This window comes from Oncorhynchus clarkii, chromosome 23 (genome assembly GCF_045791955.1).
Source record: "Oncorhynchus clarkii lewisi isolate Uvic-CL-2024 chromosome 23, UVic_Ocla_1.0, whole genome shotgun sequence".
NCBI classification, from domain to species: domain Eukaryota; kingdom Metazoa; phylum Chordata; class Actinopteri; order Salmoniformes; family Salmonidae; genus Oncorhynchus; species Oncorhynchus clarkii.
In genome coordinates, this window is record NC_092169.1 from 14,047,136 (window position 1) to 14,119,224 (window position 72,089).

General features: G+C 40.4%; 3 protein-coding genes across 3 annotated transcripts; 2 read left to right on the top strand and 1 right to left on the bottom strand.

Annotated features, from left to right (window-relative positions):
• Positions 1-15,858: 15,858 nt before the first annotated feature.
• Positions 15,859-36,636, top strand: LOC139381603 (gamma-adducin-like). Its single transcript, XM_071125254.1, has 15 exons — positions 15,859-16,122; positions 17,296-17,573; positions 19,159-19,303; positions 24,536-24,687; positions 25,497-25,577; positions 26,089-26,238; positions 26,520-26,663; positions 26,939-27,037; positions 27,960-28,133; positions 29,313-29,573; positions 31,399-31,515; positions 31,804-31,893; positions 32,164-32,287; positions 32,507-32,596; positions 32,830-36,636. Exons 2-15 carry the CDS (start codon positions 17,373-17,375, stop codon positions 33,060-33,062), a joined length of 2,061 nt encoding a protein of 686 aa, XP_070981355.1. The 5' UTR covers positions 15,859-16,122; positions 17,296-17,372; the 3' UTR covers positions 33,063-36,636.
• Positions 36,637-42,161: 5,525 nt separating this feature from the next.
• LOC139381719 (max-interacting protein 1-like) lies at positions 42,162-56,134 on the top strand. Its single transcript, XM_071125446.1, has 6 exons — positions 42,162-42,491; positions 44,108-44,210; positions 44,981-45,010; positions 48,847-48,961; positions 50,783-50,954; positions 54,308-56,134. Exons 1-6 carry the CDS (start codon positions 42,269-42,271, stop codon positions 54,469-54,471), a joined length of 807 nt encoding a protein of 268 aa, XP_070981547.1. The 5' UTR covers positions 42,162-42,268; the 3' UTR covers positions 54,472-56,134.
• Positions 56,135-57,836: 1,702 nt separating this feature from the next.
• On the bottom strand, positions 57,837-68,637 carry LOC139381720 (survival of motor neuron-related-splicing factor 30-like). The gene is made up of 6 exons (XM_071125447.1): positions 68,505-68,637; positions 64,181-64,300; positions 63,880-64,022; positions 63,413-63,568; positions 63,117-63,270; positions 57,837-58,647 (listed from the first exon to the last, which is right to left on the bottom strand). The coding sequence occupies exons 2-6, from the start codon at positions 64,298-64,300 to the stop codon at positions 58,510-58,512; spliced, it is 711 nt and encodes a 236-aa protein (XP_070981548.1). The 5' UTR covers positions 68,505-68,637; the 3' UTR covers positions 57,837-58,509.
• Positions 68,638-72,089: the final 3,452 nt, after the last annotated feature.

Sequence of the window (72,089 nt, forward strand, 5' to 3'; positions counted from 1 at the left end):
ACCAGGCTGGGGAGACATACAGGAGGCTTAGTTCTTGGCAGAGGCACCGGATACACTGGGCCGTGGAGGCGCACTGGCGGTCTCGAGCGCAGAGCTGGCACAACCCGTTCTGGCTGGATGCCTACTTCCACCCGGCAAATGCGGGACGCTGGCACAGAGCACACCGGCCTGTGAATGCTCACTCGAGACACCGTGCACATCACCCCATTGCACGGTGCCTGACCAGTCACATGCTCGCCACGGTAAGCACGGGGAGTTGGCTCAGGTCTGAATCCTGACTCTGCCACACTCCCCGTGTGCGCCCCCCAAAATTTTGTGGAGTGGCCTCCCGGTCTTTAGTGCCAGCCTCTACCTTCCTCTCTGCTGCCAGCTGCTCCCACGGCAGGCGATCCTTTCCCGCCAGGAGCTCCTCCCATGTTCAGGATCCTTTGCCATTTAGGATGTCCTCCCATGTCCAGTCCTCCTGAACACGCTGCTCCTCCTTACCACGCTGCTTGGTCCGTTTGTGGTGGGAAGTTCTGTCACGGCTGTTGAAGGAAGTGGACCAAGGTGCAGCATGGTAAGCGTACATTTTCTTGAATTATAAAAAAATTACACCAACAAAACAACAAACGAGAAAACAACCGTGAAGCTACAGGCTATGTGCCATAAACAAAAGTCAACTTCCCACACTGAAAGGAGGGAAAGAGCTACCTAAGTATGGTTCCCAATCAGAGACAATGATAGACTGCCGTCCCTGATTGAGAACCATACCCGGCCAAAACATAGAAATACAAAATCATAGAAAACAAAAACATAGAATGCCCACCCCAAATCACACCCAGACCAAACCAAATAGAGACATAAAAAGGCTCTCTAAGGTCAGGGCGTGACAGTTAGCTTTGCGACAGTATCAAAAATACATTTCGGATTGTTCTTATTTTCCTGAATTAAGTTGGAAAAATAGGATGATCTTGGGGACCTCTGACTGTTTTAGCCTAACATCATTGGTGCCGACGTGGATAACAATATCTCTATACTCTCTACACTCGCCAGTTATAGCTTTAGCCAGCACCATCTTCAGATTAGCCTTAACATCGGTAGCCCTGTCCCCTGGTAAACAGTGTATGATCGCTGGATGATTCATTTTAAGTCTAATACTGCGGGTAATGGAGTCGCCAATGACTAGGGTTTTCAATTTGTCAGAGCTAATGGTGCAAAGCTTCGGCGTCTCAGACCCCGTAACTGGAGGAGTAGAGACAAGAGAAGGCTCGGCCTCAGACTCCGACCCGCTACTTAATGGGGAAAACCGGTTGAAAGTTTCTGTCGGCTGAATGAGCGACACCGGTTGAGCATTCCTACAGCATTTCCCTCCGGAAGCCATGAGAAAGTTGTCCTACCAGGGAACAGTGGGTTAAATGCCTTGTTCAGGGGCAGAACAACACATTGTCAGCTCATGGATTCGATCCAGCAACCTTTCAATTACTAGCCCAACACTCTAATCATTAGGCTGCCTGCCGCCCCAGCTGATACTCAACACGGGGGCCCCTCAGGAGCGTGTGCTCGGTCCCCTCCCGTACTCCCTGTTCCCCCATGGCTGCATGGCCAGGCAGGACTCCAACGACACAACAGCCTGATCACCGACAACGATGAGACAGTCTATAGGGAGGAGGTCAGAGACCTGGCTATATGGTGCCAGGATAACAACCTCTCCCTCAACGTGATACAGACATAGGAGATGACTGTGGACTACAGGAAAAGGAGGACACGCCCCCATTCTCATCGACGGGGCTCTAGTGGAGTACGTTGAGAGCTTCATGTTCCTTGGTGTCCACATCACCAACAAACTATCATGGTCCAAACACACCAAGACAGTCGTGAAGAGGACACGACAAAGCCTATTCCCCCTCAGGAGACTGAAAAGATTTGGCATGGGTCGTTAGATCCTCAAAAAGTTCTACAACTGCACCATCGAGAGCATGGTTGCAGCCCTGCCTGGTAAGGTAATTGCTCGGCCTCCGACCTAAGGCAATACAGAGGGTAGTGTGTACGGCCCAGTACATCACTGGGGCCAAGCTTCCTGCCATCCAGGACCTCTACATCAGGCGGTGTCAGAGGAAGGCCCTAAAAATGTTCAAAGACGCCAGCCACCCAAGTCATAGACTGAAGCAAGGATATGCATATTCTTGATACTATTTGAATGGAAACACTTTGAAGTTTGTGGAAATGTGAAATGCATGTAGGAGAATGTAACACATTAGATCTGGTAAAAGATAATACAAAGAAAAAAACGTTTTTATTTTTTTTATAGTCTTTGAAGTGCAAGAGAAAGGACACAGTTTAGGCACAATTTAGAATTTGGCCACTAGATGGCAGCAGTGTATCTGCAAAGTTTTAGACTGATCCTATGAACCTGATCCTGTGAACCATTGCATGCTCTTTAATTATTTGTTATTTTTATTTTTTAAATTACTTAACACTTTTTTTTCTTAAAACTGCATTGTTGGTTAAGGGTTTGTAAGTAAGCATTTCACTGTAAAGTCTACACCCGTTGTATTCGGCGCATGTGGCGCATTAGATTTGACATCAAGGTACTTTTTGCAGGTGCTGGAGTTTCCAAATCTAAATTTAACGCAATTTAAATAGAATCACTACCTAAAATCACTACTTATATAATTCCTGTTTTCTATCCTTGCAGATTGTGATTCATTATCAATGTTGGTTCTTTGTGTTAAAGTTATATTGTCTATGCTTGTTTAAACTATATGTACAGGTATTCTATTGTCTTTGTAATTTGTAATATACACTGTCCACCAAATATCTACAATGCTGGCTTCCCCTTTAACAGTGTGAGAATACCCAGTACCCTATATGATAGGTGTTCATATCTCTTATGTCAAAAATAACATTTCTGTCTCTATCTCTAAGTTTCCTCCCACACCAACATACTTTTTGACCATCTCTCTCTCTCTCTCTCTCTCTCGCTGTCTTTACTATTGTTTTTTTGTTACTGTCCGTATTGCTATACTACTTCTCTATGCCACAATGTACTGAGTAAAATGTTCTATATATGTCATGATGATTATTATTCTCCACCATGTGACTGATGTATTCAAGCAGGCAGCACAGTGGAGAGGGAAGCAGTACTCTCTTACTCATCCACTCTTGAAATGTGTGGGAGTGTTAAGTGATAGTGGGTAAGCATTCTCTGCAATGTCCTCCGAGCTGCTCAATAAATGTACAAAATATCTGCACGCAGAAAAGGTTGAAAATATCTCATCTAGACAACTGAAAGTGGATACAGCCATAACGTATAAATTGATAAGATGATTTAGTCCATTGGTAATCCCTCATTATTGTAATTTCATAGATCCCTATGTGCAACACTCCACAAAAATTTATCTAATTTGATATGGAGTATGTAGTCATTAAAATCCCGCTCTCCAAAAATTGAATATTTATTTTTGAGTAATCTATATACATGTATGCCAGAACATATCTGGTGGGTGTGTAACTGTGTTGCTCCTCCCACTTTTGGACAATACAGTCCCATACAACAGATTGTTGTCTCCACAACCTCCTCTGACAAGTTTGGTAGTTTTTCCCAGCAAGCTGTGCGAATGTGCATCACATGACATTGAGGAACAGAGGGAGTAGGAGATGATAGGCAAAGCATCAGTCACTCATCCTAGTTGGAGCTAGATGAGGACCCTGGCAGAACTGTGGGAGTTTGACCTCAAAAGGTGAGTGGAGCAGCATTTTTCACGTTTTTGCAATGGTGGTTGTTGAGACAAGTCAATTGAACAAGAATAGTAGTTTGTAACTGCAAACAGAGCAAGGCAAATTATATTTTATGTAAATATCAGTGGATTAGGACATTTTTTGAAAATAGCTTCTCATTTTAAGCAGTTACTTTGGACTTTATAAGGACTTGCTCAATGTTGTATCAAAATGAAAATCCCTTTCATGGGTGGATGGAGTGAATCACCTGTGAGTCGGTTAAGAAGGAAATATTGGACTGATAAGGCTTTCACTTACCAGATGTGTTATCTTATTCTGTATTACTCTATACAGCAATACTGTGTGTATAGTGATGTGTATGCTATAGTACACTTTCTTAGGATAGTAAATGCTGTTTTTACAATGTTGTTGAGATATAGCTTTATTGTTTGGCTGTAATAGACCAGAACTACATCAGTTCCAGATGCTGAGTTAAGTCACGAACAGCTGCTTTCAATTAATGTCTCTCTCTCTAGAAACATTATACACTGGGTAAGCGTGTGTTTACTTTAGATGTGGAATTGAGGCATACAAGATTTCATAGCTAATTGGGTACTTTAATGTAGGTTTTCAGAAACCCATCAAGTTCACATGCAGTGGGTCGTGACCCAAACCATTTTAATTAAGCGTTAGCAATTAATTTGTCATGTTTAAGTGATTACTTGGAACATATTGGATATTTTCTACACAAAACAAGTCTATTTTAGCCATGAATTTAACTCAAATAGTTGCCATGTTCTTAAAAGTAAAGTTATTTAGGTATACACTGAGTATACATGTCACGACTTCTGCCGAAGTCGTTGCCTCTCCTCGTTCGGGCGGTGCTCGGCGTTCGACGTCACCGGTCTTCTAGCCATCATTGATCCTTTTTTCATTTTCCATTGGTTTTGTCTTGTCTTCCCACACCTGTTTTCAATCCCATTCATTACCTGTTGTGTATTTAACCCTCTGTTTCCCCTCATGTCTTTGTCAGAGATTGTTTTATTGTCAGTGTAGTGTGATTGTTGTATAGGTGTGCGTCGGGTCCTCGTATCCATGTTTGTGTGTTTATGTACATTTAGTGTTATGGAGCATACTCCGTGGACTTTATTAAAAGACTACATTTTACACTCCATTTGACTCTCCTGCGCCTGACTTCACTGCCACCTATTACACCTACGCATGACAATACAAAATATTAGGAACACCTTCCTAACATGGTTCTGCTATTCACTTACAAATTGAGGCTGTTCTAAGGGCAAAAGGGGTGCAACGCAATATTAGGAAGGTGTTCCTAACCATGTTAGGAAGGTGTTCCTAATATTGCGTTGCACCCCTTTTGCCCTTAGAACAGCCTCAATTTGTTGGGGCATGAACTCTACAAGGTATCCCTGTTCCACAGGGATGCTGGCTCCAATGCGTCCCACAGTTGTGTCAAGTTGGCTGGATGTCCTTTGGGTGGTGGACCATTCTTGATACACATGGGAAACCGTTGAGCGTGGAAAAACCCAGCAGCGTTGCAGTTCTTGGGACAAACCGGTGCGTTTGGCACCTACTACCTTACCTTGTTCAAAGGCACTTAAATCTTTTGTCTTGACCATTCAACTTCTGAATAGCACACATACACATTCCATGTCTCAATTGTCTCAAGGATTAGAAATCCTCCTTTAGCCTGTCTCCTCCCCTTCATCTACACTGATTGAGGTGGATTTAACAGGGGGATTATAGCTTTCACCTGGATTCACCTGGTCAGTGTACAGTTTGTCATGGAAAGAGCAGGTGTTCAGTTTTGCATACTCAGTGTACAGTATATCCTCAGCTTTGTCTTCTCATTGTCTATGTTTATATGATAAACCCACCACGCATTAAATTTGGCCAGACCCTTACTCCAGCCCCATAGTCAACCGCACCCTAAACCACATTTTAGGGTGGAGGCAATCAAAAGAAACCATAAAACAGTCTCGGCCAGGTCCTCCATGTACTGTAGATGAACAAAGCTTGACAACTCTTGTAATTCTTCTTCATCCAGCTCAGTCCTCTCTCCTAGCCGTTATGTATACTGAACAAAAAATATGTAAAGTTTATAGAGTTGGTCCTATTTTTAATGAGCTGAAATAAAGATCCCAGAAATGTTTCATACGCACAAAAATATCTCATATTTTGTGCACAAATGTGTTTACATCCCTGTTAGTGAGAATCCATCCACCTGACAGGTGTGGCATATCAAGAAGCTGGTTAAACAGCATGATCATTATACAGGTGCACCTTGTGCTGGGGACAATAAAAGGCCACTCTAAAATGTGTTGTTTTGTCCCACAACACAATGCCACAGATGTCTCAAGTTTTGAGGGAGTGTACAATTGGCATGCTGACCGCAGGAATGTCCAACAAAGCGGTTGCCAGATAATTTAATGTTAATTTCTCGACAATAAGCCAACCTCCAACGCTGTTTTAGAGAATTTAGCAGTACATCCAACCGGCCTCACAACAGCATCTGGCTTCCTCCACATCTGGCTTCGTCACCTGCGGATCGTCTGATGAGAGGGAGGGGGGCTTGCTGAGAAGTATATCCGTCTGTAATAAAGCCCTTTTGTGTGGAAAAACTCGTTGTGATTGGCTGGGCCTGGCTCCCCAGTGGGTGGACCTGGCTCCTAAGTGGGTGGGCCTATGCCCTCTCAGGCCCACCCATGGCTGCATCCCTGCCCAGTCATGTGAAATCCATAGACTAGGGCCTAATTGTTTTTTTCAACTGACTGATTTCCTTCTATGAACTGTATCTCAGTAAAATATTTGAAATTGTTGCATGTTGCGTTTATATTTTTGTTCTGTATATGTGTTGATTCAATATTAATCTCTGCCAGTTTCAAATTCTATATAAAGCTGTGAAAATAATGTTTTTACTGCAACAATGTAAATTGCTCCAGGTCCCTAGTTTCCTGTACATGAGGTGTTACTTACCACCCACACTGCTAAAGTGAATAGCAGAACCATGTTCATAAGTATTGTGATAGTTTTGAAAAGATAAACATTGCTCCACTGTAGACTTGCCGTCAGAGGGTTTGTGATTTAAAAATTCCTTATGATTATGTTCGTCATATAGCATGTTCTTAATTTTATAGAAAGTTTTGCATAAATGTAACTGCTCAAAACAGTGGTCCTCTTTTTTGCACATTTGACATCAGTAAACTTAGAACACTGCAAGGGAAAATAATAGCTCAGACCAAAGGCAGGAGTAGCCTTCAGTTAAGTTATGCAGTAATCAAAATCCTGAAATAGGGCTTCAGAAATAGACGTTTCTCAGGCCTTTGACACTGACTTGGTTATTACATTAGGCTCTCAGGGAAAATTACCTAAATGTCCATGATATGAGAAAGCTGTGTACCGCCCATTTACAGTGAGGTATCAATGTCATCAGGATTACCGAGTATTTCATTACATACAAAAAGCCTTGAAGTGGGTGAAACATTCAGTGGCTAAGACGCTGTATCAAAGCAAATGTTTTTAAAGTAAAAATTTTATGCATATCTAGGGAGTTGTGAAGTGATGTGAATTTGTTAAACATTTGTCCATGGCTGTATTCTCTTCAAAGTACTGCTGTTGATGGATGTTTTTTCTCAGTGGAACCGACTTGAAGGCACTGTTGGTGAAATTAGATGAGGTATCCATTTCCTCAAACTCTGAAACTATGTGGTAGGATATTTTACTGTATCGAATAAACTCATAAACAACACATTTTTATTCTCACAAGCGGACTGTGGTTCTGTTGGTTCTAAACAGTTGGTATCAATTCGTTGGGGTTAGGGTCAAAAGTAATTTTGTTGATAATAAATCATGGGGTTCCCCATCACAGAGGCCACAGGAAAATTACCATAAATGTAGGCATGGGAGGGGACAGACATGGATGTAAAAGTGTCTGGCAATATTTCATAGACCCCAGAGAGAAAAGTTCCCCTTTCAATCTTTAAATAGTCAACTAGACACGAGAAAATCAACAGATATGATGTGACTGCGATTGGCTGATGAGAGGATATGACCTTTAACATTTTGCTCTGACAGAAGGAATAATCGATCAGTCAAGAAGGCAATATAACCTGTAATTTTGTCTGATGAGAATAGGATGTGTCCACCTCCTAGACTCCCCCTGAAAAGTGAAGTTTGGGGTAAGATATTGCTGATCTGCATATGATTCTTTTTCTCTCACTCTCTCTCCCTTCTCCCTTTCCCTGAGATGACAGTTATTCTGTCTGGAAGCCCGGACTTCACCATTGGACTTCCTGTGAAGAGTTTTTCTCTTTATCCCTTCATTAGAAAGCCACTATGATGCAGAAATTATTTCCTGTGTTTGAGCAACAGACTTAATAATGATACCTGTAAACTCTAAAGTCCTCCCTCCAACGAACCAGAAGTCTTGTCAACTGGAAATATTTGGCAGAGTGGAGATTCCATGATTAGCTTCAGTGATAACTAATGTTGTGTTACATTTCAGATTGGTACAGAAAATACAATTACTATAGCTTGAGAAATAAAAGTCAAATCCATTAGAGAACGATGAAAATTAAATTTGAACACTAAAATTGAAGAACAAAAAATAATTATGGGTGCTTCGGACAATCGAACAATTACTGACCCCAAAAAAAGGCATCCCTGTTTTGTGTTGATTTACAGTAGATGGTCTCTGATGGAAAAGCAGCTATAAAAGGGGAAATTAACACATTGTGACAAAACCAAATGTAGAGAAAGATATGAATTCATGATTTGAGTCATTTCATCATGATAAAGTGTGTACTATAGCACTATGTCTTGCCTGCCAGAGCTCTGGTCCAGTAGCTCATTAAAGCATAAATCGCATTCAATTCCAGCTTAACTTTCTGTTTCACAATGACTTTTTGAGTTGTAAAAATATACTGTCGGGTAGTTATTATGCGCATTATGATAATGAGAGGAGAAAAAGGAAAACAACATATTGTAACTGATCCAAACAACATGCAGCATATTGCATCTTCTGGAGTGGATGTAAATACGTAACCTGAACGTGAGTCTAGTCTAGCTGTTATTATTCTTAGAGTGGACATTTTTGAAGGTCATTGGAAGCCTTTGGAAGAGCAGCAGGACTTGTTTCTGTAAACCCATCCGTTTATATAAAGCAGCCTTTTATATGGTTCCCTCTGTCAAGGAGTGAGGTCAAGTTCATGCCATTGTTGACGTAGGATCTCATGAACACTTTTGCTGTTATCGCTCTAGGTGTTGTCCTAAGATAGTGTGGTATTCTTCATGTCTATTAACTATTAATCAAGTGCTTTGGGGTGTTGTATTTATGCACTTAGAAATCAATCATAAGAAAGGTGTGCTTGTTTTTCTGATATACTATATAGATACAGTACCAGTCAAAAGTTTGAACACACCTACTCATTCATGGGTTTTTCTTTATTTTTACTATTTTCTACATTGTAAAATAATAGTGAAGACATCAAAACTATGAAATAACACCTATGGAAAAGTGTTAAACAAATCAAAATATATTTTATTTTTGAGATTCTTCAAAGTAGCCACCCTTTGCCTTGATTACAGCTTTGTACTCTCTTGGCATGCTCTCAACCAGCTTCATGAAGTAGTCACCTGGAATGCATTTCAATTAACAGGTGTGCCTTGTAAAAAGTTAATTTGTGGAATTTATTTCCTTCTTAATGCATTTGAGCCAATCAGTTGTGTTGTGACAAAGTAGGGGTGGAATATAGAAGATAGCCCGATTTGGTAAAATATCAAGTTCATATTATGGCAAGAACAGCTCAAATAAGCAAAGAGAAATGACAGTCCATCTTTACTTTAAGACATGAAGGTCAGTCAATCCAGCAAATGGTTACTACATGATTCCATATGTGTTATTTCATAGTTGTGATGTCTTCACTATTATTCTACAGTGTACAAAATAGAAAAAATAAAGAAAAACCCTTGAATGAGTAGGTGTTCTAAAACTTTGGACTGGTACTGTATGTACTGTATCTTACCGTGCACCTTATAAATGAGGTCTCTAGTAATAACACCAGACATCTGGTCAATGTTACACAAGAAGGACTGCCCTTCCAAAAAATATCCAAATAGAGTTACAGAGAATGTAGGGGTTCAGTAAGAGTATGTGAAAGTATGTGTGTGTACCTGCACCACATTTTTTTGTGAGTGCATATTTCAGTCCCCATAGGGTTGCAGCTAGGGTAGCAATGGGGACTTGAAGGGTCATTCAGCTCTTACAGTTTTTTTCGATTGCTAAACGACAGTGGACACAACTGGAGTCACATGTGCAAAACTCTAACTACAGTCAGCACAGCAGCAGTTCATGTGGACCAAACTCTAGTTCGTTTTTCATTGCTTGAACACAGTTTTCAAAACTCTAAACACTTATCCCATGACTTTAACCACAACCTGCACAACACTGTGGATTTACAGCACTTTGTTCAAATGCTAACACACTGCTGTCAAAACTGTGAACCACACATTCAAAACGGAATAGATTTCAGCCTTGTGCCTTTCAAACACTGCTGATTGCAATTTCAGCTGAAAGGCTAAGCAGGTGTCTTGTTTTAGACTTGTTAGTGAACACACACACATATTACAGTATATATAGGTAGAGCTCAGAAAGACTCATTTTGGAAATTGAACAAGGAAGATGGGTTCGTGGAGGGAGAAGGGTGGCAGGGAGAGGGCGGATGCGTGGAGGAAGACAAAGAAGACAAAGAGCTGTTATTTCAGATGAAATAAGGGCTACACTTATAGACCATGTCGTGAACCATGATCTCTCATTGAGAGAGGCAGGGTTGAGGGTGCAACCCAATCTGCAAAGATCCACAGTGGCATCTGTAATGCAAATTTTCCATCATGCAAACAGGTGAGAGTTACATCCTTACAGTAAATGAAAACATTACAGGAATCTATTTTGTATTGCAATTATAGAATATTTACACAGATATATATTACAGTAAGTTTGACTGTAAAATATATTTTTACAACAGGACCCAAAGGCTGCCCCCAACAGGGGGAAGAGGAAAAATATTTTCAGATCCGCAGGAAAATGCTATTGTTGACATGGTTGTTGTCAACAATGCAATAAAACTGCGGGAGATTCAAGATAGAGTGCTGGCTGATAATGATATATTTGAAAATGTTAATTCTGTCAGCACAACAACTATTGCTCGAGTCCTAAAGAAACACCAAGTTACAATGAAACAGTTATACACTGTACCGGTCGAGAGAAACAGTGAACGGGTAAAAGAGCAAAGATACCAATATGTCCAGGTAAGACGTCTGAGGTTACGTACACAGCTATACAAAATATTTACAGTAAAAAAAAAACACTAGCATTTCTACAGTAAAACTGTGCACTTACTGTTTTTCAGAGAGTAATGGATGTGGAAGCACTGGAAAGACCACATTCATTTGTATTTATCGATGAAGCTGGATTTAACCTTGCCAAAACACGGCACAGAGGAAGGAATGTTATAGGTCAAAGGGCCACTGTGGAGGTTCCAGGCCAAAGGGGGGGAAATATCACCATGTGTGCTGCAATGGCCAATGATGGTTTGCTTCTCAACACACCACTCATTGGCCCATACAACACAGAAAGGCTTATAGCTTTCCTAGAACAGCTCTATGCTCAGCTAGTGCCAGCAGAACAGGGGGAGCCAGTAAGAAACCCCCAAGTTTTTGTCATAGTTTGCGATAACGTTGCTTTTCACCACTCTGCAGCTGTCACAGATTGGTTTGCAGCACATCACAGATTTATGGTTTTGTACCTGCCTGCATATTCACCCTTCCTCAACCCAATAGAGGAGTTTTTCTCTGCCTGGAGGTGGAAAGTGTTTGGTCACCAACCACATGACCAAATTTCTCTTTTGGAAGCCATGCGTGCCGGATGTGAGGACACGAGTCCAGAGGACTGCCAGGGATGGATAAGGCACTCCAGAAGGTTCTTCCCCAGGTGCATGGCAAGAGAAAACATTAGATGTGATGTTGAAGAAAACCTGTGGCCTGATGCTAGAGAGAGGCAGGATTAGCCCCTCAATTATTTGTTCGAATTACAGTATGTACTTTTAGTTTCTACCTTTTTTTTCTCATTACTGTAATTCCGTAAATTACTACAGACTATTGAAGCAAACTGCTAATTTTCATTTACCTTAAAGAATTGTTATGTTATAAAAAAAAATTTATAAATCATGTGAAAGAATGTCACTCTTTTCTTTGAAGAAAATATTACTTTGTATGAAGTCACTGAAATTGTTCAAACTGTAAAGCTGAAAAGTTTGTATTTTCTGTATTGGTGTTTGATGCTAGTGTTTTACTCTCAGTGTGTTCTGAGTGACAGTGTGTGTTATCTCAGTGAGGGTTGTGCATAGTGTTTGGCTGCACTGAGCGTGTTTTGAGCCATGTGTTAAGAGTTGTGTTGCTTGGAATGAGTTTTGCAGGTGAAGTAAAATGTTTAGCACAGGTGACTGTTGGTAGTGCAGACTGTAGTTAGAGTTTTGCACATGTGACTCCAGTTGTGCCCACTGTCGTTTAGCAATCGAAAAAAACTGTAATTGAGAAAGTTCTGCTTTTCATTACATTAAGCCATATGTCCCGGTATCTGCCTTGCTATGGACACTCCACTCTGCTTCCTGGAATTGTTATGTCAGTCACTGAACTAATCTCTCTCTCTCCAATTGTGTGTGTGCGTGTGTGTGTGTGTGTGTGTGTGTGACACCTTTTGGACCGATCAGTTAGAGGTCCTTGGGGCAGCAAGAAATGTTTACATTGGTTCATTGGGAGACCAAATTTTACTATAAATGTTCTGTGTGTTTGCGCGCAAGTTATTGCATCTGCATTCGTATAGTAAGTTTATGTTATTAACTGCTCTTAAAAGTTGACATGAGTTCATGGTGGGATTTGTTGGAATTCTATGTCTGTCTTTGTGTTGAATGGATTGATCTCTAGTTTTTTGCAATAAAGCCAATTTCATGTTTCAAAACAAAAACATTTGGGGTGTCACACCCTGATCTGTTTCACCTGTCCTTGTGATTGTCTCCACCCTCCTCCAGGTGTCGCCCATCTTCCCCATTATCCCCTGTGTATGTATACCTGTTTTTTCTGTTTATCCATTGCCAGTTCCTCTTGTTTGTCAAGTCAACCAGCGTTTTTGTTATCAGCGCCTGCTTTTCCCAGTGTCTTTTTCTCGCCCTCCTGGTTTTTACTCTTGCCTGTCCTGACTCTGAGCCCGCCTGCCTGACCACTCTGCCTGCCCCTGGCCCTGAGCCTGTCGACCTGTACCTTTGCCCCACCTCTGGATTGTTGACCTCTGCCTACCCTGAGCCTGCCTGCCATTCGGTACCATTGCCCCACCTCTGGTTTCCTGACCCCTGCCTGCCTTGACCTGTCTATTGCCTTCCCCTGTTGGAATAGTAAACCATTGTCTATTCCACGTGTCTGCATCTGGGTCTTACCTTGATTCCTGATAGTGAGTGGTTTGGACACAACCCACAGTGGGATTCTATTAAGAGTTAACAATTCAATATTATTATTTCCTGAATAGACTAGTGAATCACATTCCCAAGTGACCAAAACAGGGGACAGAGATACACATTTAATCACATAACAGTTTTAAAAGGATGCCAGCATTTACTATTACATATAAAGAGATGCACACACATCAGAGCGAGTGAGAGAAAGCAATGACATGGTGCACATATTTGCACATAGGTGATGTAGTACGCAATTTTCAGTGACCACTTTTGGCTCGTGACCTCTATTTTGCTAAAAAAAAAGTATACAAAGTACCGGAAAATCTCTTTCAGTAATTCAACCCTTGACTAGAACTAGAATAAATTTGACCTTGTCTGTAGGCTAATCAGCTAAGCAGGAGATGTGCACAATCCCACCAGTGCTTTAGGGGCATATCACAATGTTGCTGTTCGAAATGTGATGTACATTGCCTTCAGAAAGTATTAATGGTATTCATAGCCCTTGACGTATTCCACATTTTGTTGTTTTACAGCCTGAATTCAAAATCGATTACATTTCTTATTTTTTCTCACCCATCTACACACAATACCCCATAATGACAAATTGAAAACATGTTTTTAGAAAATGTTGCTAATTTATTGAGAATGAAATACAGAAATATCTCATTTACATAAGTATTCATATGTTAGAATCACCTTTGAACAGTGATTACAGTTGTGAGTCTTTCTGGGTAAGTCTCTAAGAGCTTTGCACACCTGGATTGTACAATATTTTCCCATTATTGTTTTCAAAATTCTTCAAGCTCTGTCAAATTGGTTTTTGATTGTTGCTAGACAACCATTTTCAAGTCTTGCCAGTGATTTTCAAGCAGATTTAAGTCAAAACTGTTATTTGGCCACTCGGCATCATTCACTGTCTTCTTAGAAAGCAACTCCAGTGTAGTAACTTCAGTGTAGATTTGGCCTTGTGTTTTAGGTTATTGTCATGCTGAAATGTGAATTAATCTCCCAGTGTCTGGTGGAAAGCAGACTGAACCAGGTTGTCCTCTAGGATATTACCTGTGCTTAGCCCCATTCCATTTATTTTTTATTCTGAAAAACTCCCCAGTCCTTTATGATTACAAGCATACCCATAACATGATGCAGCCACCACTATTCTTGAATATATGGAGAGTGATACTCAGTAATGTGTTGTATTGGATTTGCCCCAAGCATAACACTTTGTATTCAGGACAAAAAGTTTCTTGGCCACATTATTTTCTGTATTACTTTAGTGCATTGCTGCAAACAGGATGCATGTTTTGGAATATTTGTATTCCGTACAGGCTTCCTTCTTTTCACTCTGTCAATTAGGCTAGTATTGTGGAGTGACTACAATGTTGTTGATCCATCCTCAGTTGTCTCCTATCACATCCATTAAGCTCTGTGACTGTTTTAGTCCCTATTGGCCTCATGGTGAAATCCCTGAACCATTTCCTTCCTCTCCGGAAATGAAGGACACCTGTGTCTTTGTAGTGAGTGGGTGTATTGATGCACCATCCAAAGTGTCATTAAGAACTTCACCATACTCAAAGGGATATTCAGTGTAAAAAAAAAATACCAATAGGTTCTCTCCTTTGCGAGGCATTGAAAAACCTCCCTGTTCTTTGTGGTTGAATCTTTGTATGAAATTCACTGCTCGACTGTGGGACCTAACAGATATTTGTATAAGTAGGGTACAGAGATGAGGTCATGTTAAACCTTATTATTGCACCCCGAGTGAGTCCATGTCATTTATTATGCCAATGTTTACTCCTTTGTTACGCCAATGTTTACTCCTGAAGCTAATTAGGCTTGCCATAACAAAGGGGTAGAATACTTATTGACACTGAAGACACTTCAGCGTTTCATTCTTAATGAATTTGTAAACAATTCCCAAAACATAATTCCACTTTGACATTGTGGGTTATTGTGTGCAGGCCAGTGATTTAAAAAAAATCTAAATTGAATCCATTGTAAACTCGGGCTGTAACACATCATCATGTAGAAAAAGTCAAGGGGTGTGAATACTTTCTGAAGGCACTGTATGTGTGCTCTCTATAGTACAGGAAATATCATTTTGTCCATTCAATACATCATTTTCCAATCTTTACATTTCTGAGTCGTATCTGACTGAAAATACCCTTGAGAATTAGACTTGGTGTCAATCGTGTTCATAGAACAGCTAGATTATTCAAGAAAATTAACAGATCAAGTGCCCCATGATGTCTAGACTGCCAAATATTTGATGCCAACCATGGGAATGCCAGATTTCTCAATTATTAGTTCAAATCTAGTATGCTAGTGAATATTTACAAGATCGTCATACACTTATGTATTCCCCACACACACAGCTCACACACTTCTCCAGAAAACAGTTACATTATTCCTGTGTTCCCATTGGTATAAAAGTGTTTAGGAAATCAGTTAATCAGCAATACAAATGGATGTAGTCATGATCTGGGACATGAGAAGTCACATGGTCTCATTTTTTTCCGCACAAACACACCCACTCACAACATGCGGACTTGCTTGCATTCAGGGATGTCATCTTCATTAGTCCAAACGAGAGCTTCTATTGGACAAATGCAAGTAGGTCTCGCCCCGTAACGTTCTGTTTGTTTCCGTTTAAGAAACGTTTTGCTACATAATCGGCTAAATGAATTCGCCCCTGCAAATTTAGAAACACACACAGCTGTTTACATGCTTACTGCAACGACATAGGGCGCACATACGGAGTAATATTTTACACGTTTGCAGAATGCATCGACATCTGGAATACATTTAACACTTTTAGTCTCGATCTTTGAATTCTGTCCAGGACTTGTGGGGGTTTTCTGTCGTTAGATAGGCTACGGAGATACGATCACTGGCAAAAAAGGTTTGATGTTTCAAATAGTTACTGTATACAATGTCGCCTATTTCCTGTGGATAGGTTTAGTGCAAATGGTCTAGGGTTACTTTGTAGCACAGCGTATTGATAATACTCATGGAAGTTTAAAGTTACGAGTCGATGGTCAATTCAATGATGGCATATACTGTACATGCTCAACTTTTTTGTCGTGGTGCTCCTCAATGGAGTATCCTATTTCGTCGGCGAGTTGAGTATCTCCTTTGATTAAAGCGTAAGATGCATCATGCAGCACATTTTTCCTCTTCTTCTGTTGTTCCTTTCATCATATCACATTGTTGGATCTGATTTTAATGCGTTAACTCTTACGTAATGGTATATTTACGGGACCTGGGTGCCTTGTTTGTGCTTCTTGCCGTTCATATTAGCGGAACTCGATATCTTTGACTCTTTGAACATATGGTTGAATTCTTGTAGCCTAGCCCTACTGTTTATTTTGATTAGATGTCTGTATAGAAAATAAGAACGTTTACCGATTTTCTGGACAGTAGTTATTATACTTGTGTAATACAGGAAATGCTCTGCTGCTGTTTTCTGTAATATGCCTTTTCTGTATATTATCTTCAGATAACAAGTTTAAGTTATCTGTATCTGGCTTTTCACTGCAGAAAAGACACCACTTTTGACACCTTAAAATGACACCTTAAAATGGGTAGAATACCCCCCCCCCCCAAAAAAAAAGGTGTAACTTTAACACAATAGGTGCTAAATGCTCTCCCAAACTAGTTGATTTTATATGAGGCGATAATGCAAAGGCCCCCTGTAATATTCTATTGACATGCTTTCTGGCTGTTTGTATGACAGTAAACATTGGTGATTGATGTTCCCTTCCCCCACCCCACAGATTACAGTAGACACACAGGGGTTTCTCTGTTTCTCTGCAGAGATAGAGGTGGTTATGTTAAACCTTTTTTTATGTTTTTATTATTAGGATCCCCATTAGATTTAGCAAAAGCAGCAGAAACTCTTTATGGGTTTGTTTACAACTTTATGCAAGCCTATTAGTTTACCTCAGCAATAAAATAATTGATTTAGTATGAATCAAGTTTCCTGTGGATTTAAAAAAAAATGTCTAACATCTGGCCATACTTGTTGCATCATCAGCACTGGTGGAAAACTAAAGTTTTTGTCTGTCCCCAACAGATTCCCAGTGCCAGCAGTCCTGGGGTGTGTCAGGTGAGGATCAGAGAGAGTGAGGCTGTTGTGAAGACTTGGACAGTATGAGTTTGGTGGAGATCAGACATACGGTTGGGTCCATGACCCTGTGCTTATCCAGCACAGACTCCAAGGAGAGGTACTTTGACCGGGTGGACGAGAGTGACCCTGAGTACCTCCGCAGCAGGAACATGTCACCTGAAATACAGCAGGACTTCAACATGATGGAGCAAAAGAAGAGAGTCACTCAGATCCTACAGAGTCCAGTATGTCTCTTGTTCTTTATGTCTATGTTAATGTGTGTACACAGTACAGCCATTTTCATTATCTGGCTGCAGACCATCACATGGCCTGAACAGTTTTTATCTTCGAGGTCCAGGCCTATGTCATTGGCTCTAGTAGAGACACTACATCATTTATGTCTTCAGTTTTCATTCTGATGGCTACATTTGAACTGATCTGCAAATAAAGAGGCTATTACTTTTACATTTGAGACATTTAGCAGATGCTCTTACCCTTGAGGTAGCTAGGTAAGACAAGTTAGGCAACTCAGTCATATTAAGTAGTACGGTGTTTGTACAGTGTAAATCTTTGTTGCAATGCAGTACAATGTGCTACTGTCAGAGGAAACAGCCAAGCTCCACTGCTGTGGTTTTAAATCTTTAAATATGAACCAGTCCGAATAGATTTGAGCCTTATTATACTTTGCCTACCAAATGTCCTTGTCAAGTTCACAGCTTAGCTCATGAAACATTTTTGTCAAATTTAATTCTTGAGAGACAGAACAATATAGGCATGAGCATAATTTTGGGCATCCACTGTATGTACATATATATATACTTATATTTTTGTAGTATAAGCAGTAAATGTTGCCTATATGCACCCATGATAAATGCATATATGCAATTGTGAATCGGAGGCATAGATAATCGAGCAGTAAAATGTGGTTAGAGATGCTGCTAGGAGGTGCAACAAACACATGCCCGTAAAGTGCATGGAAATAAGATGAGCCCACGCATGTCTGTGATTGCATAACAGACCCCAACAAGTGGAACTTAGCTCATCACCATGGGAACCGCACTGAGATGGGGCGGAATGCTGGCGTTCCACCAAAGAGGCTTGCAGGAGAATCGTCTTTTTGGGAAGGATACCCAAGATATACAACGACACTGTGGGTATAAATTAATAGGCTGGCTTAATGAGAAGGATACTTCCCAGTTACCTCTAGTGACATTGGCACAAAGAGGGTTTTAGAAGAATCTAATGTGATTTAATTCAGAAGGGCTTTTTTAGGGCTGAGAGTACACTGGAAGTACATTGTCCTAATGTGAATGGCTGAATAGACAGGGAGTTGGAACAGGGTCAAGGTGAGAATAATTGCATAACTACACAACAGTAGACCATCCCAGAAGTTGGAAGATTAAGATAACTTTCTTGGTCAATTGTACACAAGACTTCCACTTTAAACCCAACCCTTCTGAAAGACGCACATATACAGGTTTTTGGAGAGGTGCAGGGGCTGCCACACTGAGCAACCAGGAAGCTGTTGTTGTGGGATGTTAAGGGTCCTTCTCAATGGTATCTAGGATTTGAAACCAGCAACCCTCCAGTTGCCAGCCCACTTCCCAGGAGATTTTTCCCAGCAGACCCGGGATTTGACCAAGCAACCCTCTGGTTGCTGGTTCACCTTTCTAACCACTAGGCTACCTTCCGCCCTACTTCCTTCCCTCATCTTATTCTTTGTGACCAGTGACCACTATCCTGGACTGGTAAAGATTGATAGATGTAAGCCAGTGACTATTGGGACTGTTTTCACTCAGTCATTTTAACATGTCATTGTTTGGTTTCCAGGTGTTTAAGGATGAGCTGGAAGGACTGGTCCAGGATCAGATGACTAAGGGCAGTAATCCAACAGGGCTGCTGGCTCTTAGGCAAGTAGCTGACCTGATCATGGCCAGTTCTGTGGGAGGGACAGGCTCCTTCACATCTCCTCTCAGTAAGTAGCAGTGTGTGCGCACACATGTGAGAGAGTACATGTGGGTCTGCATAGTCTTTCAGTGATGCATCCTGATTCTCTGTATTGTCAATGTTTTGGAACAAGGAATTCACAAAAACCTGTGACATTGAGAGCCCTTATGCAGCAAAATTCTGCTCAAGTACTTGTTGACAACATTCCACATGCCAAATGTTTCTCATAAGTCGCCCACATGTCCTGGACTTTATAATGAATTGCAGCTGTATGGATTGTCAATTATGTTTCCCTCCATCTTTCAATGGAGATCGTCCACATAAAAAAATACTACAGTTTACTATAGAATACTAGAGTACTTATTATAGAATTCTGTAGTAAAATGTAGTATACTGTAGAATATTACACAACGGTTGGGTCTAATAATGGATGTTGATTGGTTAAAACCGCATTCCAGCCGGTGTCTATTCCACAATTTACCACCAGTATACTACAATCTGCAAAGACACTTAATTAATTACTGTAGTATATACACTACAGTTTTTTTAACGACAGTAATTACAGTGCATTCGGAAAGTATTTAGACCCCTTCCATTTTTCCAAATTTTGTTACGTTACAGACTTATTCGAAAATGTATTAAATAAACATGTTCCTTGTCAATCTACACACAATACCCCATAATGACAAAGTGAAAACAGGTTTTTAGACATTTTTGCACATGCATTATAAATAAAAAACAAAAATAGCTTATTTACATACAGTTGAAGTCGGAAGTTTACATACACCTTAGCCAAATACATTTAAACTCAGTTTTTCACAATTCCTGACATTTAATCTTAATAATAATTCCCTGTTTTAGGTCAGTTAGGATCACCACTTTTTTGTAACAATGTGAAATGTCAGAGTAATAGTTGAGAGTTATTTATTTCAGCTTTTATTTCTTTCATCACATTCCCAATGGGTCAGAAGTTTACATACACTCAATTAGTATTTGGTAGCATTGCCTTTAAATTGTTTAACTTGGGTCAAACGTTTCGTGTAGTCTTCCACAAGCTTCCCACAATAAGTTGGGTGAATTTTGGCCCATTCCTCCTGACAGAGCTGGTGTAACTGAGTCCGTTTTGTAGGCCTCCTTGCTGCCACATGCTTTTTCAGTTCTGCCCACAAATGTTCTATAGGTTTGAGGTCAGGGCTTTGTGATGGCCACTCCAATACCTTGGCTTTGTTGTCTTTAAGCCATTTTTCCACAACTTTGGAAGTATGCTTGGGGTCATTGTCCATTTGGAAGACCCATTTGCGACCAAGCTTTAACTTCCTGACTGATGTCATGAGATGTTGCTTCAATATATCCACTTAATTTTCTTTCCTCACGATGCCATCTATTTTGTGAAGTGCACCAGTCCCTCCTGCAGCAAAGCACCCCCACAACATGATGCTGCCACCCCCGTGCTTCACGGTTGGGATGGTGTTCTTCGGCTTGCAAGCCTCCCACTTTTTCCCGCAAACATAACGAAGGACTCTCAGACCATGAGAAACAAGATACTCTGGTCGGATGAAAACAAGATTGAACTCTTTGGCTTGAACGCCAAGCGTCACGTCTGGAGGAAACCTGGCACCATCCCTACGGTGAAGCATGGTGGTGGCAGCATCATGCTATTGAGAATGTTTTTCAGCGGCAGGGAGGCAACCCGAAGTCTAAATATTGCTGTTACATTGCACAACCTTCAATGTTATGTGATATTTATGTAAAATTCAGGCAAATTAGTTTGCAACGAGCCTGCCGGCCCAAACTGTTGCATATACCCTGACTGCTTGCACTGAACATAAGAGAAGTGACACAAATTTCCCGAATTAATATTGCCTGCTAACATGCATTTATTTTAACAAAATATGCAGGTTTAAACATCTATACTTCTGTGTATTAATTTAAGAAAGGCATTGATGTTTATGGCTAGGTACATTTGTGCAAAGATTGTGCTTCTTTCAGCAATGCGCTTTTGTTAAATTATCACCCGTTTGGTGAAGTTGAAGTAGGCTGTGATTCGATGATAAATTAACAGCCACCGCATTGATTATATGCAATGCAGGACAAGCTAGTTAACCTAGTAGTATCATCAACCATGTGTAGATAACTAGTGATTATGTGAAGATTGATTGATTGTTTTTTTATAAGATAAGTTTAATGCTAACTAGCAACTTATCTTGGCTCCTTGCTGCACTCGCGTAACAGGTGGTCATCCTGCCACGCAGTTTCCTCATGGATTGCAATGTAATCAGCCATAATCGGCATCCAAAAAGGCTGATTACTGATTGTTATGAAAACTTAAAATTGGCCCTATTTTATCGTCCATGCCGATTTTAATCGGTCGACCTCTAGTCGGGATCGAGGGAAAGATGAACGTAGCAATGTACAGACAGATCCTTGATGAAAATCTGCTCCAGAGCGCTCAGGACCTCAGACTGGGGAGAAGGTTCACCTTCCAATAGGACAACGACCCTAAGCACACAGCCAAGACAACACTAGAGTGGCTTCAGCACAAGTCTCTGAATGTCCGAGTGGCCCAGCCAGAGCCCGGACTTGAACCCGACCGAACATCTCTGGAGAGACCTGAAAATAGCTGTGCAGCGACGCTCCCCATTCAACCTGACAGAGTTTGAGAGGATCTGCAGAGAAGAATGGGAGAAACTCCCCAAATACACGTGTGCCAAGATTGTAGCGTCATACCCAAGAAGACTCAAGGCTGTAATCGCTGCCGAAGGTGCTTCAACAAAGTACTGAGTAAAGGTTCTGAATGCTTATGTAAATGTAATATTTCAGTTTTTATTAGATAAATGTACATAAATCAAAAAAACTGTTTATGCTATGACATTATGGGGTATTGTGTGTAGATTGAAAAATTGATTAAATACCCAATTTAATCCATTTTAGAGCAAGGCTGTAATGTAACAAAATGTGGAAAAAGTCAAGGCGTCTCAATATTTTCAGAATATACTGTATACTATTGTTAAAGCTGCAATATGCAACTTTTTGAGCAACTTGACCAAATCCACATAGACATTTAGTCATAGATCTGTCACTCATTAAAAGCAAGTCTAATAAGTGGTATATCTGTTCTATGTGCGCTATATTTATGCTTCCCGGTCTTAAGTTTCATTTTTGCCTTATTTACTTTCAGTTTTTAACACCGGCTTCAAACATGAAAATCCAATATTTTTGGTTATGGAAAATATATTTCACAGCGGTTTAGGTGGTGCAGTGATTCTCTACACTATACTTGCTTGTTTTGTCACATAAACTGAAATTAGGCAAACTCTTAGAATTTTAGCAACCAGAGCCATTTCTGCATAGTGCATATTTAACTGTAAATACAGTGCCTTGCGAAAGTATTCGGCCCCCTTGAACTTTGCGACCTTTTGCCACATTTCAGGCTTCAAACATAAAGATATAAAACTGTATTTTTTTGTGAAGAATCAACAACAAGTGGGACACAATCATGAAGTGGAACGACATTTATTGGATATTTCAAACTTTTTTAACAAATCATAAACTGAAAAATTGGGCGTGCAAAATTATTCAGCCCCCTTAAGTTAATACTTTGTAGCGCCACCTTTTGCTGCGATTACAGCTGTAAGTCGCTTGGGGTATGTCTCTATCAGTTTTGCACATCGAGAGACTGACATTTTTTCCCATTCCTCCTTGCAAAACAGCTCGAGCTCAGTGAGGTTGGATGGAGAGCATTTGTGAACAGCAGTTTTCAGTTCTTTCCACAGATTCTCGATTGGATTCAGGTCTGGACTTTGACTTGGCCATTCTAACACCTGGATATGTTTATTTTTGAACCATTCCATTGTAGATTTTGCTTTATGTTTTGGATCATTGTCTTGTTGGAAGACAAATCTCCGTCCCAGTCTCAGGTCTTTTGCAGACTCCATCAGGTTTTCTTCCAGAATGGTCCTGTATTTGGCTCCATCCATCTTCCCATCAATTTTAACCATCTTCCCTGTCCCTGCTGAAGAAAAGCTGTTTTAAAAAAAAGATGTTTAAAGCTTGGGAAATCTTTTTGTATCCAAATCTGGCTTTAAACTTCTTCACAACAGTATCTCGGACCTGCCTGGTGTGTTCCTTGTTCTTCATGATGCTCTCTGCGCTTTTAACGGACCTCTGAGACTATCACAGTGCAGGTGCAGTTATACGGAGACTTGATTATACACAGGTGGATTGTATTTATCATCATTAGTCATTTAGGTCAACATTGGATCATTCAGAGATCCTCACTTAACTTCTGGAGAGAGTTTGCTGCACTGAAAGTAAAGGGGCTGAATAATTTTGCACGCCCAATTTTTCAGTTTTTGATTTGTTAAAAAAGTTTGAAATGTCCAATAAATGTCGTTCCACTTCATGATTGTGTCCCACTTGTTGTTGATTCTTCACAAAAAAATACAGTTTTATATCTTTATGTTTGAAGCCTGAAATGTGGCAAAAGGTCGCAAAGTTCAAGGGGGCCGAATACTTTCGCAAGGCACTGTACTACAGTATACTGCAGTAAATACTACAGTATTGCCTGTAGTGGTTTTGCTGACATTAGTCCATAAAACACTACAGTGTATACTATAGTAATGATACCATAGTATAGTGTTTTAAAAACACTAGGAATGTTTACTGAAACTGTTAGGAAATGTAAACATAATGGTTGTCTCCTATGGCTTTGAGGTGGAGGCAGCACTGTCTCTTTATAAACCAACAGTCACTGTTGAAGTGGTTGTAAAAGATTAGGGTTCCGTTTTGTCGAATGCCCTTTATAAAGTATAAAGTCAAAAAATATATACTACTCAGAACTCATGAGACGTTCTGAGAACAGCACTATAATGATCCAAAAGTTAAGCAAGGAATGCTGAGATGTAGTGATTTAATGAGAAAGTCATTTTTATAGCAATCGTTTGAGCTAAATGTTGTTAGAGGAACTTGAAAAGAGAGAGGCAGAACATTTTAAGAGCTGTTCATGTTGAACGAGTAGTCATGGAGAAGGCTAATTCCATTGACCATGTTATAATACAACGTGAACATGAAGAAAGCTCTTGTTTCATGAACATTCATAAATGTTATATCTCTGAAGTATTATGAATGGTTTAGCTTGTTTAGTTTGAACAAAGGTGGCCGTTTAGAAATTTGTGGTGCTTGTCACGAAGGCTGTAGGGTGTTAGTGACTGTGCTCTCGGTCACATCAGTTCACCATGAATGCAATGCGTTTTCTCTCCAGGCCCAGGGATGGTCGCCCCAGTCAATGACCTCTATGGGGAAGAGTCTCCATCCTTTACCAAAGGGGAGAAACAGTGTCGCTGTAAGCTAGCCACTGTCTACAGACTGGTGGACCTTTTCAGCTGGGCCCATTTCACCAGCTCATACATTACTGTGAGTAGAACCCACATTAAAAAAAAACGTATTATAGCAACTTAATGTAGCATCAAGGAAAGGGGGATACCTAGTCAGTTGTGCAACTGAATGCATTCAACTGAAATGTGTCTTCCACATTTAACCCAACCCCTCTGAATCAGAGAGGTGCGCAGGGGCTACATACAGTATACTACAGTGAATACTATAGTATTTATACCGTAGTATAGTGTTTTAAAAACACTAGGAATGTTTACTGAAACTGTTAGGAAATGAAAACATAACGGTTGTCTCCTATGGCTTTGAGGTGGAGGCAGCACTGTCTCTTTATAAACCAACAGTCACTGTTGAAGTGGTTGTAAAAGATTAGGGTTCCGTTTTGTCGAATGCCCTTTATAAAGTATAAAGTCTCTGAATCAGAGATGAGCGGGGGGCTGCCATAATCGGCATCCATGTCTTCGGGCGCCTGGGGAACAGTGGGTTAACTGCCTTGCTCAGGGGCAGAACGACAGATTTTTACCTTATCAGCTTGGGGATTCGATCCAGCAACCTCTCGATTACTGGCCCAACGCCCTAACCATTAGACTCATAAGCACAGTATGAATCTTGATTACTGTAGGCACGTCAAAATGACACATGGAGTTCTCAGTCACCCAATACACATTCTATTTTTTGCAATTGGCAAGCATTGTTAAAGTATAAATAGTCATTTTTATCTTGATAATTGTCTATATCCAGTAGCAAATGATATAGCTGGTACAATGTTGCTCTTGGCAATGCATGCCTTTTGACATTTGCTTGTTATATACGTTTTCCTTTTCCTTGTACAGGTCCGGGTTAGCAAAGAACAAGACCATGTTCTTATCATCCCACAAGGGCTCTCTTTCACTGAAGTGACGGCTGGCAGTCTGGTAGGTATAATGGTCCATGCGCTTTAATATTCCATACACGTGGCTTAGAACGACCCTAGAAAATAACAGCTTGTGCTTATCTCCAGTGGGTGAACAACACAATCATTAAGAATACAAAACAACCCTATTCAGATGTGTGAATTGTGCAGAATATGTGTTCAGACTATTGACAGGGCCTCATAATCAATGGCCAGCCACTCAAACAGACCCTGGCTGTGCTGAGAGACATGCCTCACTACTTCAGCAAGGGGTCAAGGAGAATTGACAATTGTGTTGAATGGATGTTTTCTAGCTTGTTGTCAGCATGTAGATGCCTTAATACAGTATTGATGGAAGTCCCAATAAAAGGATAACTAGATTCCTCTTGCAATATAATCATAATAACTAAATACAGTGAGTAACAGCACAATCAGTTGGAATAATACCCAATACATTAGTGTGACTTTGTATCCGACTCAGTATCTTGCTGCCATAGTAGACCTAGAGATGTTGTGTCCTGGTCTGTTTCCAGGTGAAAGTGAACATGATTGGTGATGTTGTCGACCAGGGATCCACCCACCTGGAGGTGGACCACTCTGGCTTCAGCCCTCACGCTGCTGTCTATTCCATGCGCCCTGACATCAGGTGTATCATACACATCCACACCTCTGCCACTGCTGCTGTGAGTACACTTTAAACCAAAGTTCAATGAGTGGCCATGTCCCTTCATGACTGAATGAAGAGCAACCTCTGGAAGTGTATTTACCATCTTTACCATCTCATCTTTGTTTCATTATTGTATATACACTAAGTGCCCCTAATGTAATTGTGCTGTTGCCTTCTAAAGTTCATAGTTACTAGTTTATAGTTGCTATATGTCTGATGTTTTACTAGCCGGAAATAACTTTTGTTAGTTGTTGGTGACACAGCATAGCCACGGTTGCTTTTATCCTGAACTCACAGGTGTCCTCGATGAAATGTGGCATCCTGCCCATTTCCCAAGAGGCTCTGGTTCTGGGCGATGTTGCCTACTTCAGTTACCAAGGCTGTCTGGATGATCAAGAAGAGAAGGTGGAGTTCCAGAAAGCCCTAGGGCCCACTGCCAAGGTAACGCAGAATGATGGGTTTCCTTAACAACAACAGGCTCACTGTCGTGTGTGCCAAACATAGAAACAGAACATTTAATGCATTTAATCAAACTGTTCTGTTACTGTAGTAATTGCTCTTTCTACACAGGTATAAGAGCATTTAAAATGCATTTTCACATTACAGGAAGTTGTATCCACTTGCTAAACTGCTTTACCTTTCATGTCTTTGTATTTACTTCTGCATTCATATGGCCTTTTTTTGATGTTGTTATCCCACGCTTAATCATTTTGTAGGTGCTTGTTCTGAGGAACCATGGCCTGGTTGCTCTGGGGGAGACTATTGAGGAGGCTTTCCACTACATTTACCACTCACAGCAAGCTTGCGAAATCCAGGTAACACTGGAATTCATCAGCCACACCTTTTCTACCACATTATTGTATAGGTCATGGAATAGTTTACTGCTATTTCTTTTTTCTTACCATGGAAATAGGATGTTGGCGTGCTGCAATCCAAGATATATGCGTGTTTACTTTGCCTCAGTAAACGTGTGTGGTCTAAACCCATGTGAATAATGTGAATAAAAATGCTCCCAGGGTTTTGGAAACAAATCAAACTTGGTGTTGGTCATTTTTCAATTGAATGATATTGTGTTACATTCCCTGTGTGTGAGAGAAACAAGTAAGAAGTCAAACATCTGTTAAAACAAAGCTAAATCAAATACTCTATGTGTGATTAAAACCACTGTTCTCAAACAGCACCAGGTGGAGTTTAGTGTTCTAGGACTTGGTTGAGTCCCCATGTAACTCATAGCTCTATGTGGAGCAGACAGATAATGTGTTCTCTTATCATCATATGAGTGGCGCAGCGGTCTATGGCACTGCATCTCAGAGCTAGAGGCGTCGCTACAGACCCTGGTTCGATGCCGGGCTGTATCACAACCGGCCGTGATCGGGAGTCCCCATAGGGCGGCACGCATTTGGCCCAGCGTAGTCCGAGTTAGGGGAGGGCTTGGCCAGGGTAGGCCACCATTGTAAATAAGAATTTGATCTTAACTGACGTGCCTAGTAAAAATTAAAATATGTCTGGGATAGTGTTGGTTTATCCATTGAGCAGGTTATTCCATGTGTGGTCAGTCTGGGATTCCTCTGTTTTCTTTACTACACTCTAGTGATGCCTCGTGACACATTTTACCTCATATTTTCACTATAATAGCTAGTTTTAGACTTTACTCATTATCCGGCTAACCTGGTGAATTCAAATGGTCAGGAAAAATTCCTGACCTTGACTATATGTGTTTTTGATGTGGTCATTCAGGTCAGTGCTCTGCGGTGCTCTGCAGGAGTAGAGAACCTGGTGCTCCTGGACAGGGAGAGGTTCAAGCCCCTGACCCATGGAGTGGCTGCTGCTGGGGTCACCGTGGACAGCGAAATCAAGTGGAAAGTGGGCGAGGCAGAATTTGAGTCGCTCATGAGGATGCTGGACAACCTGGTAGGTGACCTGACCATTATACCTGACCTTTCCCACAATGCTTTGGGTTTCCTCTCCCATGCACATCCTGAGGATGTGTGTGAATATATTGACATCATAATCCTAACCGGAAAGTAGTATTTTTAACTCGTGAATCAAACATGGGGGATCATCAAGGCCAGCTGTAGCTCCTTGAACTAATGCACCATTTTTTTGTCCCAATGTGCCTTATTAAAGACCGTTGCGTGTTTATCAAAGATGAGCATCTAATCTTAGCCTGTAGCTATCAGGCTGTTTGTTAGCGATGGGTCTGTGTTTAGAATCCACTGTAGATAACTGTGTGATGTTCAAAGGGCTTCCCCTTTAAACAATACTATCTCAACAACACTGCTAATGACTAGGGCCAGACACATTCTGTGGCCACAGCAGACAATGAGCAAGCCTGATCTCTATATTGAATCTACTGATGACATGCCACTTGCTGCGGACTGGGGCTGGTGTAGGCTACAGCTGTGTTAGCTTGTACAGCTCTGTGTGATCATAGCCCGCCTCCCCCATCATGGATTCCAGATGCCAGGCCATGCTGTGTGGAGTTAAGAGCACAGACCACACAATCCTTCAGAGTCAATTGACTGGAAAACTCAACACACTCCCTGGGTTCTGCTCAACATGGTTGGGTTTGGGGTTTGCGGTCCCCCCTTTTCTTTGATGTGTCCCTAACAACAGTTCCCCTGCCAACTGCACTGTGTTACCAGGCATGATCCATTCCCTATGAAATCAGGCACTTTTGAAAGTGTTGTTTATATGTACTGTACAAAGTGTTCCAACAATGGAGGCTAAACAGTGGGTGGTCTAGGATCCCCTTAAACCACAGGCTTTAGTCACTGATATGAAGTGTATGTTCACATTGTTAAAGATGAAAATAATCTTACAAATTTGTGATGGGAAACTGCAGGACCAAAGTTTGAAAACGTGTCCTTGGGAGATTGTTTTTATATGCTGTCGAGGGCCATTCACTTAACAGAGAACACCTTGTGTTTGTTTTGAGCATAATTAAGTTGCACAAACCTTTTCCTTGAAAATCTATTAAACATTCTCAACACTAATAGAGACTTTACAGTTGATGGATAACAGGTGTCCGAGTTTTCGTGGAATCCATTTTGACAGGTGGACTGAAACATTGTCTCTCTGTGTTGCTAGGGTTACCGTACAGGCTATACGTACCACCACCCAATAGTGAGGGAAAAGATTCGGACCAAAAATGATGTGGAGATTCCTGCCACGGTCTACACTGTCCCTTTGCAGGACAGTGATCTGGGTCAGAGAAACCCCTTTAACTTCCTGGTGCAGAAACAGCAGAGGGAGAGGGCGCGCTGGCTCAACTCTCCCAACAGCTACCTGAAGGTCAATGTGCCTGAACGCTCACTCAGTGGAGAGTGTAGCCCCAGAACCAAGACCATGGTGAGCTGCTATAAACCAGTCTTCTTCAATCTACCTTGTGTACCGGTAGACTACATTGTGTACATGCAGTATTGCACCTCCATTGCTTCCACCTGACAATATGTCTTCCTATAGCAGAGATGCAATATCACATGTTGTAGGTTAGCCTGCCCTCTTGTGGAATATTGTATAACTACATGTATGAAACATATTTCCCTACATAACATCTTCTAAAGGTGTCCGCATGCTTCCCACCCGGAACAGTTTGTGCATATATTATGAAGACGTTTTTGTTCGTTTTGTGATTGGTCAACAATTGGTCAAGCTGCTGCTACTCTTTGTTTATTATCTATGCATGGTCAGTTTACCCCTACCGACATGTACATATTACCTCCACTACCTCGACTACCCAGTACCCCTCCCTGCACATTGACCCGGTACCCTTTGTATATATACTCTTTATTGTTATTTTTGTGTTACCATTTTTCCTTTAGTTTATTTAGCAGATTTTTCTTACTTTTGAAAAACTCTGCATTGTTGGTTAAGGGCTCGTAAGCATTTCACGGTAAGGTGTATGACGTATGTGACATTTGATTTGAACAGTATTATTCAATGAAGTGTTTGCTGCCATTCAACGAGAGATCAATCCTTTTCATACACATTTGTGACTAAGACCTCTGCAAAAACGTCAAAATTAAGGACATTTCTTGAGTGATCTTGGATAAATTCTGATTATTTTAGGAAGTGTCTAGTGCCTTCAGAAAGTATTCACATCCCTTTTTTCTCCATTTTGTTGTGTAACAGACCGAATTTAAAATGGATTTAATTAAGATTTTTGGTCACGGGCCTACACACAATACCACAAAAATGTCAAAGTGGAATTATGTTTTGAGAAATGTTCATAAATTAAAAGCTGAAATGTCTTGAGTCAATAAGTATTGAAATAAGTTCAGGAGTAAAAACAAGTTGAATAATAAGTTGCATGGACTCACTCTGTGTGCAATAATAGTGTTTAACATGATTTTTGAATTACTAACTCATCTCTGTACCCCACACATACAATTATATGTAAGGTCCCTCAGTCGAGCAATGAATTTCAAACACAGATTCAACCACAAAGACCAGGGAGGTTTACCAATGCCTCGCAAAAACTGGAACTTATTGGTAGATGGGTAAAAAAAAACATACATTGAATATCCATTTGAGCATGAAGTTATTAATTACACTTTGGATGGTGTATCAATACACCCAGTCACTACAAAGATACAGGCATCCTTCCTAACTCAGTGGCCGGAGAGGAAGGAAATGGCTCAGGGATTTCACCATGAGGCCAATGGTGAAGGTTAAATAATTGAATGGCTGTGATAAGAGAATTGAGGATGGATCAACAACATTGTAGTTACTCCACAATACTAACCTAATTGACAGAGTGAAAAGAAGAAGCATGTACAGAATAAAAACATTCCAAATATGCATTCTGTTTGCAACAAGACACTAAAGTAATACAGCAAAAAAATGTGGCAAAGGAATTATCTTTTTGTCTTGAATATAAAGTGTTGTTTGGGGCAAATCCAATAGAACACATTACTGAGTACCACTCTCCATATTTTCAAGCATAGAAGTGGCTGCATCATGTTATGGGTATGCTTGTAATTGTTAAGGACTTGGTAGTTTTTCAGGATAAATTATAAACTGAATGGCGCTAAGCACAGGCAAAATCCTAGAGGAAAACCTGGTTCAGTCTGCTTTCCACCAGACACTAGGAAATAAATTCACCTTTCAGCAAAAATGATTTAATGAGCCCTAGACTGAAGTATCTTTATTAAACCAGTATCTTTCCTTTTAGTGGATGAAATCTGAAGAGACCAGCAATGGCACTGGCACCTCCATAAAGATCGAGGACCCCAACCAGTTTGTTCCCCTTAATACAAACCCCACTGATGTTCTGGAGAAGAGGAACCGGGTGAGCTAGAATATCATGTTCTCTAATCATGTTCCTTATTGACATGTTCAGACTTATTGGGCTGGGATACATATTGAGTTCAACAGCTTGACCATTTGCTACACACATTGTAAAGGAGGTACTATTGAACTCTCCTCCCAAGCAAATGAGTGTGGATTGCAGTGGATGCAGCCTGTCTCCCTCTAGCATGACAACTGGGTGGTTCAATCAGTCATGAAGCATTTGTATACATTTTTATGGATGCTTAACAGAACTTAAAATAATTTGTAATGGAAATCTGTATTTTAGATAAGGCAACAGAACACTGTTGATCGCATGACTCCAGGACCAAAGTCCCATCTTCTAGCTGGCATCGTTGTGGACACCATACCAGGACCAGTAAGTACTTGGGTCAGCTTCACACCACACAACACTAACATGATATGGTGGTGAGTTCCATGATGATCATGATCAGAAGACTGTAATGTGGGTCTTCATTGGTCCATCCTTATATTGTGTTCAGTGACATAGTTGGGTTGGAGCTCACTGGTATGGATCTTCCCATTGGTTTAAGGTTTGACTGGGCATTTGTGGAGCTCATTAGTCACTAAGCAGTATGTATAGCAGTTAAGTTTAACCCCATTGTTCTGTATCTCTCTCTCCCCTCAGGCCTTTATCATTGAGGATGAGGAGCAGATTCGCTCTCTTCCTCCCAACCCCTTCAGTGAGCTGACAGAGAAGGTCCTAGAAGAGTATAAGAGCGTTGTGGAGCGAAGGCAGTTTTGCCAGGATGGTACGATTCTCCCCTATCCCATACAAATATCAACACTGTCATCATGATGTAGAACACTCACTTCATCAACATTTCATTTAATTCTCACCTCTGTTATCTACAGTACTGCTACTGTATTTGTGTTGCTGAATCTGTGATGACTAGGGACCAATGTTTTATCTGGCCAGGTCACATGGTCAGGAAAACTCCAGGCCCTATTGATAACCCTTGAACTTGCAGATGCTGATATCACAGATGCAGATGAGATGACAACATTTGACGATTCCACCATCTCACTGTCCCTGTCTCCACTCATGTCTCCTGCCAAAGGTAGTATTTCATAAGAAAGGAGCAAGACCGGTGTGTCCAATAAAGTTTCCATGAGAAGATGAATTCCTAAATCAGGGCATTCCTTCTCATAAACCTTTTATTCGTTCAATTTTTTTGGAGTTATGGAAAGGGTGCACTATAGACAAAATGGTCATCTTCATTCTTCCTGCAGTTATACACTTTTCTACAAGCCCCCATCTTTCCTCACTGACTTGGTTTCTTCCCATTAACAGAGATCATACCCAATGGGAAAGATTATATGGAAGAACGGGAAGAGAAACTAAACATCAAAGTATCCAAGCTCAGTATAAGCACCACAGAAACGGTTGAAATATCCATAACCTCAGAGAAATCAGGGGGAGAGGAGACCCCTAACAGCCAAACCAAGTCCCCCAAGAAGAAAAATAAGTTTCGCACTCCCTCCTTCCTTAAAATTAATTTTAAAAAGGAGAAAGCTGAGGCCTAGAGGGAGAGACACTGAAGAATGACATGTCAGCTTATTTGGTATGAGATGAGCTCATGGGATGAGATGTGTTCCTTAGAGGAAATGTATGAGTCACTAAGATCTTAATAGATCTCCAGCTTTTGGGAAGGAGCAACTGTAACAATAAGCCTGTTAATACAATCTCCTTATTACTCAATCACTTCCTCTGAGGGCTCCACATATGAATAGGGCTCCAGGCATGATGGGTTGAACATGTTGTATATTAGCTGCATTGTTCTTAGTACTGTAGCCAATTCGCAATTATGTAATACAAATCAATTATAATATACTGTGCAGATACAGAACCTCATTCTTTAAAAGATAAAACTCTTACTGAAATACCACATTGCCTGCTATGTATTTGTGGTCAGATACTTTTTTCATTTAGCTCATCATTAAACAGTAGGCCATAGATGAAGGTGAGACATATAAACGTCATCTATGTTGTGCATGACACAAGTCATTTTTCCAACAATTGTTTACAGACAGATTATTTCACTTATAATTCACTGGATCACAATTCCAGTGGGTCAGAAGTTTACATACACTAAGTTGACTGTGCCTTTAAACAGCTGGGAAAATTCCAGAAAATGATGTCATGCCTTTAGAAGCTTCTGATAGGCTAATTTACATAATTTTAGTCAATTGGAGGTGTACATGTGGATGTATTTCAAGGCCTACCTTCAAACTCAATTCCTCTTTGCTTGACATCATGGGAGAATCAAAAGAAATCAGCCAAGACCTCAGAAAGAAAATTACAGACCTCCACAAGTCTGGTTCGTTCTTGGGAGCAATTTCCAAACCCCTGAAGGTACCACGTTCATCTGTACAAACAATAGTACTCAAGTATAAACACCATGGGACCACGCAGCCGTCATACTACTCAGGAAGGAGACGTGTTCTGTCTCCTAGAGATGAACGTACTTTGTTGCGAAAAGTGCAAATCAATCCCAGAACAACAGCAAGGGACCTTGTGAAGATGTTGGAGGAAGCAAGTACAAAAGTATCTATATCCACAGTAAAACAAGTCCTATACCGACATAACCTGAAAGGCCGCTCAGCAAAGAAGAAGCCACTGCTCCAAAACCGCCATAAAAAAGCCCAGACTGCAACTGCACATGGCAACAAATATCGTACTTTTTGGAGAAATGTCCTCTGGTCTGATAAACAAAAATAGAACTGTTTGTCCATAATGACCATCATTATGTTTGGAGGAAAAAGGGGGAGGCTTGCAAGCCAAAAAACACCATTCCAACCGTGAAGCATGGGGGTGGCAGCATCATGTTGTGGGGGTGCATTGCTGCAGGAGGGACTGGTGCACTTCACAAAATAGATGGCATTGTGAGGAAAAAAATTATGTGGATATATTGAAGCAACATCTCATGACATCAGTCAGGATTTTAAAGCTTGGTTGCAAATGGGTCTTCCAAATGGACAATGACCCCAAGCATACTTCCAAAGTTGTGGAAAAATGGCTTAAGGACAACAAATTTAAGGTATTGGAGTGGCCATCACAAAGCCCTGACCTCAATCCTATAGAACATTTGTGGGCAGAACTGAAAAAGCGTGTGCGAGTAAGGAGGCCTAAAAACCTGACTCGGTTATACCAGCTCTGTCAGGAGGAATGGGCCAAAATTCACCCAACTTATTGTGGGAAGCTTGTGGAAGGCTACACTAAACGTTTGACCCAAGTTAAACAATTTAAAGGCAATGCAACCAAATACTAATTGAGTTTATGTAAACTTCTGACCCACTGGGAATGTGATGAAAGAAATCAAATCTGAAATAAATCATTCTCTCTACTATTATTCTGACATTTCACATTCTTCAAATAAAGTGGTGATCCTAACTGACCTAAGACAGGAATTTTTTCTAGGATTAAATGTCAGGAATTGTGAAAAACTGAGTTTAAATGTATTTAGCTAAAGTGTATGTAAACTTCCGACTTCAATTGTATATGAGGTCAAGCCTTAAGGAGTGTGGTTCGTTTTTATCTGGGCCTATTCATAATAGTGCTGTCTTAGTTTTAGTTTATATAAAGTAGGCTAAAGTATGGGTTGTAGTATGTTTATAATTATTCAGTATTTGGTTAACATTTTGATATACACTACATGTCTTCTTAATAATAATTGTACTATAAAATAATACTTTTAACAACGTAAGACAGAGAAGGCAATTTTAGCTGGATATGTTTTTCAGAAACTTTTATTTATGCCAGTGATATTATTTTAGTGGTTGCTACTTCTTCATTATTGTGACAAAATGAACTGAAAGAGATTTGAAAAATCTCCTATCTCTCTGAGCTCAATACTGCTGAATACTTTTTTTTACCGCATTCACTGATATCTTGGCATGGATATCACTACTGAATGCTAAATTACAAATGTAAAGATATGAAATAGGCCTATATCAGATTACAAAACGTATTATGAATGTGTTGTGTATGTGAAAGATTTGTTAAGACAGTATTTTGATAGATAATTTGAAAGTTGGCCATACAAAAGTAATAAAATGTTTAATGTTACCATTTCCCCCCAAATTAAGAAAGAAATGCAAGATTATGGCAAAAAAACTTCGGGTTATGGCTGAACTATGCCTCTTTTTGCCTCCCCAAGAGGCTTAAATGTCTTAATTTTGTCACTAGGTGTTGAACTAAGATTGCTTAATAAGGTTCGCTCACTCGTCTCACTTTTCAAAAACATTCAATTACATTTGTATGGCCTTATGGCAGATTAATAGCAATATGTTATAAAAAGCTGTTCTCTGGACCAGAGTTAAACTGAAGACGATATAAATCTGCCTCGATATAAATCGAGAATTTATCCCAGTTAGCAATGTGAATGATTTTATTCGATCCAAAGGGAGAAACTTGGTTTTCCTTTGTAGATACTACGTTTTGTGAAGCAGTTTTAAATGCAATACTGAAATTAAGGTTGATTAATTTGCAACGGTTGCTTTAACATTTATGTTGTATGTTTTTATGCTTGTCAGTTTATGCTCTGTTAAAGTATTACAAGCAGGCCTCCCGAGTGGCGCAGCGGTCTAAGGCACTGTATCGCGGAGCTAGAGGTGTCACTACAGACCCGGGTTCGATCCCAGGCGGTTTCACAACCGGCTGTGATCGGTAGTCCCAAAAGGCGGCGCACAATTGGCCCAGCGTCATACATTTTTGGCCGGGCTAGGCCGTCATTGTAAATAAGAATTTGTTCTTAACCGACTTGCCTAGTTAAATAAAGGGAACATTGTTTTTAATGACTTGACCCTCGCCTCCCAAGCCCGTTGGGGAGTTGCAGCAATGAGACAAGATCGAAATTGAGGAGAAAAGAAGTCGGTAAAATACAAGAAATTAAGTATCACAAGCTAACTGAATTGAATATACCCAGTATATCATGTTCACAGTCCCAGTTAACTTGTATTACTAATGCTTATTTTGTTTGAATTGCTTTTGTATTGACTGAGCTTTTGTAATGTGTGCTCTGTATAGCAGCTTCATATTGTTTCATTACATTCCTTATGAGATTACATTTCACCATATGTAATAAAAACAGTGTGTTTACATGATTGTATTATTTTAACAAGGTTGATTGAAACATAGTGTTGCTTACAATCGTTTTGCATTCTTATGTCATTAAATCATGCAACAAACATTGACATACATGTAACTGCCAAAATAATGGAAACGAGGGATACAAAGTATATTGAAAGCAGGTGCTTCCACACAGGTGTGGTTCCTGAGTTAATTAAGCAATCAACATCCATTCACCTTTAGGGTCATGTATAACGATGCTGGGCAGGCCATTATTTTGGCTACATGGCTATGGCCCCATCCACAGGGCACAAGTTGTCACTGAATGGTTTGATAAGCATGAAACTGATGTAAACCATTTTGCTCTTAAACTCAACTCTGGACCTCAAAGCCAGTTTCACTGCTTTTTTAAATTGTTCCTCTAATCAGGGACTGATTTAGACTTGGGACACCAGGTGTGTGCAATTAATTATCAGGTCGAACAGAGAACCAGCAGGCTCTGAATTTCGTGGGGTAAGCGTTGAATACCCCTGCCATATGCCATGGCTGTCTTAGTAACCAGATCTCAAACCAATTGTACACTTATCGGAGATTCTGGAGCGGCGCCAGAGTCAACGATTTCCACCACCATCAACAAAACACAAAATTATGGAATTTCTCATGAAAAAATTGTGTCACATCCCTCCAATAGAGTTCCAAACACTTGTACAATCTATGCCATGGTGCATTGTAGCTGTTGTGGCGGTCCAACACCCCATTAAGCAACCTGGTCTCAGATAGGGCTGTTGCGGCAGTCGGCAGACCACAGTACTATTCCACGGTAATCTCCTCTTATGCACTCTGGACATGCTTTCGTAGTACCCAACTTGTTAACTACCAACAGGTCTAACAGGTCTGCAAATCTAAGAAAATCACATCAAACATATCAAAACAGTAGGCCTATCGTACTTTTAAAACATCTCACTGTGATGATCAATTTGAAGAAAGAAGTTCAACAGGTTGAAACTGTAAAACATGGTTGTTGTGGATGTTGTTTCAAAGCCTAACTCAACGAAATGGGCAGCTCTTTCTAAGGTGACGATTAATTCAAAACACCCATACGCATATTAGCTTATACATAGGCTTATGAACATATTTCACTTCAATTCCCAAATGAAGCACTGGGTAGCTGCAGGAACAAGGCTGGAGAGCCCATGGCATACATCATCACAATCTCACACTCAATTCGTGCAAATATGTACAACAAGAATTTCATCAGTTTTTGTGTGCCTTAATTTGTGCGAAGACACACATCTTTGTGCCACTTAATTCGTAGGAAAAATGACAAATTTTTTTGCGACGTCATTCAATTGAAAATCATTTTCTGGGGGGCAAACTTCGAATCAGCCTTTTGAAAGATGTTGGAGCAATGCATCTTGGGAAATTGTGTTCTACGCTGCCCTTTTTGTGTCCACATATTAGTAAACAAACCAATATTGTTAATCCACCAGGTTGTCACTGAAATACTTATATTAAAATAGTAGCCTGACGTTTTTTATATTTTCTATTCATGCCAATGCTGTTTTCTATGCTCGTTTTCGCTTAATACGTTGGGATACTTGTGAGCTTGTAGTCAGAAAGGCCGTTTTTTTCGTGTACTCAACAGTAGACCTACATGATTTTCTTCATACCGTATTTCATAATTTATGGAGCCTACATTACACAATTTTATTCAATGCATTTAATACAAGGCAAATTGAATTGTAATGAATAGAGCTGCCTATTCTACTTGGCAGAAAATCATACAGGTTCTACATCATACATTAAGAGCTAAACATTCTGTAACGTTGCATCCTCCTATCAACAGGCTCCAGGTAGAATAATCCTGGCAGGCCTTCTCCTTAAAAACACCCACACATACAAAACCCCAGGGAATAAGGCTTTCTTTTAAAACTTGTATTTACACAGTAGTCTACTAGAAAACGGTGGTGTCACCTAGAAAGAATGCATCTTCCTGATTGATAATTGTCTATCAATGTGAAGCCCCTCTATATGTAAATATAAAATGTAATATTCAGTAGGTCTATTGCCATTGTCTGTGAATAGAGGTTGCTATGGTAATCGAATGAGAGGGGCTGTGGAGACAAAGAGGGGATTTGCCGTCCAACAGGTGTTCGTGTCAGGGATGTGAGACGATCATACCACCACCCCATCTCATCTCAGGAGGTGACATTAGACGACTGACTATAATTGGGACTGGGCTGAGCCTGTATTAAGCAGTAGCCTACATGATTCATGTTTTATTCTCAGGTGACAAACTTCCTAAGTTTTTCTGATCAACAACCCTCGCTGTGTCTGTGGAGTACAAAGCTTAGTGTTCAGCAGCTCTCCCATCTCCTGCCTGTGTTAATGAGTGTTAATGAGAGGAGGAGTCGGTGGGGGCTTGCTTTAAGGAACAGGTGACACACTCTGGTCTGGTGGAGTGACCGCATGATGTGACCTCAGGGTAAAGAACAACTATTGTGTTCAGACAATAGGCACAAATGCATAATACCTAACTGCAGACAGATATAGATAGCAGATGACCACCATGGTATGTAATACCATAGTCATATAGAGTAGACAATATGTTACAATAAGGTTATATAGGAAATATCTTACTCTTCAAAGTAAAATACATTATATTAGAACACTCTTACACAACATTTTACTTCATGTACCAGTCTTCGGAACAGCCAGACAGTATGTTTGAATCATATAATATCTTATTTTTGGTCACTATCTGATGATACAATGTCTGGGGGCAGAAATCGGACTTGCACGTGCCTATTATCCACAGTTTTCTTCCTCTTTAAGAATACAAATCTTGCTGTTCAGAACATTGCATTCAATACACTCCCTACTGAGGGTAACCATAGGCACTGCTGCCACATGGTTTGACTGGCACACACACACAACGTGTGACTTTGCCTCTTCTGTGACAGCTGAGCCGACTGGTATAATCCTCAGGCTTTTCAGATTACTCCAGTTGGGGTCACATTCGACACTATCCTACAATGGGTCAGCTTTCTATGCTGTCTGTGTCAAAGCAGAGAGCTGACAGTCTGTCCACGAGCCCAGTATGTAATATGGACAGATACCTAAACCCAGTCCTCATATGCTTTCAACATGAGCATCTGTCTCGCTTTCTTTCTCTAATTGTGTGTGTGTGTGTGTGTGTGTGCATCAGTCCTAGCCAAGCAGCTGAAATAGACTCCATGGGAGGGTGTTCTCTCTCCCAGGCGTCCGTTACAGCCATGGCCACATCTGCAGTAAGGCAGCCATCTGCACCCATTGTCTCAGAGGCACAACACAGGCTCATACGCATGAGTGCCCCCCTAAAGGCAGCCCCTCTGTCCTCCTCCCTCCTTCTCTGCCAAGGAGAAAATGACTTCTTAATCAATCAAAGGCACAATGGTAATAGACCGTCCAACTAGAAATTCATTCAATTTCAAGGTAAGCTTTATTGCATAGCTCTGGGGCTTTCACATCAGATGATGAAATATGGTAACTTCATGGTATCCTTTATATCACGTGTCAAACTCATTCCATGGTGGGCCGAGTGTCTGTGGGTTTTCGCTCTACCCTTGTACTTGATTGATGAATTAAGGTCAATAATTAGGATGGAACTCCCTTCACCTGGTTGTCTAGGTCTTAATTGAAAGGAAAAACCTACAGACACTCGGCCCTCCGTGGAATGAGTTTGACACCCTTGCTTTATATGGAGCAATACATTTATTGTATAGTTCATTTGAAGTGGTCCCACAATGGATTAATTTATTTAGATTTGACCTTTTCAGAAGTCAAGTCTATTGAAGTAGGTTATTGTAAGTCAAACATACAAATACAAAATGTTAACATTGAAAATAATGCTTGTCTCCAGAAAATGGTATGTTTATGTATTCAAAGTAGCAACAGGGGGTGCTAAAGTGACTAAAGCTTGTGGAAGGAATGTGGGATATTATATATTATACAACGGGTGGTTGTAATCCTGCATGCTGATTGGTTAAAACCGCATTCTAGCCGGTGTCTATTCCACAAGTTACCACCTGCTAAATCTATGACATTAAAATGCCTATTTACTCTGTTCCATCTGAATGCGCAATCCACTGTCTCATTAGCCCAGCCAGGCTATTTATAAACATGATTTCCACTATATCCACCATTATCACACATTTCTTTAAGACTAACATTTAGTTTTCAACAGCGGAGATTTGTATAAACCTTGCAGTGTCTGTCTCTCCGACATTTGCAACATTTGTTCAATATTCAAATTTGATCTCCAGCTGTCCCATAGTAATGAACATGTAGTGAGTCAGGACGAGGCAGACAGGCAGCGTTTCTCAGGCAGTGGAAATCATGAATCAGCTGGCCTAATTTTTATGGATATATACAAAAGAAATGTCCATTGAAAAAAGGTAAAACCAAACAAAGTGAAACTAGTTTGCCGTCTTTCCAGCTTCAGTTTGAAGTGATTATGTTAGCTGTGTTGTTGGCTAACATCCTCCGAACAACAGTGTCCTGACAAGTGAGCCCATTTTCTATGCCAGGCAAAATCGTGCCTCATTAGCTCATTGTTATGGATGTATACAAATAAATGTCACTAGAAAACAGCTTAAACAAATGCAAATGCGGCTACTTTGCTGTTATTCTGGCTGCAAGTTAGCCGTATCCGTGAATGTAAGTTAGCCATAGTTGGCTAGCTAGCAAGCAAGGGATAAGCACGTTGCCAGCCAGTATGGCAATGGAACATTTAGAACGAACGACTGAGTCACGTCCATAGATACAGAACAAAAAGACTGAGCGACTGTACTTCGTCTCGGGCCTAACAACGCACCCGTGCCACTATATCCTCCAAACACAGGCTTTTTGGGTATTATCACTTAAATACCAAGTTCTTCCACAGTGTATGCTCATAAATGCATTCCATTAAACTGTGTCTATTAGGAAATGATTTAAACTCTAACCTATGACTTTGGAGGTGCATTCCCAATCATATCAAGGCCCTGCAGAGCATCCTACTTCAATACATTAAAGCGATTGAGGCCGGATGACAATGCACTTTATGTGAGGACTTGATGTGATAGGTAGAGGAAGACATTTTCAATAGGTTAAATTCCTCTGTCCTTGTTAAGCAGGTCACACTATGGATTTTCTTTAAACTGATGTGATCACCTGCACGCCAGCCTCATGTGTTTTTACCCCATCACTAGTAAATGCTTTGATGCAGATGCTAGTCATAAAGGGAGTAACAATATACTGTACAAGTAGAGAATGATTTAAACTAGTCTAAAACAAATTACATTCATGCATTACACATTATGTGAGCCAAACGTTCAGTCCATTTTGGGGAGTTATAATCAGGATTAGCTATATTGTGAATACTGATGTGGTAATGTGTAAAACTATACATACATGTTGCTTTCCTGCAATATGTTGAAGACGAGGCTTGCATACAGTTGACTATGGTGAATGCAATGTGCATGCTTTGGTGGGAGGGATTAACCGCCAACTAGGGCAAGTGGCTCAAGGACTGCACAATTCCATCTACTCCAGTTCAATGCAGTATCTCCCTCATTCTGCACATTGCACAGTTTGGATAAGGAGACCAAATTTAGACTGCTGCCAGTTCTCATAAAAGAAAATGGTTAAATACATGAGACAGCAGATCGAGTTGAAATCAGACGAGATCCTTTTGGAGTCGGGTGCGTCTATGGACCAACAGGATTTTAGCGATATGTCTGGATATTCCGACATTCTATATTCCGAATGTTCCGCAATGGACCAAATCGACACTTTTATGAAAAACGTTCAGGTGTTGCTGGATGCAGCAAATTACATTGAGAACAATGAAAAGAACAACGGAAGTAAGTAATGTAGGCTATTCTGGTTATTTCAGAGGCAGGCTCGCCAAGGCAGACAACAATGGACCGAAATGGTTAGGGCGACAAAAGACGCGTAAACATGAGAGGCAACTGTCTGACTCCCCTGCTTCCATTTGTCTGATTGTGAATGGGCCTAATATTTCAACCTATTCTGCCAATGCACATTTGTTGAGATAATGCCAGTAAGTTTTTCAAATGAATCACTTGGACTGAACATATTTTGATTGGTTTGTGAATGAGATATAGCCTAGAAAAAAACAACAATCCATGGTCAAAAGCAAACCCGTGACATAGAATTATGCTCTCACCCGCTATGGCATTTTCTACGAATGGTAGCATAATTTAAATGGATATTCAAGTGCGCATTTTCCAATTGGATGAGACTTGACTATGGCCCCATTAATTCATTTTCTTAGAGACATGAATATGCCTAAACTAAACATATCCTAATGATATTCGCGAAGGTTGCCCTGTGTGCGTTGGACTGTCTTCCTTTGAGCTATGTCTTCCTAAATTGTAGGCTACGTATTAAAATATTTAGGCTACATAATAGGCTTGTCGATTTATCAAGCTCCCACTCACCTTATTTTAAAACCTAGCCTAGCCTACTCAACACTGAGCATAGGTTTTCATTACATTTATGGCAGTGGATGTGGACGCCTGCAGGCCGAAGAAAAGCTAATAATTCGTAGGCCTATGCCTATTTATCTCAGACCAAATCCAACTGTCAAATGAGGCAAATAAACCTTTAAAAAATGTGTTGAAAAGTCGGCATGTTGTGCAGAGGCTGAATAGAGAAGCCCTATAATGCCAGCCCTATACTTTCTTTATTTCAATCAATTGCGCTTCCTCGTATCTTCACTGTTGCTCACATGGTTTCCACATGGAACAAAATTGTCCGTTTTGATTGGACTAAACCCATGTTCCCGTCTCGAGTCCTTGCAGATACCCAATCAAACCCAGGTTAAACTTTGACGTCAAATGTATTATGTGGGATTTGTAGGATTTGTACACAATTTAGGATTAGATCAAATAAATACAATATCACATTAAAACAATTCTGTTGTCATCAATCTCATATTGGATATTTTATTAAACCTAGAAATAGGTAAAAATGTTTATAGCCTATTATACATGTTATAGTTTTCTATATGCATTTTATTGTCTAGTGTAGCCTAATATAGCCTACTAAGTGAGATTTCAAAATTGGTAATGAATGAGTAGGCCTATGTCTTGAAGAAAGTTTGTTAGTGTTTTTCAATAAACCAATAAACCATGCTGTTGAGAAAGTAAGAAGCTATAGGCATTTCCCCAAGTTTTACTAAACTTATATACAACTTATATACAACTTTTTTCTTTATATATATATATGTTTTACAATAATCAACAACATTGTAAGATTATTGGAAGCTGCAGCATATAGACAGGAGGGAGGGGTAGGCTATGTGAGATGTTGTTTATTCATTCCCTGTTGTTTTGGGACTAGCTTAATGTCACAAATGTTACAGACCAAAACAAAAAAAAAGTATTTGTCTGACAGAAATGACAGAATTATAATGTAAGGCCTAATGTGTTCAAAATAAACATTTCATCAACAGAATGTGAACATGGATATGCCTCAACATGCCCTGCAACTCAGAACAAGCATCATCAGAGACAACGGAAATTAAAGAATAAGAAAATTGACAATATTCACAACAGGTAAATTAATCTTGTCAATATTCTTTATAACTGTGATATTACACATACCCATGTTATTACAGTTGCATGCTCACTCCTTGATTGTTTGTGTATGTGTATTGTATTGACGAGACAGTTTACTGCACTGTTGGAGCTAGTAACATAAGCATTTCACTGCATCTGCTATAACACCTGCAAATATTTGGACATGACCAATACATTTTGATTTGATAACATTTAGTTTTTACCCCTTCTTCATTATTGGACTTGGAAGAAACAAAGTGCACCAAGACAGAAACTATCAAACTAGTATTTTACAAAGCGTATTGGTAACATATCTTGTCCATGGATTTCTGTCTATAACATAGAAATAGATAGAAGACTCTAGTGCCCAAAAGCCAGTTTTAGCATGGGCAGCGCCACTTTCACCATTTTGAAGTAGTAAACTGGATGGGATGTCCTATGGGTTAAGAAAGGATCATCTGGGTCATCAGGAGGGATCAGCCAATTAATTATACTTGTGAGCAAACATTCCATAACTGCAGCTGGCAGTAAACCGCAAACCTTGGCCTTATACCTGTTCAAACAACACACTCTAGGTGGTAGTATGCACCGTTTCAGTTTGTTTGTTAACTCATAGGAGTAGTAGAAGAAAATGGACAACTTCAAAATGGAAATGGCCTCAATGGCACTGCCCATGCTCTCACAGATGCCATAATAAGATAGATACAATGATGCAATGTCTATCTAAGTCTATGGTCTATAACCTGTCCATTTTGTTTTACACCCAGATCAGCACACAATGAGCTGGAAAAAAATAGGTGAGTCAGAAGGGGTTGTGACTGTCATTCTGTGTTAGAGGCCATTGCAAGTATTTCCATTGACAGTAGTTATTGTTGATCAATTGAAGATCTCTGCAAGTACTGAATGTGCACTCATCTACCATTTTCTTCTCTACTCTGATTCCCCACGCGACTGTGATTTGGTCCATAACTGTGTAACATGGGGTAAAACACTTGAGTTACACAATAATTAATTAGTCAAAGAGATATAGGCCTAATAAATCTGATGGTGCATAACCTGTCTTGGTGCATATCAAAAATCATATCCACATAATCATTCAACTGTGCAGACTGATACATGGTTTGATAGTGCACAAGTAACACAGGCGCACACACTTAATATGTTGTGAAATCTGTTGTGAATGTATTGTAATGTTTAAAAAAAAATAATGTATAACTGCCTAATTTTGCTGGACCCTAGGAAGAGTGCAGCAGCGAATGGGGATCCATAATTAATACATGTACAGGGATGTTGTTATGCTACAAATTTCGTAACATTTTATGTGGTGTGGCAAATAGTTATATCCGGTGACTTTATCTCCAACTGTCTTTTCAAAATGGAACTTCACTTGATAATCCAAAATACTGTGAAGGCTGGATTTATTGGATTTATTTAGCATATCCTGATGTTATTCTAAATATATTGACCCAGAATTTGAAAATGTAATACTGGCTAATAAAGCGGCAAATTTTACAGCTGGACTTACAGTGGGGCAAAAAAGTATTTAGTCAGCCACCAATTGTGCAAGTTCTCCTAATTAAAAAGATGAGAGAGGCCTGTAATTTTCATCATAGGTACACTTCAACTATGACAGACAAAATGAGAAAAGAAATCCAGAAAATCACATTGTAGGATTTTAATGAATTTATTTGCAAATTATGGTGGAAAATAAGTATTTGGTCAATAACAAAAGTTTATCTCAATACTTTGTTATATACCTTTGTTGGCAATGACAGAGAAACATTTTCTGGAAGTCTTCACAAGGTTTTCACACTGTTGCTGGTATTTTGGCCCATTCCTCCATGCAGATCTCCTCTAGAGCAGTGATGTTTTGGGGCTGTTGCTGGGCAACACGGACTTTCAACTCCCTCCAAAGATTTTCTATGGGGTTGAGATCTGGAGACTGGCTAGGCCACTCCAGGACCTTGAAATACTTCTTACGAAGCCACTCCTTCGTTGCCCGGGCGGTGTGTTTGGGATCATTGTCATGCTGAAAGACCCAGCCACGTTTCATCTTCAATGCCCTTGCTGGAGGTTTTCACTCAAAATCTCACGATACATGGCCCCATTCATTCTTTCCTTTACACGGATCAATGGTATTTTGGCCCATTCCTCCATGCAGATCTCCTCTAGAGCAGTGATGTTTTGGGGCTGTTGCTGGGCAACACGGACTTTCAACTCCCTCCAAAGATCCCTTTGGTCTCTTTGCAGGAAAACAGCCCCAAAGCATGATGTTTCCACCCCCATGCTTCACAGTAGGTATGGTGTTCTTTGGATGCATTCTTTGTCCTCCAAACACGACGAGTTGAGTTTTTACCAAAAAGTTATATTTTGGTTTCATCTGACCATATGACATTCTCCCAATCTTCTTCTGGATCATCCAAATGCTCTCTAGCAAACTTCAGACGGGCCTGGACATATACTGGCTTAAGCAGGGGGACACGTCTGGCACTGCAGGATTTGAGTCCCTGGCGGTGTAATGTGTTACTGATGGTAGGCTTTGTTACTTTGGTCCCAGCTCTCTGCAGGTCATTCACTAGGTCCCCCCATGTGATTCTGGGATTTTTGCTCACCGTTCTTGTGATCATTTTGACCCCACGGGGTGAGATCTTGCATGGAGCCCCAGATCAAGGGAGATTATCAGTGGTCTTGTATGTCTTCCATTTCCTAATAATTGCTCCCACAGTTGATTTCTTCAAACCAAGCTGCTTACCTATTGCAGATTCACTCTTCCCAGCCTGGTGCAGGTCTACAATTTTGTTTCTGGTGTCCTTTGACAGCTCTTTGGTCCATAGTGGAGTTTGGAGTGTGACTGTTTGAGGTTGTGGACAGGTGTCTTTTATACTGATAACAAGTTCAAGAAGAAGTTACAGGTCTGTGAGAGCCAGAAATCTTGCTTGTTTGTAGGTGACCAAATACTTATTTCCCACCATAATTTGCAAATAAATTCATTAAAAATCCTACAATGTGATTTTCTGGATTTTTTTTTCTTCTCATTTTGTCTGTCATAATTGAAGTGTACCTATGATAAAAATTACAGTCCTCTCTCATCTTTTTAAGTGGGAGAACATGCACAATTGGTGGCTGACTAAATACTTTTTTGCCCCGTTGAATTTATCAACACCTTCACAATTTCAAGTTTGTTTGTACATTAGCATGCTAGCATCCTGGTGGTAGAACAGAGATGTCTGTTTTGCATGGCAAATCAGGGAGTCCAGTCCAGTACAGGTTGTTCTTGGAAGACAACCATACAATGTTTTCACAGTTGGAACTGGAACTGCTTGTTTCAGACAGTGTGCTTCACTCCCCGTAAGCTAAGCTTTTCTGTGCAGTGATGAGAGCTAATATGCAGAGAGCTGCCAGTGTGGGAATCATCATTGAACACAGAAGAGGGAAGGCCCAGGCCTCTGGATGATAATAGCTCAATCTCAAATTGCACTACACAGGGGGTTTCTAGACACTAGAATGTTCAGTTCTTATGGAGCAAAGGCCATGACCTTAAAACAAGATTGTCTGTATGCCTGTCATACTGGCTGACCTCAGCAGCAAAGGGCCCGGACTATTAAATCTTTCTATCCAACAAAATGGAAAATAATATAAAGGGTCTGCTTTTGTAGCTCAATCTATTACTATACTGAACAAAAATATAAATGCAACATGTAAAGTGTTGGTACCATGTTTCATGAGCTGAAATAAATTATCCCAGAAATGTTCCATATGCACAAAAAACACATTTCTCTCAAATGTTGTTCACAGATTTATTGACATCCCTGTTAGTGAGCATTTTCCCTTTGGCAAGATAATCCATCCACCTGATAGGTGTGGCATATTAAGAAGTTGGGGACAATAAAAGGCCACCCTAAAATGTGTAGTTTTGTCACACAACACAATGCTACAGACGTCTCTAGTTTTCAGGTAGCATGCAATTGGCATGCTGACTGCAGGAATGTCTACCAGAGCTGTTGCCAGATAATTTAATGTTAATTTCTCTACCATAAGCCGCCTCTAACGTAATTTTAGAGAATTTGGCATTACGTCCAACCGGCTTCAGAACCATAGACCATGTGTATGGTGTCTGTCGTGTGGGCGAGGGTTTTGCTGATGTCAACGTTGTGAACAGAGTGCCCCATGCTGGCTGTGGGGTTATGGTATGGGCAAGCATAAACTAGAGACAATAAACACAATTGCATTTTACCAATGGCAATTTGAATGCACAAAAATACCATGATGAAATCCTGAGGCCCATTGTGAGGCCCATTTTTTTAAAGGTATCTGTGACCTACAGATGCAAACTGTATGTGTTTTCCCAGTCATGTGAAATCCATAGAATAGGGCTTAGTGAATGTATTTAAATTAAATGATTTCCTCATATGAACTGTAACTCAGTAAAATCATTAAAATTGTTGCATGTTGTGTTTGTATTTTTGTTCAGTATAATAACCAGATCAATAACTAATTACGTCCAAAGATATTCATCAATCGATGTGAAGGGGGATCATGACATTCAAATCCAAGAATTTCGTCTGGATGTAGAGAGACCATTCCTATTATTGGTTTCACTAAAGAGTAGTCTGTTGCTTCTTCGCCCTCTTAGACGAGCACATCTCCGCCTGTGTTTGGAGAGGTTGAAGACACTGATCCCCCTGGGACCAGACTGCAGTCGGCACACTACCCTGGGGTTGCTCAACAAGGCCAAGGGGCACATTAAGGTACTGTAGTCAACAATGCCACCATGGTGGTGTCATGGGGACCATGGTGTTATGGGATCTGGTGAATAGTGAATGGTTCAATGGAAGCCCCTTGCCTATGGATAGAGAAGCTGTGTGCTCCCATGACCTGCCACAGCACTGCGGCACACAAACACAATGTGGTCTACTTCCTCAGCCTACAAATCACTTGCTATTCCTGGCTGCACACTTGTGGGCCTGGAAACGCAAGCAAATGCAAGAGAAATGGGGATATACCTTTAATGGGTATAACTGATTTATCAAACATAATTGATTAGAAAACTTGAATTTTCCCATTTTATCCAGGTGTAGATATAGTCTGGAACCTATTTGTCACCCCCTTGTGAACTCTGAAAAAGTATTTCCAATTGATCTGAGAAATGTTTTGCACATTGCTGTGTTTCAGAAAGAAAATAAAAAGTGAAAGAAAGTGTGGCTTGTATGCTTAGCCTGAACCAACCCAGCCGTTGCCCTTGTTTTCCTACAAGCAGCAAATTCAGCTCTACATTTGGCCATTGTACAAAAATGTCAGGAATTACTTTGCCACTACAGCTGTTTGGATCTGTTGCTATTTTTAGCCTGGTCTGATGTGGATAAATTCACATATGATTATTCAGGCTCAGAAGAACACACTCAGTTTGTCCCTCAATCTTGAATGGGCAGAATTTGTGTTGTCACAAGAGTAGAGTAAAACAAAAACAAAAACATTATTCCATTTGAAATATGTTTGCAAATGGCAGCTGTTGACGATTCTATCATTTGTACAGTAAAACTGAATATGTGTCATACTATGCGCAGATGTCTAACAAAATGTGATAAATAGCTGCTCCTTATCCTACACCATTTATTTATATGCAATTATTATTCATAAAATACCAGTGGTGTAAAGTACTTAAGTAAAAATACTTTGAAGTACTACTTAAGTCATTTAGGGGGTCCCTACTGCCTCTGATCTGGTGGACTCACTAAACACAAATGCTTAATTTGTAAATTATGTCTGAGTGTTCAGTTGTGCCCCTGGCTATCCATAAATAAATACAAATATATATTGTGCCGTTTGGTTAGCTTAATATAAGGGCCCGGACTATTACATCTTTCTATCCAACAAAATGGAAAATAATATAAAGGGTCTGCTTTTGTAGCTCAATCTATTACTATACTGAACAAAAATATAAATGCAACATGTAAAGTGTTGGTACCATGTTTCATGAGCTGAAATAAATTATCCCAGAAATGTTCCATACGCACAAAAAACAAATTTCTCTCAAATGTTGTTCACAGATTTATTGACATCCCTGTTAGTGAGCATTTTCCCTTTGGCAAGATAATCCATCCACCTGATAGGTGTGGCATATTAAGAAGTTGGGGACAATAAAAGGCCACCCTAAAATGTGCAGTTTTGTCACACAACACAATGCTACAGACGTCTCTAGTTTTCAGGTAGCATGCAATTGGCATGCTGACTGCAGGAATGTCTACCAGAGCTGTACCACAAATTCATAAATAAATACAAATATATATTGTGCCGTCTGGTTAGCTTAATATAATTATTTTTTAATTATTTATACTTTTACTTTTAGCAATTCCATTTACTTTTGACATTTAAGTATATTTAAAACCAAATACTTTGAGACTTTTACTCAAGTAGTATTTTACTGGGTTACTTACACTTTTACTTGAGTAATATTCTATTAAGGTATCTTTACTTTTACTCAAGTATGACAATTGAATACTTTTCCCACCACCATAAAATACCAAAAAATTCTAAGGTTGATTAACTCTCTCTCCTCTGTTTGTGTGTAGAAACTAGAGGAGTTGGACCGGAGGAGTCAGCACCAGCTGGAGAGCCTGGAGCGTGAGCAGAGGCACCTGCAGAGGCAGCTGGCCCACCTGCAGACCCCTGGAGGCGGAGACAGGGACAGAGCCCGTATGGACAGCGTAGGTTCCCCTTTGGCCTTAGAACACTCGGACCGAGGTGAGCCAACCATTGCACAGAGTTTAGTTACTCCCAGCATATTTTGGCTGACAGTGTCAATATTACAGTGCCTTCAGAAAATATTCAGACCCCTTTACTTTTTCCACATTTTGTTGTGTTACAACCTGAATTTAAAATTGATTACATTGAGATTTATTTGGTCATAGGCCTACACACAATACCCCATAATGTCAAAGTGGAATTATGTTTTCGAGATTTTTTACAAATTCATAAAAATTCAAAGCTGAAATATTATGGCAAGCAATAATATCTTCATTAGTAAAAATGTACCCACATACAATTATCTGTAAGGTCCCTCAGTCAAGCAGTGAATTTCAAAGACAGATTCAACCACAAAGATCAGCAAGGTTTTCCAATGCCTCACAAAGAATGGCAACTATTGGTAGATAGGTCGACATAAAAAAAACAGTAATTGAATATTAATTTGAGCATGGTGAAGTTATTCATTAACTTTGGATGGTGTGTCAATACACCCAATCACTACAAAGATACAGGTGTCGTTCCTAACTCAGTTACCGGAGAGGAAGGAAACCGCTCAGGGATTTCAACATGAGGTCAACGGTGACTTTAAAACAGTTACAGAGTTTAATTGTTGTGATAGGAGAAAACTGATGATGGCTCAACAATATTGTCGTTACTCCACAATACTAACCTAACTGACAGAGGGAATAGAAGGAAGTCTGTACAGAATACAAATATTCCAAAACATGCATCCTGTTTGCAACGAGGCACTAAAGGAATAATGCAAAAAATGTTGCAAAGCAATTAACTTTTTGTCCTGAATACAAAGTGTTTTGTTTGGGGCAAATCCAATACAACACAATACTGAGTACCACTCTCCATATTTTCAAGCATAGTGGTGGCTGCATCATGTTATGGGTGTCCTTGTAATCATTAAGGACTAGGGAGTTTCAGGATAACATTTTTTTTTACAGAATAGAGCCCAATCCTAGAGGAAAACCTGGTTCAGACTGCTTTCCACCAGCACAGGGAGACAAATTAACTTTTCAGCAGGACAATTTATTTAATTTACATTTTTTTATTTTACCTTTATTAAACTAGGCAAGTCAGTTAATAACAAATTCTTATTTACAATGACGGCCTACCCCGGACAAACCTGGACGACGCCATGCCAATTGTGCGCCGCCCTATGGGACTCCCAATCACAGCCGGATGTGATACAGCCTGGATTTGAACCAGGGACTGTAGTGACACCCCTTGCACTGAAATGCAGTGCCTTAGACCACTGCGCCACTCACGAGCCCCGAGACAATAACCTAAACACAAGCTTACCAAGAAGACAGTGAATGTTCCTGTGTGGCCGAGTTACAGTTTTGACTTAAATCTCAATTAAAATCTATGGCAAGACCTGAAAATGAGTGTCTAGCAATGATCAACAACCAATTTGACAGAGCTTGAAGAATTTTGAAAAGAATAATGGGCAAATTATGCCCAATCCAGGTGTGGAAAGCTCATAGAGACATACCCAGAAAGTATGCTTCTACAAAGTATTGACTAAGGGGTGTGAATACTAATGGAAGTTAGACATTTCTGTATTTCAAAATCAATTGAATCCATTTTGAATTCAGGCTGTATCATGAAAAAAATGGGAGGGAAGTGCATATTTTTTTAAGGCATACTGTTCAAATAAAATACAATTGTATTTATCACATGCGCCGAATACAACAGGCCTTACTGTGAAAGGCTTACTTACAAGCCATAACCAGTTTTTAAAAAGTTAATAAGAAAAATTTGCTAAATATACAAAAGGAAAAATAGTAGCACAATAAAAAGAACAATAACAAGGATATATACAAGGGGTACCAACTCAATGTGCAGGGGTTCGGGGTAGTCAAGATAATGGAGGTAATATGTACATGTACAGTGCATTCGGAAAGTATTCAGACCCCTTGACTTTTTACACATTTTGTTAAATTACAGACTTATTCTAAAATGGATTCATTCAATAAAAAATGCTCATCAATCTACACACAATACCCCATAATAACAAAGCAAAAACAGGTGTTAATAATTTTTTTGCAAATGCATTATAGATAAAAAGCAGAAATACCTTATTTACATAAGTATTCAGACCCTTTGCTATGAGACTCGAAATTGAGCTCAGGTGCATCCTGTTTCCATTGATCATCCTTGAGGTGTTTCTACAACTTGATTGGAGTCCACCTGTGGTAAATTAAATTGATTGGACATGATTTGAAAAGACACACACCTGTCTATATAAGGTCGCACAGTTGACAGTGCATGTCAGAGCAAAAACCATGCCATGAGGCCGAAGGAATTGTCTGAAGAGCATCAAGACAGGATTGTGTTGAGACACAGATCTGGGGGAGGGTACCAAAAAATATTTGCAACATTGAAGGTACCCAAGAACAGTGTCCTCCATCATTCTTAAATGGAAGAAGTTTGGAACCACCAAGACTCTTCCTAGAGCTGGTCGCCCGGTCAAACTGAGCAATCCGGGGAGAAGGGCCTTTGTCAGGGAGGTGATCAAGTACCCGATGGTACCTCTGACAGAGCTCCAGAGTTCTTCTGTGGAGATGGGAGAACCTTCCAGAAGAACAAATATCTTTGCAGCACCCCACCAATCGGGCATTTATGGTAGAGTGGCGGAAGCCACTCCTCAGTAAAATGCACGACACACTTGGAGTTTGACAAAAAGCACCTAAAGGACTCTCAGACCATGATAAACAAGATTCTCTGGTCTGATGAAACCAAGATTGAAGTCTTTAGCCTGAACGCCAAGTGTCACGTCTGGAGGAAACCTGGCACCATCCCTACGGTGAAGCATGGTGGTGGCATCATCATGCTGTGGGGGTAGCAGCAGGGACTGGGATGCTAGTCAGGATCGAGGGAAAGACAAATGGAGCAAAATACAGAAATCCTTTGGTGAAGATCAAAACTAACAAAAATGTCACAATGTCTTCATAATATACCCAGAAACTGTTACCGAACTGTTTCGGCCTTTAGAAGATTTTATGTAGAGAAATATGTTTCATACATGTAGTTATTACATGCATCCACAAGAGGGCAGGCTAACCTACATAATCAATGTAACCCTTTTTGAATTGTCTGTAACACAAAATATGGAATAAGTCAAGGGGTATGAATAATTTCTGAAGGCACTGTATATTATACTAAGAAACAGTTTGGTTCAGTTCCATTTCAAACCAGTAAATATAATTTACATGTGTTACAGTCTATAATGTAGCATTTGGTGTCATCAAGCAGTAGTTGTCAATCAATACGATTATCTGATTACTAAGTGTGGGATGATCATAATAAAAAAATGTATCTCACCCCAATTTCTGTAGAAGAGATCGAGGTGGATGTGGAAAGCACTGAGTTCTCCCATGGAGAGTTGGACAGTATCAGCACCAGTGGCTGCAGTGACTTGGATGACCACAGCAGTCGGCAAAGCCTGGCCAGCGACGAGGGCTACTCCACCTGCAGTCTTAAACAGACCTTTTCCTCCTAAGAACCAGCCTGAAGCTCCTCATCCACAGCTGCATTCTAAACTGGCCTTCTCCTAAGAACCAGCCTAAAACTCCACCTGCAGTCTATAACTGGTACTGTACAAATAACCAGCCTGAAGTTCAACTCCTCTTGAAGTTTAAAACTGGACCACTCCTCTTATGAATCAGCCTAAAAATCAACCACCTGCAGTCTAAACTAGCCTTCTCATCCCAAGAACCAGTAGTTTAAAGCTAAACCCCACCTGCAGTTTTAAAGTGGACTAATCCTACTACTACAACTGTAAATCTTGCCCCTGATGTGGGCGACTGCACTTAGTCTAATGTTACCTGTATCCTCCTAAAACCAGCACAAAAACCACAAAACCAGCCAGAAGCTCACCAGTGCCACTTTTCCCCCCACTTTGGAAACCTCTAGCAGATGACCCTCTAGTAAAAAAAAACTATTCTCATCCATCACCAAGCAGGTCACTCGCGCTTCTATATCTGCACTCCAAACCAGTTCTCTAAGGTACCTACAGGTTGAATAAACAACAATTACACTTGAAATATTTGACACAAGTCACCAATGTTATTCCTAATTTATTAGAATATAATTGAGAAATGTAGTATTTATTTTTCCAATATTTATTGTGTTGTACTGTATGTCTTGGTCACACTTGAATTATTTAGATGTTTTGACAAATGTAAAGTTAAGTCTGTTGTGGTTTTGAACTGAGCATTGTTTGACAAGTTATCCCAGACAAAAGCTAGGTGCAATGGTACAGGACAGGCTAAACATATCACTCAGTGGCCTCTTTTGTGAGATGATTGACATCAATCCCCCTTGAGATTTCAAAAGTAATATTGTTTGTATACGGTAGGCAGCTATAATAAGCTATCCCGCACTTCCCAAGCACAATTCGGAAGCAATAACACTCATTGACAGTTATGTCAACTCTTAAGTTGGCTGTTAATTTTGTCCGTCCAACACCACTTGCTTGTTTTGTATGCAACTTCAATAGATGTATTAATTACAAATAGTAATCAATAGTAAGATAAAATGGCTGTAAAAGTTGGAACAAAAAGTAAATGGTGCATGTGTATTGAATGTAGCTTTCAATTGTATTGTCATGTGCTTTGGATTGACCAGTTTTGAGAGCTCATGTCTTTGTAGCATGAACAATATAGCACATGGCAGAATGTAATTTGAGTTTTGATTCGCATCCTTATTTAGTAACTTATTTTTTGTATTGTAGTTGAGAAGCATTCCAAAGTTAAAACCACAAAGCTGTATATTTTGAGTATTTGTCTACAAAAATCACACACTGCAAGACAATTCTACAAACCAAATTGGACATTTCATCTTATGACCATACCCATATTTTTGTGGTACAACTAAAACGATTATCACCACCAACTGTGTCTTAAAATGGCTAAATTGAATCTTGCACAGGTTTCTTAGTTCCAGGAATTTATTCAATGTCAGTTTTGGGTCATTTGTAAAATGCATTTTGAAAAAGACTCGGACTTAGAAAGTGTCTCTGAACACTCTCCTGTGCTAAAGCAGCCATCAAAGGTGACTTTTACAAAGAATATATTGCTGGTCCCCTGCTACTATTTTATGTGGTTCATGGTAATGGTCCCTTGAAAACTTGATCAATAAACCTCTACCACCATATGTACCTATACAGTGTTCAGTTGTTCTTTGTTATTGTGGTGTCCATAAGATACAGTGGGGCAAAAAAGTATTTAGTCAGCCACCAATTGTGCAAGTTCTCCCACTTAAAAAGATGAGAGACCTGTAATTTTCATCATAGGTACACTTCAACTATGACAGACAAAATGAGAAAAAAAATCCAGAAAATCACATTGTAAGATTTTTAATGGAATTTCTTTGCAAATTATGGTGGAAAATAAGTATTGGTCACCTACAAACAAGCAAGATTTCTGGCTCTCACAGACCTGTAACTTATTCTTTAAGAGGCTCCTCTTTCCTCTACTCGTTACCTGTATTAATGGCACTTGTTTGAACTTGTTATCAGTATAAAAGACACCTGTCCACAACCTCAAACAGTCACACTCCACTATGGCCAAGACCAAAGAGCTGTCAAAGGACACCAGAAACAAAATTGTAGACCTGCACCAGGCTGGGAAGACTGAATCTTGGTTTGAAGAAATCAACTGTGGGAGCAATTATTAGGAAATGGAAGACATACAAGACCACTGATAATCTCCCTCGATCTGGGGCTCCACGCAAGATCTCACCCCGTGGGGTCAAAATGATCACAAGAACGGTGAGCAAAAATCCCAGAATCACATGGGGGGACCTAGTGAATGACCTGCAGAGAGCTGGGACCAAATAACAAAGCTTACCATCAGTAACACACTACGCCGCCAGGGACTCAAATCCTGCAGTGCCAGACATTTCCCCCTGCTTAAGCCAGTACATGTCCAGGCCCGTCTGAAGTTTGCTAGAGAGCATTTGGATGATCCAGAAGAAGATTGGGAGAATGTCATATGGTCAGATGAAACCAAAATATAACTTTTTGTTAAAAACTCAACTCGTTCTTTGTCCTCCAAACACAACACCATACCTGCTGTGAAGCATGGGGGTGGAAACATCATGCTTTGGGACTGTTTTTCTGCAAAGGGACCAGGACGACTGATCCGTGTAAAGGACAGAATGAATTCAGCCATGTATCGTGAGATTGAGTGAAAACCTCCTTCCATCAGCAAGGGCATTGAAGATGAAACGTGGCTGGGTCTTTCAGCATGACAATGATCCCAAACACACTGCCCGGGCAACGAAGGAGTGGCTTGGTAAGAAGCATTTCAAGGTCCTGGAGTGGCCTAGCCTGTCTCCAGATCTCAACCCCATAGAAAATCTTTGGAGGGAGTTGAAAGTCCGTGTTGCCCAGCAACAGCCCCAAAACATCACTGCTCTAGAGGAGATCTGCATGGAGGAATGGGCCGAAATACCAGCAACAGTGGATTAAAACCTTGTGAAGACTTACAGAAAACGTTTGACCTCTGTCATTGCCAACAAAGGGTATATAACAAAGTATTGAGAAACTTTTGTTATTGACCAAATACTTATTTTCCACCATAATTTGCAAATAAATTCATTTAAAAAAAATCCTACAATGTGATTTTCTGGATTTTTTTCCTCATTGTCTGTCATAGTTGAAGTGTACTACCTATGATGAAAATTACAGGCCTCTCTCCTTAAGTGGGAGAACTTGCACAATTGGTGGCTGACTAAATACTTTTATGCCCCACTGTATATACTCTTCATGATTGAAATCATGTATTTTCTATACAATACATTTATATCTGCAGATTGTACACTTATGCACTAGCACCATAGACACAACCTCACAATAAATCAAACATGAAGGTTTAATAGGAGAATCCACAACTCATCCCTGATTTTATTTTTAAAAAAGCTTATATCACCAGCAGTGGCATAAGGTCATTGACATACGTCACAGAACAAAGACGGTATAAAATACATTACTGCCATCTGGAGGAACTGTGTTAAACAACATTCAGTACCAATATGAAAAATTCAGGGTTCAGGGAAAAATGAGAGGAACATCTTACCTTTAAACAAAAAACAATTTGTTTCCCTGTAAATGTACAAAACTGAGATGTAAAATTAGCTTGCTTTAAAAAAGGGTCTTATCACTAAATCGTAAACATTTATATTATAGTCTAGTTCAACCTGAAAAATCTATAATAAATGTGTAACATTAAAAACATGGAAATAGTTTTTTGGCCTTTGTTGCATTCAGAAGGATACAGCAACCCAGACTCATTTCACCACAACCATTATTTGTGCTGCAACTCCATTTACAGTGGTTATTTATTTTATTAAGAATTCTGCTGTTCTATGTGATAATACTGGTAAGGACAATTTCCCAATGAGGCAACCAATGGTGAGCAAGCAATTTGTTTCAAAGCTCCTTTACTGGGGTAACCCAAACCATATAAACACAAAGATAAGCAATGATCTTGCTACTATACAATAGGATACTTTTACACAAAGATAAAATGTTAGGTCACTGTGGCATTAGATGCCTGACGTTATATTTGGATGTGTCGTGATACGTGGTCATAGGTTTGTCTGCTATGCCACATGTTCCTACTCCCACCTTGCCGTTTACACTCTCCGGCGATGCAAATATACTCCTCTTCACCTGCAACAGACAATGGAAATCTCAGTAAGACTATTTGTGATGGTCTCCTGAGAAAAAGCAACAGCTGAAAATGTGCAAATAACATTTGAAAAGTTACTTAGTTTAACACGAAGCGCAGACAGTCATTTTGATTTCATATTAATTTAAAATGGTAATACCTCTGCAATTTTTTAAGTCTTGTCCCCCTCCATCCTTAAATAGACTTATTTAGGAATATTCAGCACAATGACTTTGTTAGAATTTTGATTACAAACAGATCGTGTTATAAGCAGTCTTAGGAAGGCATGTCATTTTCTCCCCTGCCCTTCCTTCACATGAGAGTTCGCTGCCCATCTGATTATAGCCCATTGAAACTACAGCTAAACTCTATCTAAACCAACTTCACACATAGACATTTTAAATTTACTTAACTAGGCAAGTCAGTTAAGAACAAATTCTTATTTACAATGACGACCTACACCGGCCAAACCCGGACGACGCGGGCCAATTGTGTGCCTCCCTATGGGACTCCCAATCATGGCCGGTTGTGATACAGCCTGGATATAACCTAAACACAACATTAAATTGACAGAAGTCTGATGGGCGACCATATTATCAATTGTCAATGAAGAAACTGATGAACAGCGAGGCATGTGTAATTGACAAAGAGAAGAGCTTACCAAAAAGCTACTTTTCCAAATCATCTTATAGAGTGATTCATGCAGCTTAGATTAATATTACCCATCGGAGAGCATATCAATGGTTTAAAAAAACCGAACTTTTCACAAAACTCAAATTTGAGTGGATGGGCTGTATTTCTAAAGCTAACTTTTCCCATGAATAACTAAGAATCCATGCTTTCAATCCATGCTTTGAACATGTGAGCACTCCCTGTGATTGGTAACATGACACTTAAAATATGCTATTCTGTTCTTTTAAAATGCATTGTCTTAGGATCATGTTTCTTAAAGGCCCAGTGCAGTCAAAAGTGCTTTTCCTTTGTTTTATATACATTTCTGAACTATGAGGATGAAATAATACTGTGAAAATTATAATGTCCTTTTAGCGTAAGACTTGTTTGAAAAGACCACCTGAAACTTCAGACTGTTTTGGTGGGATGGAGTTTTGGCCTGCCTGGTGACATCAACAGGCAATAAATTAGTTAATCAACCAATACGAAAGAGTTCCAAACCTCTCTGCCAATAACAGATCATTTCTAGTTTCCCCTCCCACTCAGACATACCTAGCAAAATTCTTTCTTGAGAAATTGTTATTTTTGAAAATTTTAACTGAAATCACAGTAAGATCGTTAATTAATTATTTGACATAAAGGTAAAAATGGCTGCATTGGGCCTTTAAGACATGCCCCAAAAAATTATTTCTTTGCGATGGATATAACACTGAATTGTGACGTTTGTGTTTTAGTTTTTAATGTACAGGAACTCAAGTCTGTTTGTTCACCTGACCTAGAATATCTCAATCAAATGCCGACCGCATTACCTCCTGAGAGAATTCTCTTCGGTCATTGTCACAGCCGTGTATATTGCCCCTCAAGCCGATACCATGACGGCTCTCAAGGAACTCAAACTGGAAACCGCATATCCTGAGACCGCATTTATTGTAGCTGCATTTATAAAGCAAATCTGAGGAAAACACTAGCAAAGAAATATCAACACGTCGCCCACTCCAATCGCGCTTCAAAAACGATCGACCATAGCTACTCTCCGTTCGGGGTCGGCTACAAGTCCTGCTCCACCCTCCCTTCGGCAAATCAGATCACACCTACATCCTGCTCCTCCCTTCCTATAGGCAGAAACTCAAACAGGAAGTACCCGTGGTAAGGTCTGTTCAATGCTGGTCTGTTCAATCGGAATCCATGTTTCAAGATTGATTTGATCACATGGACTGGGATATGTTCCAGGTTGGCTCTGAGAATAACATTGACACGGTGACTGAGTTCATCAGGAAGTGTATAGGGGATGTTTTTCCCACTGTGACGATTTAAACCTATTCAAACCAAAAACCGTGGTAAGATGGCAAGACACCTTCTTCACCCGCTTCGAGGGAAACAGTGGGTCAACACTGCTCCTGTGGACTGTGAGCTCTCGTTCTCCATGGCCAATGTGAGTAAGACATTTAAGCATGTTAACCCTCGCAAGGCTGCTGGCCCAGACGGCATCCCTTGCCGCGTCCACAGAGCATGCACAAACCAGCTGGCTGGAGTGTTTAAGGACATATTCAATATCTCCCTATCCCAGTCTGTTGTCCCCACTTGCTTCAAGACATTGACCATTGTTCTTGTAACCAAGAAAGCAAAGGTAACTAAATTATTATTATCCCGCTGCACTCACTTCTGTCATCTTGAAGTGCTTTGAGAGGCTAGTTAAGGATCATATCAACACCTTAAACAACACCCTAGACACACTGCAATTTGCATATCGCCCCAATAGATCCACGGATGACGCAATCACCATTGGACTGCACACTGCCCTATCCCATCTGGACAAGAGGAATACCTATGTAAGAATGCTGTTCATAGACTACAGCTCAGCATTCAACACCATAGTACCCACCAAGCTCATCATTCTTTGACAAACCACCCCCAGGTGGTAAAGGTAGGCAACAACATCGCCACTACACTGATCCTCAACACCAGGGCCCCCAAAAGGGTGCGTACTCAGCCCCCTCCTGTTCCAACTCAAAAATCAAGTTGACAGACGACAACAGTGGTAGGCCTGATAACCAACAAATACAAGACAGCATACAGGGAGGTGGTGAGGGCCCTGGGGGAGTGGTGCCAGGAAAATATCCTCCCTTCAACAAAACGAAGGAGCTGATCGTGGACTTCAGGAGATAGCAGAGAGAGCACGCCCCCATCCACATCGACGGGGCCACAGTGGAGGTGGTGAAAAGCTTCAAGTTTCTCAGAGTACACGTAACTGACAATCTGAAATGGTCCACACAGATAGTGTTTCTTCTGGCAGCTGAAGAAATTTGTCTTGGCCCCTAAGATCCTCACAAACTTTTACAGATTCACCATTGAGATCACAGCCTGGTACGCAGTCTGCCCAATAGAGCACCAGGGGCACACTGCTTGCGCTCCAGGACATTTACAGCACCCGGTGTCACAGAAAGACCAAGGAGATCATCAAGGACCTCAGCCAACCAAGCCATGGCCTGTTCACCCCGTTACCATCCAGAAGGCGGGGTCAGTACAGGTGCATCAAAGCTGGGGCTGAGAGACTGGAAAAATAGCTTCTATCTCAAGGCCATCAGAGTGTTAGACAGTGACAACTAGCCAGCCCCCTGAATTTTAGTCACCATCACTAGACGGCTAACACCTGGGCACTCTACCATGCACCTTAGAGGCTGCTGCCCTATGTACATAGTCATGGAACACTGGTCACTTAAAAAAATGTTTACATACTGTTTTACCCACTTCACATCCGAGAGACTGAAAAACAGCTTCTATCTCAAGGCCATCAGACTGTTAAACAGCCACCATTAACATTGAGTGGCTGCTGCTAACACACTGACTCAACTCCAGCCACTTTAATAATGGGAATTGATGGGAAATGTAAAATATATCACTAGCCACTTTAAACAATGCTACCTAATATAATGTTTACATACCCTACATTATTCATCTCATATGTATACGTATATACTGTACTCTATATCATCTACTGCATCCTTATGTAATACATGTATCACTAGCCACTTTAACTATGCCACTTTGTTTACATACTCATCTCATATGTATATACTGTACTCGATACCATCTACTGTATCTTGCCTATGCTGCTCTGTACCATCACTCATCCATATATCTTTATGTACATATTCTTTATCCCCTTACACTGTGTATAAGACAATAGTTTTGGAATTGTTAGTTAGATTACTTGTTGGTTATTACTGCATTGTCGGAACTAGAAGCACAAGCATTTCGCTACACTCGCATTAACATCTGCTAACCATGTGTATGTGACAAATAAAATTTGATTTGATTTGATATGTATATACTGTATTCTAGTCAAGGCATATCCTATTTAACTATTGCTGTACATATCCCTATTCTTCAGATGTACTACATATTCTATCAATATTGTCTCTTCATCCCATACCCACTAATACCACAGCATTGCTTGTCCTAATATTGCTTAATTCCATTCTTTTACTTTTTAGATTTGTGTGTATTATTGTGTATTGTTAGCTGCACTGTATTTCGCTACACCCTCAATAACATCTGCTAAATATGTGAATGCGACCAATAACCTTTGATTTAGAACAAACTAATGAAAATGCTTTTGTATTCTTTTGGGGGAAAATGCATATTCCAATGTTACCTAAGATCTTCATAAACACAACCAATAGAATATACTAAATGTATTTATTAGACTGTTAGGATGTTATTGGCTCAAAACGGGATGGCTCAAGGCCCGGAATTTCTAGTGTGTAAAGTAGATGAATATGCGAATGAATGAATATACCTGTCCTTTCTTGTTCTTGTTATAGGCCTTGTTGTTAAAACTCTGCCACTTGGATTTCTGGTCTTCTCGCTCCTGTTCCAGTTCCTTCATCCTCAGCACTTTCTTCTGGGCCTTCTTCTTCTTGTACTCCCTCTGGTCTGCTATCTGCTCCTTCCTGTCATGGCGCACACACCCACACACAAAGTTACAATTTTAGATCAGCCATGGACTCTTCTGGACATCAAGAACTGGAAACAAGGGAAACTCCTGACCCAACACAGGACCTATTTTATTAACATATACATTGTCTCTCCTACCTGGACTTGGATTTCCCGTCATCCTCAGAGTGCTTGCCCTCCTCGGCAGGCTTGAGGTTCTGCAGTGGCACCACCTCTGCGTTCCCGTAGCCGGAGAAGGTGATGGCCGCCGTGCCATTCTCGCCGTCTATCTCCTCAATCTCAGCTTCATACACCCTGTCAAAGAATCCCGGCTGTAAGCAGGTGAGTACAAGCAAGACAAGCCCTACTACACAATTATAAAGAATGACAGATTCTGAAAGTTTCTGTTATTGTTCTTATTCATGGGCTAGACCCTTCTTGCAAAATAGTCTTGTCATGTCTATCACTGCTTCACTGAACAAATACATTTGAATAGTGTAGGTCAAATGAAGTCAAGACCCTATATGTGCAAGCAAGACGAACAAAGATGACATTGTAAAATTGGTAAATTAACAGTTGAATATTCAGGTTGACTATGGACTGAGGAGCTTCTGGGTGATACTCACTGTCCATCCTGACTCCACACAGTCATACACCTGTCCCCAACGCTCCACCTATGTTTCAGGGGGGCTGCATCTGAGCTGTTTGCAGTAGCAGTACTTTCGGAGGGCTGCGACGTCAGGAGGTCTTTTGTTAAGTCTATGACTTCCTGTGAAGGATACGTAATTGAGGTCATTCAATTGCTGGATAATAATCGCATTTGAAAACAGACACACTAAGAAACATATTGACACTCAATGATGTAAAAATGATGTAAAATCTAAAATGTTCATGGCCAATACAGGTGACACATGGCTAACTAGTTACCGATAAGTCTTTCTGTAATTTGAGAAGGTCTTCATTTTCAGGGTCGGTTGATAAGGCGGCTTCCACTTGTTGCAACTGTGCTTTGTAGCTGCCCAACTGTTTCAACAAATCCTCTGACATCTGAAAATTCACAATGAAAGAGGGGGCGGGGGGGGTAAAACGATAGTTGAAACAAAGCAATGATAGCAAATAACACATAGCCCAATAACATCATTAAGTGTTGCACATCATAGAGAATTGCTACTAGAGGTCGACGGATTATGATTTCTCAACGCCGATACCGATTATTGGAGGACCAACAAAAATATTTGTAATAATGACAATTACAACAATACTGAATGAACACTTTTATTTGAACTTAATATAATACATAAATAACATATATTTAGTCGGAAATAAATAATGAAACATGTTCAATTTGGTTTAAATGTTGCAAAAACAGTGTTGGAGAAGAAAGTAAAAGTGCAATATGTGCCATGTAAAAAAGCTAACATTTAAGTCCCTTGCTCCGAACATGAGAACATATGAAGCTGGCGGCTCAATATTCCCAGTTAATATGTTTTAGGTTGTAGTTATTATAGGAATTATGACGCGTCAACTATTTCTCTCTATACCATTTGTATTTCATATACATATGACTATTGGATGTTCTTATAAGCACTTTAGTATTGCCAGACTAATCTCAGGAGTTGATAGGCTTGAAGTCATAAACAGCGCTGTGCTTCAAGCATTGCTAAGAGCTGCTGGCAAACGCAGTAAAGTGATGTTTGAATGAATGCTTACGAGCCTGCTGCTGCCTACCGTCGCTCAATCAGACTGCACTATCAAATATCAAATCATAGACTTAATTAGAATAAACACACAGAAATATGACCCTTAGGCGATTAATATGGTCAAATACAGAAACCATTATTTCGAAAAAACAAAACGTTTATTCTTTCAGTGAAATACAGAACCGTTCCGTATTTTATCGAACAGGTGGCAACCCCAAGTCTAAATATTGCTGTTACATTACACAACCGTCAATGTTAGAATTCTGGCAAATTAATTACGGTCACACAGTTCACAACGAGCCATGCGGCCAAAACTGTTGCATATACTATGACACAATTTCCCTAGTCAATATTGGCTGCTAACATGAATTTATTTTAACTGAATATGCAGGTTTAACAAATTTACTTCTGCGTATTGATTTTAAGAAAAGGCATTGATGTTTATGGTTAGATACATTTGTGCAACGACTGTGCTTTTTTCACGAATGCGCTTTTGTTAAATCATCACCTGTTTGGCGAAGTTGAAGTAGGCTGTGATTCAATGATATATTAACAGGCAGCGCATTGATTATATGCAATGCAGGACAAGCTAGTTAACTTAGTAATATCATCAACCATGTGTAGTTAACTAGTGTTAACAATGTGAAGATTGATTGTTTTTTTTATAAGATAAGTTTAAGGCTAGCTAGCAAAGTACCTTGGCTTCTTGCAGCCACAAGGTCCTTTTGACGCTGCACTCGCGTAACAGGTGGTCAGCCTGCCACAGTTTCCTCAAGGATTGCAATGTAATTGGCCATAATCGGCATCCAAAAAAAACGATTATCCATTGTTATGAAAACTTGAAAATCGGCCCTAATTAAAATCAGCCATGCCGATTAAATCGGTCGACCTCTAATTGTTACGTTACCTAACAAAGGGCAAAAGGGCTCTGTGGATAAAAGCTGTTTAGCTTTCATACCAGCTGTGTGATCAAGCTGTCCATAGCCAATGTGAGCAAGACCTTTAAGCAGGTCAACATTCATGAAGCCGCAGTGCCAGACGGATTACCAAGATGTGTGCGTGCCAACTGGCAAATGTTTTCACTGACATCGTCAACCTCTCCCTGACCGAGTCTGTAATACCTACATATGTTTCAAACAGACCACCATAGTCCCTGTACCAAAGAAAACGAAGGTAACATGCCTAAGTGATTACTGTCCCAACAGATCCACAGATCTCAATCTCAAATCGCACTCCACACTGCCCTTTCCCACCTGGACAAAAGGAATACCTACGTGAGAATGCTGTTCATTGACTAAAGCTCAGCGTTCAACACTATAGTGCCTACAAAGCTCATCAAGCTAAAAGACCCTGGGACTAAACACCTCCCTCTGCAACTGGATCCTGGACTTCCTGACGGGCAACCCCAGGTGGTAAGGTTAGGCAACAACACATCTGCCAAGCTGAACCGCAACACTGGGGACTCTCAGGGGTCCGTGTTTAGTCCTGTAATCCCTGTTCACCCACAACTGCATGGCCAAGCAAGACTCCAACACCATCAACTTTGCTGACGACAACAGTGGTAGGCCTGATCACCGACAACAATGAGACAGCCTATAGGGAGGAGGTCAGAGACCTGGCAGTGTGGTGCGAGGACAACAACCTCTCCCTCAATGTGATACAGACAAAGGAGCTGATTGTGGACTATAAGAAAAGGAGGGCCGAACAGGCCCGCATTAACATGGACGAGACTGAAGTGGAATGCGTTGAGAGTTTCAAAGTCCTTGGTCTCCACATCACCAAACTATCATGGTCCAAACACACTAAGACAGTTGTGAAGAGGGCACAACAACACCTTTTCCCCCTCAGGCCTGAAAAGATTTGGCATGGGTCCCCAGATCTTCAAAAGTTTTACAGCTGCACCATCAAGAGCATCCGGACTGGTTGCATCACCGCCTGATATGGCAACTACTCGGCATCTGAACGTAAGGCGCTAGAGGGTAGTGAGTGCATCACTGGGGCCAAGCTTTCTAACATCCAGGACCTATATACTAGGCGATGGGTGTCAGAGAAAGGCCCCAAAAAAACGTGAAAGACTCCAGTCACCCAAGTGATAATTCTCTCCACTACCGCCCAGCAAGAGGTAACGAGACGCCAAGTCTAGGATCAAAAGGCTCCTTAACAGTTTCTACTCCCAAGCAATAAGACTGGTGAACAATTAATCAAATGGCCACCTGGACAATTTACATGGACCCCCCTTTGTTTTTACACTGCTGCTACTCGCTATCTATCGTCTATGCATCACAAATTACCTTGATTAACTTGTACCCCTGCACACAGCCTCATTATTTTTATGTAATTTTCTTGTGTTACTTTTTGATTTGATTATTTTACTTTATTTAGTCAACATTTTCTTAACTTTATTTATTGAACTGCATTGTTGGTTATGGGCTTGTAAGTAATCATTTAATGGTTAGGTAATTACCTGGTAATTAATTACCTGTTGTATTCGGCACGTGACAAATAACATTTTATATAGGAAAGGGCCTTCCCCAAACTGTTGCCACAAAGTTGGAAGCACAGAATAGTCTAGAATATCATTGTATGCTGTAGCGTTAAAATGTCCCTTCACCGGAACTAAGGGGCCTCACCCGAACTATGAAAAACAGCGCCAGACCATTATTCCTCCTCCACCAAACCTTAATCAGGAAGGTAGCGCTCTCATGGCATCCGCAAAACCCAGATTTGTCAGCCAGACTGACAGAAGGCGAAGCGTGATTCCTCACTCCAGTGAACGAGTTTCCACTGCTCCAGTCCAATGGTGGCGAGCTTTACACCACTCCAGCCAACGCTTGGCATTGCACATGGTGATCTTAGGCTTGTCTGTGGCTGCTTGGCCATGGAGACCCATTTCATGAACAGTTTTTTTGCGGACGTTGCTTCGGTAGAGTGTTGCAACCGAGGACAGACGATTTTGACCGGGGCAGCTATAGCAGGGTAGAAATTTGACAATCTTACTTGTTGGAAAGGTGGCATCCTATGACTATGCCATTTGACAGTCACTGAGCTCTTCAGTATGGGCCATTCTACTGACAATGTTTGACTGTGGAGATTGCATGGCTGTGTGCTTGATTTTATACGCTGGTCAGCTGCGTATTCGGGTGTGGCTGAAATAGTCGAATAAACTAATTTGAAGGGTTGCCTGCATACTTTTGGACATGTGTAGCTACACAACAAATGCCAGCTGGCTAGTTAGCTTAATTGGCTATCTGGCGTAGCTAGTTACATTTCGGTAGAGGGTTAACACATTTTCAGCACTCGGTTCTCCGGTAACTAACGTTAGTTCTCTTTATTTCCTTACTCTGATAGGTATCAAATCTAGCTATCGACTTTCAAATACATTTCAAATAGGCATCGCTAGCAAGAAAGTCAGCTAACTAACGTTACCGCTAGATGGCTAACGTTAGTTAATTAGTAGGCCATCGCCACAACACAGTGACAGCTGGCATCCAGTGCCATTTTTGCAAAAGAAAACGCATTCAAAACGGCTAAATGTTCATTAATAATCTTACCTTTCTGTATTTGTTTCAACTGAATAAATAAGAATATTCAGATTTTACTGAAATAGGTTCTCATAAATCAGCAAAAATAAATATCTAAAAAATAAACCGGAAATGTCGATTATTTCTTATAACATGTTATTCTCGCGATAGTAGTCTGCCAAAGTGTAATTTCGCTTATTGTCAGCAGATGGGGCTTTATCCCAATAAATTATGTCCCTGGTACTTAAAATGGACAATTGGTATTTGAATCGACATCCTAACGGATTCACTGTAAAGGTCAACTGACTGTAACTCATAGGGTACGTTCGTAAATTGCCTCCAGTGTGTCGGTCGTTCAATCTTTTCCGTTCGTAAATTAAGAGTGTTTCACTCTCGGTGTGCACACTCAACGCTCTGGAGGAGGAGTAGGTTTAATCAGAGCGTTCTGACCTCACAACAGCACTCAAGCTAACTGGCTAAATTTGGCTAGCTTGCTAGCTACTTCCAGACACAAATTAGTAACACAACGAGAGAACACCTCACGCTGACCATTGTGCTTACCCTAGCAGAGGTGGTCAGGCTGTTTCCATGTTACCTAGAGCATTGGTGACTGTAACTGCAGCTGACTATGGACACCAATCATATTCAGCGGTGTTGTGTGTGTATATAAATGCATCAGTTATTCTGCGCTCTGGCACATTCAGACAACAGTGCTGAGAAATCGGAGTAGATAGCCAGAGTGAATTTACGAACGCACAGTTATTCTATAATATGTTGGGTGCGTTCATAAATTCTATTTGGAGTGCCAGAGTGCGCTCTGGGCGTTTGGAATTGCCAGATTGTCCGTTTGTAAATTGTGTTTCGCTCCAGGAGCACCCAATTTTGACTAGCTTGCTAGTAGCTACCTCCAGAGCACCTTACTCATTCTTACTCTTACTTACTTACCATTTTACTCCACTAGCAGAGCTTGTTATGCTGTTTTCATGTCATCTAGAACGTTTTTTGCCTACGTTTATTGACACCGGTCATATTTGACCAGTTTTGCAGGTTCGTAAATTCATAAATTATTCTGCACACTTAGACGAGAGTACTCTAAAGTCGGAGTAGATAGCCAGAGTGAATTTACAAACGCACCATTAAATAAGAGCCGTCTTTATGTCTTCAACAAGTCATATCAGGGTGCGTTCGTAAATTGCCTCCGGTGTGTCTGTTACGTTTAGTAAATTCAGAGCATTGTCAGATTGTCTGTTCATAAATTCAGAGCGTTTTGCTCTCATAGTGTTCAGAGCGCACACTGGACGCTCTGGCTGAGGAGAATGGTTTACTGACAAGTCATATTCAATGGGTGTTGCACCTTCGTAAATTAATCAGTTATTCTGTGCTCTCGCACACGCAGAAGAGAGTGCTCTGAAATCGGAGTAGATTAGAGCGCATAATAATATATGAAGCTATTATTTAGGCCTACTGTTTGCAGCAATTAATTTAGGCTACTTGCTGTCATTAGCATTTTTTTTACATAAAAATAAGTAATTTACAAGACGCTCTTATCCAGAGAGACTTACAGGAGCCATTAGGGTTAAGTGCCTTGCTCAAGGGCAAATCAACAGATTTTTCACCTAGTCGACTCTGGGATTATTGGATTAACTCAAGGTTCCTAGCGTCTCCACCGAGCCAGGTACATCTGCTTTGAGTTTTAATGCACCGTATTACTGGAACAAAATGCAAAATGCATTTCATCTTAATGTTCTGGTTCCCCTTCGGACAATTTCAAGGATTGATTGGGGACTTATTTGTGGAGTAATGTAACTGTTTTTCTGGGTGATTTGTGATGGTTTATTTGTGCTTCCCATGACTGTGTTTTTGTATATGAATGTGTATATACAGTGCATTCGGAGAGTATTCAGACCCCTTGACTTTTTCCACATTTTGTTACGTTACAGCCTTATTCTAAAATCTATTCAATAGTTTTTGAATCTACACACAATACCCCATAATCGCAAAGCAAAAACAGGTTTTTAGACACGTTTATCATATTTACATAAGTATTCAAACCCTTTACTCAGTACTTTGTTGAAGCACCTTCGGGAGTGATTACAGCCTAGAGTCTTCTTGAGTATGATGCTACAAGCTTGGCACACCTGTATTTGGGGAGATTCTTCCAATATTTTCTGCAGATCCTCTCAAGCTCTGTCAGGTTGAATGGGGAATGTTGCTGCACAGCTATTTTTCAGGCCTCTCCAGAGATGTTTGATCGGGTTCAAGTCCAGGTTATGGCATGCTGACTCAGGGACCTTGAAAGACTTGTCCCGAAGCCATTCCTGCGTTGTCTTGGCTGTGTGCTTAGGGCTGTTGTCCTGTTGGAAGATTAACCTTCGCTCTGAAGCAGGTTTTCATCAAAGATATGTCTGTACTTGGCTCTGTTCATCTTTCCCTCGATCCTGACTAGTCTTCCAGTCCCTGCTGCTGAAAAACATCCCCACAGCATCCCCAAGGCATTTCGTTTTTTGGTTTTGAAAAAATTAGCAAAAATGTCTAAATCTATTTTCGCTTTGTCATTATGGGGTATGGTGTGTAGATTGATGAGGGGGAAAAAATGTAATACATTTTAGAAGGCTGTAACGTAACAAAATGTGGAAAAAGTGAAGTATCTGAATACTTTTCCGAAAGCACTGTATGTATATATATTAGTTTGGGTTCAATGTGTATATTGGCGTTGTATATACAGGGTGCATTTGTAAAAGCGACCCAGGTCTCAATATGTCTTCCCTGTTAAAATAAAGGTTAAATTAAAATATATATATATATTGGAACCAGCGACCTTTCGGTTACTGGCTCAACAAAGCCTCCTTCACTCACGCCGCCAAACTTACCCTAGTAAAACTGACTGTCCTACCGATCCTCGACTTAGGCAATGTCATCTACAAAATAGCTTTAAATACTCTACTCAGCAAACTGGATGCAGTCTATCACAGTGCCATCCGTTTTGTTACCAAATCACCTTATACCACCTACCACTGCGACCTGTATGCTCTAGTCGGCTGGCCCTCGCTACATATTCGTCGCAAGACCTACGGGCTCCAGGTCATCTATAAGTCTATGTTAGGTAAAGCTCCGCCTTATCTCAGTTCACTGGTCACGATAACAACACCCACCCGTAGCACACGTTCCTGCAGGTATATCTCACTGATTACCCCCAAAGCCAACACTTCATTTGGCCGCCTTTCCTTCCAGTTCTCTGCTGCCAGTGACTGGAACGAATTGCAAAAATCGCTGAAGTTGGAGACTTATTTCCCTCACCAATTTTAAACATCAACTATCTGAGCAGCTAACCGATCGCTGCAGCTGTACATAGTCCATCTGTAAATAGCCCACCCAATCTACCTACCTCATCCCCTTTTTATTTTATTTTATTTACTTTTCTGCTCTTTTGCACACCAGTATCTCTACTTGCACATCATTTGCTCATTTATCACTCCAGTGTTAATCTGCTAAATTGTAATTATTCGCTCCTATGGCCTATTTATTGCCTACCTCATGCCTTTTGCACACACTGTATATAGACTTGATTTTTTCTACTGTGTCATTGACTTGTTTATTGTGTTATTGGCTTGTTTA

Bases quoted from the DNA above. Each gene is read 5' to 3' on its own strand.
- LOC139381719 (XM_071125446.1), top strand. From the start codon at position 42,269: ATGGTTAAATACATGAGACAGCAGATCGAGTTGAAATCAGACGAGATC. The intron at 42,492-44,107 runs GTAAGTAATGTA...TTTCATCAACAG, and splicing joins CAATGAAAAGAACAACGGAA to AATGTGAACATGGATATGCC. The intron at 44,211-44,980 runs GTAAATTAATCT...TTTTACACCCAG, and splicing joins ATTGACAATATTCACAACAG to ATCAGCACACAATGAGCTGG.
- LOC139381603 (XM_071125254.1), top strand. From the start codon at position 17,373: ATGAGTTTGGTGGAGATCAGACATACGGTTGGGTCCATGACCCTGTGC. The intron at 26,239-26,519 runs GTGAGTACACTT...CTGAACTCACAG, and splicing joins ACACCTCTGCCACTGCTGCT to GTGTCCTCGATGAAATGTGG. The intron at 26,664-26,938 runs GTAACGCAGAAT...ATCATTTTGTAG, and splicing joins CCCTAGGGCCCACTGCCAAG to GTGCTTGTTCTGAGGAACCA.
- LOC139381720 (XM_071125447.1), bottom strand. From the start codon at position 64,300: ATGTCAGAGGATTTGTTGAAACAGTTGGGCAGCTACAAAGCACAGTTG. The intron at 64,023-64,180 runs GTAACTAGTTAG...TATCCTTCACAG, and splicing joins AATTACAGAAAGACTTATCG to GAAGTCATAGACTTAACAAA. The intron at 63,271-63,412 runs GTAGGAGAGACA...GCGCCATGACAG, and splicing joins GACGGGAAATCCAAGTCCAG to GAAGGAGCAGATAGCAGACC.